General features: G+C 40.4%; 6 protein-coding genes across 6 annotated transcripts; all 6 read right to left on the bottom strand.

Moving 5' to 3' along the window:
- Positions 1-23,575: 23,575 nt before the first annotated feature.
- On the bottom strand, positions 23,576-25,209 carry LOC134080849 (uncharacterized). The gene is made up of 5 exons (XM_062537461.1): positions 24,505-25,209; positions 24,328-24,382; positions 24,088-24,230; positions 23,847-23,919; positions 23,576-23,754 (listed from the first exon to the last, which is right to left on the bottom strand). Exons 1-5 carry the CDS (start codon positions 25,207-25,209, stop codon positions 23,627-23,629), a joined length of 1,104 nt encoding a protein of 367 aa, XP_062393445.1. The 3' UTR covers positions 23,576-23,626.
- A 4,782-nt stretch (positions 25,210-29,991) lies between these two features.
- On the bottom strand, positions 29,992-34,437 carry LOC134080848 (uncharacterized). Its single transcript, XM_062537460.1, has 9 exons — positions 34,420-34,437; positions 33,970-34,042; positions 33,741-33,801; positions 33,578-33,614; positions 33,294-33,433; positions 30,902-33,008; positions 30,725-30,779; positions 30,240-30,627; positions 29,992-30,150 (listed from the first exon to the last, which is right to left on the bottom strand). The coding sequence occupies exons 1-8, from the start codon at positions 34,435-34,437 to the stop codon at positions 30,464-30,466; spliced, it is 2,655 nt and encodes an 884-aa protein (XP_062393444.1). The 3' UTR covers positions 29,992-30,150; positions 30,240-30,463.
- Positions 34,438-36,364: 1,927 nt separating this feature from the next.
- On the bottom strand, positions 36,365-39,252 carry LOC134079617 (uncharacterized). The gene is made up of 4 exons (XM_062535712.1): positions 37,275-39,252; positions 37,098-37,152; positions 36,613-37,000; positions 36,365-36,523 (listed from the first exon to the last, which is right to left on the bottom strand). The coding sequence occupies exons 1-3, from the start codon at positions 39,054-39,056 to the stop codon at positions 36,837-36,839; spliced, it is 2,001 nt and encodes a 666-aa protein (XP_062391696.1). The 5' UTR covers positions 39,057-39,252; the 3' UTR covers positions 36,365-36,523; positions 36,613-36,836.
- Positions 39,253-42,731: 3,479 nt separating this feature from the next.
- Positions 42,732-44,457, bottom strand: LOC134079616 (uncharacterized). Its single transcript, XM_062535710.1, has 4 exons — positions 43,642-44,457; positions 43,465-43,519; positions 42,980-43,367; positions 42,732-42,890 (listed from the first exon to the last, which is right to left on the bottom strand). The coding sequence occupies exons 1-3, from the start codon at positions 44,329-44,331 to the stop codon at positions 43,204-43,206; spliced, it is 909 nt and encodes a 302-aa protein (XP_062391694.1). The 5' UTR covers positions 44,332-44,457; the 3' UTR covers positions 42,732-42,890; positions 42,980-43,203.
- A 538-nt stretch (positions 44,458-44,995) lies between these two features.
- On the bottom strand, positions 44,996-46,534 carry LOC134080847 (uncharacterized). The gene is made up of 5 exons (XM_062537458.1): positions 46,482-46,534; positions 46,318-46,354; positions 46,034-46,173; positions 45,357-45,748; positions 44,996-45,000 (listed from the first exon to the last, which is right to left on the bottom strand). The coding sequence occupies exons 1-5, from the start codon at positions 46,529-46,531 to the stop codon at positions 44,996-44,998; spliced, it is 624 nt and encodes a 207-aa protein (XP_062393442.1). The 5' UTR covers positions 46,532-46,534.
- A 5,689-nt stretch (positions 46,535-52,223) lies between these two features.
- Positions 52,224-53,675, bottom strand: LOC134079615 (uncharacterized). The gene is made up of 4 exons (XM_062535709.1): positions 53,134-53,675; positions 52,957-53,011; positions 52,472-52,859; positions 52,224-52,382 (listed from the first exon to the last, which is right to left on the bottom strand). The coding sequence occupies exons 1-3, from the start codon at positions 53,557-53,559 to the stop codon at positions 52,696-52,698; spliced, it is 645 nt and encodes a 214-aa protein (XP_062391693.1). The 5' UTR covers positions 53,560-53,675; the 3' UTR covers positions 52,224-52,382; positions 52,472-52,695.
- Between the last annotated feature and the right edge of the window lie 17,621 nt (positions 53,676-71,296).

Here is a 71,296-nt window from a genome sequence, read left to right as displayed (position 1 = left end):
TCCTTCTATCAACCTAACCAAAGGCCGCCAGGTGTCTGAGATCACATAGGCCTAGCTCAGATCAGGGACAGTAAAGTTTGAGTAGAATTGATTAGGAAAACAATTCATTTTGTTTTAAGCGTTGGAAAATACTCACCTGGTCCCTAACCCTATGAGCCATATTGGGCCACACACTAGCATTCATTCTCTGAATCAGTGTGCCCTTCTCTGTATTCAGCATCTAATATGATATCAAGGTAATGGAACGTATTAGTGTGAGCATCCATGCCTGCCCATTATAGAAATAACAATATATTAATGGGGACTCAAGCGACTGAATTGCACAGGCAAACCGGTCCTTTGCGCACACTATGGGCCCTGCCTCCCCTCCCCTCCCCATTTCAAAGTAGGTGTTGGACCGGTCCTTTGCGCACACTATGGGCCCTGCCTCCCCTCCCCTCCCAAATTCAAAGTAGGTGTTGGTATTAGGCCGTCACCCACTTCAGTGATTGACTGACTATCTCAATGCCATATTTCTACTGTTGGTTCATCAGAAAGTCATTACATTATCTGTCACAGATACAAATAGGCCTACTGTATCGCATATGTACCCACGTGATATTGGTAGGTAACCCATATAATGCACTTCACTCTTACAGCCTGAATTCGGATAAAATAGGGTCGCCTTGTAAAATGTGAATTGTGACGATCCAGCTTTCCCGTGTTGGGTTCGTCCCTGGCCCTCTTGGTCAATCTGTGTAAATCTGTTGGCTGCTGTTCTGTGTTTGTCTGTGCCAGCAGGGGGAGCTCTAGGTTTGTGGTGACGTGGCTAATTGGTGGCCTAATTGGGAGCCACTTACAGTAAAACCTGGGACCTCTCAGATCGACAATATAGTTCTTTTATCTCTCTTTCTGACCTTGTAATTTGATGCATTACAATTCAACAATTTCTGTGCTCCTCAGGACATACTGTACCTTCCACTGACATGGGTACTACTAACACATATGAGGAATATCATTTGTTTATAATAATATTTATTTTTGATTCACAAGAATAACAATTCATGTTGATTAACATAATTTTCATAGAAAACATTCATTAATACTTTTTTTTAGCATTTTTTTTTTGTTGTTGCTGTTTTCATGGTGAGGAAATGAAGTGTAGTCTACCTAATATTTGTGATATTGGTCAAATTTGTTAATGTAATTTGAAATAATTTTAAAGCTCCTCTCAAAGACTTTTTCAAGAATCACATTTGAATTTGGGACCAGATAATGACCTGATGTTTAGCTTTCTTCATCATCTCCATTTTTGTTTTTGCAGTGTTATTGAGTCTAATTAGTGGTGGAACCAACCACATGATAAAAACTCTATTTACACCATTCTAGACCATTACCCAATTTAGATTTAATTCTAACAGAACACATAACACTTTTACATCCACCAGGGGTCAGTGAATCAGTCATTTTATGTTATTTCCATTACAGTAAATACAAATGTCATTATTTCATTGAATGCATATTTAATTTGACTTTGACAAGTTCAATGAAAATAAAGTATTTGGTCAATGAAAATAGCCGGATTTAGGTGTAGAAAAGATAATCTGATGGTGTAGTTGATTCCAGTGAGAAGGTCACATCTCAAGAGAGGATGCGTTGGCAAGCCCTGATACAGTCTCTTCTGGTTTGGTTGGACCCTCAGAGGCAGTGAGCTCAGCAGTGGTCTTTTCAAGCTGAATCTCATGAGAGGATGTTGCACAGCCTGGAAGAATATGTCAAAGACATTTCAGAATAGTTTCAATGACTGAATGGTCAATGTTTGTATCTATTTTTTGTTGTTGTTGTTTTTATTACCTGGCACATTGTTGGTTTCTTCACTTGAGTTGACATAGTCACAATGTGCAACTTTAGCACCTCTCATTAATTTCTGATAAAATTAGAAAGAGATTAATTATTTCAAATTCAAACACTGATGATGAGATATTTCATGTGCATACTCACAGATCATGTTGAATCAAATTTGTCCTTCAGTCACTAATCTATGAGATAAGCATGGTTAAACTCAATACATGTGTTAGCATGAACTGAACTCCACCTTGAAGGAGAGCTTGAACTTGGGGATCCTGAAGAAACAGCACCCCACGGTCGCTTCCTCCAGTGGCACCTCCAGTGGGCCAGCAGACACAGGAGACTCTCTCAACTCAGACAAGGATGCATTTGCCTGAACTCTAGACGAACCTATGGCAAACAAAATGTAGTTCATATACAGTATCCTATCTATTCAAACTGTAAGTTACAGCAGGGGAATCAGGTTTAAATACCAACAAGAACTTACTTGTCTTTGCAACAGGAGAATCCTTGCAGTCACTGAGTTCTCCTCTCCTTGATTTCTGAAGAACATTTATAGAAACTAAAAGTTATACCCTACAACTAGGTATTGCAATGTATGCTTTACTGTGCAGTACAACACCTCATGACCTATATGAACTAAATGATAAGCATGATACTCTACCTTCCAGTTGAATGTCGGCATCTTCAGCCGAAAGGGAAACATGTTGTTCCTTGTCTTTTCCTCTCTTTTTTTCTGAGGTCCAATTGCAGTTTGACTTGGTGGTAGACATGCAGATGCTGGTGTGCTCGGGGGGCTACATGTCTTTACAATTGCCTTTGTCAGTTTTTCTACCAGTGAAGATGTCAAAGATGGATTTTGTGACTTCAGGGCAGAACAGAGTATGTTTTCAGACCCAAAGTCCTGAGTGAGCTCCTTGTAAACAACTCTGAAAATTTGGTGAATATTCACTTCCTGTGGATGATGTCCATCACTTCTGATGCCAAAAGTTATATTCAGCTGATTCAGAACTTCCACAATCAAGTCATTGGACATATCCAGAACATTGTCTGGAAGTGTGTTCTGGTCAACATTCTGGTGTAAACTATTAATCTTCTTCAGAAGTTGGATGACCAGCATAGACACCAAGGAGGCATAGTTATTGGACTCTAAGAGACTTAAGTGAGACAAAGAGGTACCTCTTTCACCATGTTCATCAAAAATGTGTGGGAGCACATTGTCTGAGCTACTAGTGAAAGATGGCGTTTTGGTGTCCTGTGCCTGTTTGTCTGACAGTTTCTGATCATCCTTGACCAATTCCTTGATGTCATCAGTGCTGTTACGTGAGGAAGCTATGTTATCCTGTGACTGTGTGGAAAGTGTCTCCATGACTACTTGTGTCATCACTTGCGTGAATACATCCACTGTGCTCCCAAACTCCTCAGACGTTGATGAAGAGATTGAGGGGAATAAAAATGACAGGACAAGTCGCTTTACAGCCTCCTCTACATAACCGTAAATGAAACCTGATGGAATTTCATTCTTTCCTACGGCTCTTGGTCGCAACTTGTACAGGACGGAGTCTGAGAGACTCTTCCCCACTGGCACAGATATAGTCTGGACACCATGATAATTTTTAAGGAGCTTCTGTACTTCACCTGCAATATTATGAGAATACTCCATCATTTTGGTGTCTGACATTAATTCGTCCAGTCTTCTAGTGATGTGAACACGTTTCCCCGATTCGAAGATGGTGTCTACCACATGAGTGATGGTCTCGTGTGAACATTTACTAGACAATGACGAGTCCTTCATTCCAATATTGGAACACACGAGAACAGGGGAAATCCCTTTGATAGGTACCTCAGGGGAATCAGGAGTGTCACGGAGTCTGTTCTGGTCATTTACTTCTGAGTCAGCAGAAGAGGGTGACGGCAGTCGATGGCTTTGTGGCCTATCCTTGCCTATTTTGATGTCAATCATTTGCACTTCATTCAACATGGCACCAAGGATCTTATGAATCAGAGCTGCTTGCTCTACATTTTCTGCACTCTTGAAATCTCGAAGGTCACTCTGCATGGAGATAATCACGTCGCAAATGACATTTCTGGCATATGCCATTGTTGTTTCCTCTTTTCTGTCAGAGTAGGCAGATTTAGAAAACAAGTTTCCCACAACATTCTTAATGGCACTGAACATTCTTTGAGATGTTGCGCAGATCTTTTTGACAGAAACAGCTCCTATGCCTCGCGCTGTCTCCACAAGATCCTTCATCCCCTCAGTAATGTATTCGACAACATCAAATGCTGCCACATGATAATCTTGACTGGAGACAGTCTCGTTCATGGATTCCATGATTTCACCAACTAGATCATCTGCAAATGCCAATGACAGAGGGTCAATAAAGGCTAGAAAGTGTTTTGCCTGACTTTCCAATTGGGCATTTGGCTCATCATCATCCTCTTCTTCATCATCATCGTGATCTTCAACAGACATGCCAGCTGGTAATTCAGGGCAGGAATCGTTCTCAAGATTTCTGAGCAAAATCTCACTGACTCGATTTGTTGCCCTATTTTGAAATTCGGCATCAGTCAGCTGGTTGAGCAGCGGGATAGAGCTGGAAAGTCCTGAGGCTTCAGACTTGGGTTCCTTCACTAACGCAGGCACAGCTGACGGCAAACCACTGACTATCCTGACAGGCTCCTGCAAAATCCCATCTACTTCCATCTTGGCAGCTGCCAAGGGCCTTTCATAGGTAATTCTCTGAGGTCCTTCTCCCAGACATGACTCTTCAGCATTCTTGGCCTCTGAAGTGCCAAACCTGTTACGAGACATAATGACCACGTGTAGATACCAAAGCTGAACTAAAATCAATGAGAGAAAACAATGAATGCCCTATAACGATGCTACTTAAGCTCAATTTGCGCTCAAAAAGCGCTACTTCAGTTACAATAAAATGCACAATTAGTCACTAATCAAAATCTTGGTGAGTACGAAATGATTACATCCAAATAGAACATTTACAGCCAATGCGCATAATATAACATTCATTCATATTGTTGCAGAAATAGGTGTTACCCTGACCTTTTCGTTCCATATAGAATGACATGTGCAGCAGGAACAGCCAGAACTTCACTGAGGGCTGGGATTAGGTAATAATGAGCCGTCCGGACCACTTTCACTACTATGCCGGCACAAAGCTGGTAAACTTCCTCCCTGGTCCTCTGTAAAAAAAATCAGATGATACGTTTTTTCATCAGAGAAGAATATTAAAACAAAGATTATTATAGAATTTTTATTCTCTACACTTTATGATTGACGAGAAATAGTCTATATCAATGCTATTATGAGAATGAAATTGAGCTCACAGGCACACATAGAGCCTCACGAACGATTCTCCAATGCCTGAAAAAGGGAAAAGACATTTAGAACATATAGCAAAACCCTAACAACCACCACCATAATATCACCCTGTTGATGTTGATGAGTCTTGTTATTAGTAGTAGGAGTAGTAGTGTTAGAGTCTCTTACTCTTCCGTCATGTTTTCCACAAGGTGGCGTATCATGGGAGAAAGATTCATATGATCCAAATCTGAAAATATCACTACAGTTATAAGTTGAATGGAAAAGGTTTAAATGGGATGAAGCACTTGTGCTAATTGTATGACAATAACCACATTTTTCTGACCATTAAGCATTATTTTTTACTATTATATTGACATTAGGCTATTTAGCACGTCTGAATTTGATTTAGACTAACCTGCATCAATCGTTGAGGTCCTCATGATGGAGCTACATTCAGCCCTTGATTCCTCAGAAGATTTCTTCTTTGGCTATAATGGCACAACACACAATCATTCATTTATTCACAATAGCCTAGTAGAATATACAGTAGGCCTAGCCTATGAATTTAGTTAATGTCAAAATAACTTGTCAGCCATAGGCCTATGACTCGGGGTGAATTATTCTCTACTGTATCCGGTTGGCATCGCTTTTACCATTTGTTCTATGCCAGGATATTATAACCTAAGTAAATACTATGCCTTTCCGGCATTTGATAGACTGCTGAGCTATTCGTTCAGATGAGTAGGCTATAGGCTACGGCATAACGTCAAAGATTTAATTAATTCTACAATAGTACAGTGAATAGCCTACCTCACCTGTGTAACAGATACATTTGACTCAAATAATTACTTAATTTACCTCGTTTCCTTCCGACATTACGAAGTCGGGAAGACAGAAGCCTGCAAATATAATTTCAGTCTTTTAAAATAAGTCAGCATACAAAACCCAGCAAAGTCGCCGTGCTCAATCAAGTTTTGGTTCAGTTTTGTTCGAAAGAGAGAACTTGAAACATCACCATGAAAACACCTATATTATGACGCACGCGGTACAACTTCTGATATCCTGTGCGTCACAATGGCCTGACCTGCCCCGTGCTTGCTTTACATTTCCAATCTTCACAAAATCGTTCTTAATCACACCAGATTAGGTCAAAATAAATAAATAAATAAATAAATAAAACAAAATAAAACATGGCACTCGAGGCAGCATGCTAGGACACGATGTATAAGTTTGAGCACAATGTTGCTAATCGTAGCCTTTCAGTCATTTGATTACGCGCAAGAGTAGCCTTGTCGTCAGGTAGCCTAGGTGACATTTATTTCATGCGTTTACAGCCTATTTATAGTGTCTTTTTTTTACCAGATTACAGAGGATCTCACTGGTCTCCTTCTATCAACCTAACCAAAGGCCGCCAGGTGTCTGAGATCACATAGGCCTAGCTCAGATCAGGGACAGTAAAGTTTGAGTAGAATTGATTAGGAAAACAATTCATTTTGTTTTAAGCGTTGGAAAATACTCACCTGGTCCCTAACCCTATGAGCCATATTGGGCCACACACTAGCATTCATTCTCTGAATCAGTGTGCCCTTCTCTGTATTCAGCATCTAATATGATATCAAGGTAATGGAACGTATTAGTGTGAGCATCCATGCCTGCCCATTATAGAAATAACAATATATTAATGGGGACTCAAGCGACTGAATTGCACAGGCAAACCGGTCCTTTGCGCACACTATGGGCCCTGCCTCCCCTCCCCTCCCCATTTCAAAGTAGGTGTTGGACCGGTCCTTTGCGCACACTATGGGCCCTGCCTCCCCTCCCCTCCCAAATTCAAAGTAGGTGTTGGTATTAGGCCGTCACCCACTTCAGTGATTGACTGACTATCTCAATGCCATATTTCTACTGTTGGTTCATCAGAAAGTCATTACATTATCTGTCACAGATACAAATAGGCCTACTGTATCGCATATGTACCCACGTGATATTGGTAGGTAACCCATATAATGCACTTCACTCTTACAGCCTGAATTCGGATAAAATAGGGTCGCCTTGTAAAATGTGAATTGTGACGATCCAGCTTTCCCGTGTTGGGTTCGTCCCTGGCCCTCTTGGTCAATCTGTGTAAATCTGTTGGCTGCTGTTCTGTGTTTGTCTGTGCCAGCAGGGGGAGCTCTAGGTTTGTGGTGACGTGGCTAATTGGTGGCCTAATTGGGAGCCACTTACAGTAAAACCTGGGACCTCTCAGATCGACAATATAGTTCTTTTATCTCTCTTTCTGACCTTGTAATTTGATGCATTACAATTCAACAATTTCTGTGCTCCTCAGGACATACCTTCCACTGACATGGGTACTACTAACACATATGAGGAATATCATTTGTTTATAATAATATTTATTTTTGATTCACAAGAATAACAATTCATGTTGATTAACATAATTTTCATAGAAAACATTCATTAATACTTTTTTTTAGCATTTTTTTTTTGTTGTTGCTGTTTTCATGGTGAGGAAATGAAGTGTAGTCTACCTAATATTTGTGATATTGGTCAAATTTGTTAATGTAATTTGAAATAATTTTAAAGCTCCTCTCAAAGACTTTTTCAAGAATCACATTTGAATTTGGGACCAGATAATGACCTGATGTTTAGCTTTCTTCATCATCTCCATTTTTGTTTTTGCAGTGTTATTGAGTCTAATTAGTGGTGGAACCAACCACATGATAAAAACTCTATTTACACCATTCTAGACCATTACCCAATTTAGATTCAATTCTAACAGAACACATAACACTTTTACATCCACCAGGGGTCAGTGAATCAGTCATTTTATGTTATTTCCATTACAGTAAATACAAATGTCATTATTTCATTGAATGTATATTTAATTTGACTTTGACAAGTTCAATGAAAATAAAGTATTTGGTCAATGAAAATAGCCGGATTTAGGTGTAGAAAAGATAATCTGATGGTGTAGTTGATTCCAGTGAGAAGGTCACATCTCAAGAGAGGATGCGTTGGCAAGCCCTGATACAGTCTCTTCTGGTTTGGTTGGACCCTCAGAGGCAGTGAGCTCAGCAGTGGTCTTTTCAAGCTGAATCTCATGAGAGGATGTTGCACAGCCTGGAAGAATATGTCAAAGACATTTCAGAATAGTTTCAATGACTGAATGGTCAATGTTTGTATCTATTTTTTGTTGTTGTTGTTTTTATTACCTGGCACATTGTTGGTTTCTTCACTTGAGTTGACATAGTCACAATGTGCAACTTTAGCACCTCTCATTAATTTCTGATAAAATTAGAAAGAGATTAATTATTTCAAATTCAAACACTGATGATGAGATATTTCATGTGCATACTCACAGATCATGTTGAATCAAATTTGTCCTTCAGTCACTAATCTATGAGATAAGCATGGTTAAACTCAATACATGTGTTAGCATGAACTGAACTCCACCTTGAAGGAGAGCTTGAACTTGGGGATCCTGAAGAAACAGCACCCCACGGTCGCTTCCTCCAGTGGCACCTCCAGTGGACCAGCAGACACAGGAGACTCTCTCAACTCAGACAAGGATGCATTTGCCTGAACTCTAGACGAACCTATGGCAAACAAAATGTAGTTCATATACAGTATCCTATCTATTCAAACTGTAAGTTACAGCAGGGGAATCAGGTTTAAATACCAACAAGAACTTACTTGTCTTTGCAACAGGAGAATCCTTGCAGTCACTGAGTTCTCCTCTCCTTGATTTCTGAAGAACATTTATAGAAACTAAAAGTTATACCCTACAACTAGGTATTGCAATGTATGCTTTACTGTGCAGTACAACACCTCATGACCTATATGAACTAAATGATAAGCATGATACTCTACCTTCCAGTTGAATGTCGGCATCTTCAGCCGAAAGGGAAACATGTTGTTCCTTGTCTTCTCCTCTCTTTTTTTCTGAGGTCCAATTGCAGTTTGACTTGGTGGTAGACATGCAGATGCTGGTGTGCTCGGGGGGCTACATGTCTTTACAATTGCCTTTGTCAGTTTTTCTACCAGTGAAGATGTCAAAGATGGATTTTGTGACTTCAGGGCAGAACAGAGTATGTTTTCAGACCCAAAGTCCTGAGTGAGCTCCTTGTAAACAACTCTGAAAATTTGGTGAATATTCACTTCCTGTGGATGATGTCCATCACTTCTGATGCCAAAAGTTATATTCAGCTGATTCAGAACTTCCACAATCAAGTCATTGGACATATCCAGAACATCATCTGGAAGTGTGTTCTGATCAATATTCTGGTGTAAACTATTAATCTTCTTCAGAAGTTGGATGACCAGCATAGACACCAAGGAGGCATAGTTATTGGACTCTAAGAGACTTAAGTGAGACAAAGAGGTACTCTACTGTATCCGGTTGGCATCGCTTTTACCAGTTGTTCTATGCCAGGATATTATAACCTAAGTAAATACTATGCCTTTCCGGCATTTGATAGACTGCTGAGCTATTCGTTCAGATGAGTAGGCTATAGGCTACGGCATAACGTCAAAGATTTAATTAATTCTACAATAGTACAGTGAATAGCCTACCTCACCTGTGTAACAAATACATTTGACTCAAATAATTACTTAATTTACCTCGTTTCCTTCCGACATTACGAAGTCGGGAAGACAGAAGCCTGCAAATATAATTTCAGTCTTTTAAAATAAGTCAGCATACAAAACCCAGCAAAGTCGCCGTGCTCAATCAAGTTTTGGTTCAGTTTTGTTCGAAAGAGAGAACTTGAAACATCACCATGAAAACACCTATATTATGACGCACGCGGTACAACTTCTGATATCCTGTGCGTCACAATGGCCTGACCTGCCCTGTGCTTTTCATAGAAAACATTCATTAATACTTTTTTTTAGCATTTTTTTTGTTGTTGCTGTTTTCATGGTGAGGAAATGAAGTGTAGTCTACCTAATATTTGTGATATTGGTCAAATTTGTTAATTAGTTTGAAATAATTTTAAAGCTCCTCTCAAAGACTTTTTCAAGAATCACATTTGAATTTGGGACCAGATAATGACCTGATGTTTAGCTTTCTTCATCATCTCCATTTTTGTTTTTGCAGTGTTATTGAGTCTAATTAGTGGTGGAACCAACCACATGATAAAAACTCTATTTACACCATTCTAGACCATTACCCAATTTAGATTCAATTCTAACAGAACACATAACACTTTTACATCCACCAGGGGTCAGTGAATCAGTCATTTTATGTTATTTCCATTACAGTAAATACAAATGTCATTATTTCATTGAATGCATATTTAATTTGACTTTGACAAGTTCAATGAAAATAAAGTATTTGGTCAATGAAAATAGCCGGATTTAGGTGTAGAAAAGATAATCTGATGGTGTAGTTGATTCCAGTGAGAAGGTCACATCTCAAGAGAGGATGCGTTGGCAAGCCCTGATACAGTCTCTTCTGGTTTGGTTGGACCCTCAGAGGCAGTGAGCTCAGCAGTGGTCTTTTCAAGCTGAATCTCATGAGAGGATGTTGCACAGCCTGGAAGAATATGTCAAAGACATTTCAGAATAGTTTCAATGACTGAATGGTCAATGTTTGTATCTATTTTTTGTTGTTGTTGTTTTTATTACCTGGCACATTGTTGGTTTCTTCACTTGAGTTGACATAGTCACAATGTGCAACTTTAGCACCTCTCATTAATTTCTGATAAAATTAGAAAGAGATTAATTATTTCAAATTCAAACACTGATGATGAGATATTTCATGTGCATACTCACAGATCATGTTGAATCAAATTTGTCCTTCAGTCACTAATCTATGAGATAAGCATGGTTAAACTCAATACATGTGTTAGCATGAACTGAACTCCACCTTGAAGGAGAGCTTGAACTTGGGGATCCTGAAGAAACAGCACCCCACGGTCGCTTCCTCCAGTGGCACCTCCAGTGGGCCAGCAGACACAGGAGACTCTCTCAACTCAGACAAGGATGCATTTGCCTGAACTCTAGACGAACCTATGGCAAACAAAATGTAGTTCATATACAGTATCCTATCTATTCAAACTGTAAGTTACAGCAGGGGAATCAGGTTTAAATACCAACAAGAACTTACTTGTCTTTGCAACAGGAGAATCCTTGCAGTCACTGAGTTCTCCTCTCCTTGATTTCTGAAGAACATTTATAGAAACTAAAAGTTATACCCTACAACTAGGTATTGCAATGTATGCTTTACTGTGCAGTACAACACCTCATGACCTATATGAACTAAATGATAAGCATGATACTCTACCTTCCAGTTGAATGTCGGCATCTTCAGCCGAAAGGGAAACATGTTGTTCCTTGTCTTTTCCTCTCTTTTTTTCTGAGGTCCAATTGCAGTTTGACTTGGTGGTAGACATGCAGATGCTGGTGTGCTCGGGGGGCTACATGTCTTTACAATTGCCTTTGTCAGTTTTTCTACCAGTGAAGATGTCAAAGATGGATTTTGTGACTTCAGGGCAGAACAGAGTATGTTTTCAGACCCAAAGTCCTGAGTGAGCTCCTTGTAAACAACTCTGAAAATTTGGTGAATATTCACTTCCTGTGGATGATGTCCATCACTTCTGATGCCAAAAGTTATATTCAGCTGATTCAGAACTTCCACAATCAAGTCATTGGACATATCCAGAACATTGTCTGGAAGTGTGTTCTGGTCAACATTCTGGTGTAAACTATTAATCTTCTTCAGAAGTTGGATGACCAGCATAGACACCAAGGAGGCATAGTTATTGGACTCTAAGAGACTTAAGTGAGACAAAGAGGTACCTCTTTCACCATGTTCATCAAAAATGTGTGGGAGCACATTGTCTGAGCTACTAGTGAAAGATGGCGTTTTGGTGTCCTGTGCCTGTTTGTCTGACAGTTTCTGATCATCCTTGACCAATTCCTTGATGTCATCAGTGCTGTTACGTGAGGAAGCTATGTTATCCTGTGACTGTGTGGAAAGTGTCTCCATGACTACTTGTGTCATCACTTGCGTGAATACATCCACTGTGCTCCCAAACTCCTCAGACGTTGATGAAGAGATTGAGGGGAATAAAAATGACAGGACAAGTCGCTTTACAGCCTCCTCTACATAACCGTAAATGAAACCTGATGGAATTTCATTCTTTCCTACGGCTCTTGGTCGCAACTTGTACAGGACGGAGTCTGAGAGACTCTTCCCCACTGGCACAGATATAGTCTGGACACCATGATAATTTTTAAGGAGCTTCTGTACTTCACCTGCAATATTATGAGAATACTCCATCATTTTGGTGTCTGACATTAATTCGTCCAGTCTTCTAGTGATGTGAACACGTTTCCCCGATTCGAAGATGGTGTCTACCACATGAGTGATGGTCTCGTGTGAACATTTACTAGACAATGACGAGTCCTTCATTCCAATATTGGAACACACGAGAACAGGGGAAATCCCTTTGATAGGTACCTCAGGGGAATCAGGAGTGTCACGGAGTCTGTTCTGGTCATTTACTTCTGAGTCAGCAGAAGAGGGTGACGGCAGTCGATGGCTTTGTGGCCTATCCTTGCCTATTTTGATGTCAATCATTTGCACTTCATTCAACATGGCACCAAGGATCTTATGAATCAGAGCTGCTTGCTCTACATTTTCTGCACTCTTGAAATCTCGAAGGTCACTCTGCATGGAGATAATCACGTCGCAAATGACATTTCTGGCATATGCCATTGTTGTTTCCTCTTTTCTGTCAGAGTAGGCAGATTTAGAAAACAAGTTTCCCACAACATTCTTAATGGCACTGAACATTCTTTGAGATGTTGCGCAGATCTTTTTGACAGAAACAGCTCCTATGCCTCGCGCTGTCTCCACAAGATCCTTCATCCCCTCAGTAATGTATTCGACAACATCAAATGCTGCCACATGATAATCTTGACTGGAGACAGTCTCGTTCATGGATTCCATGATTTCACCAACTAGATCATCTGCAAATGCCAATGACAGAGGGTCAATAAAGGCTAGAAAGTGTTTTGCCTGACTTTCCAATTGGGCATTTGGCTCATCATCATCCTCTTCTTCATCATCATCGTGATCTTCAACAGACATGCCAGCTGGTAATTCAGGGCAGGAATCGTTCTCAAGATTTCTGAGCAAAATCTCACTGACTCGATTTGTTGCCCTATTTTGAAATTCGGCATCAGTCAGCTGGTTGAGCAGCGGGATAGAGCTGGAAAGTCCTGAGGCTTCAGACTTGGGTTCCTTCACTAACGCAGGCACAGCTGACGGCAAACCACTGACTATCCTGACAGGCTCCTGCAAAATCCCATCTACTTCCATCTTGGCAGCTGCCAAGGGCCTTTCATAGGTAATTCTCTGAGGTCCTTCTCCCAGACATGACTCTTCAGCATTCTTGGCCTCTGAAGTGCCAAACCTGTTACGAGACATAATGACCACGTGTAGATACCAAAGCTGAACTAAAATCAATGAGAGAAAACAATGAATGCCCTATAACGATGCTACTTAAGCTCAATTTGCGCTCAAAAAGCGCTACTTCAGTTACAATAAAATGCACAATTAGTCACTAATCAAAATCTTGGTGAGTACGAAATGATTACATCCAAATAGAACATTTACAGCCAATGCGCATAATATAACATTCATTCATATTGTTGCAGAAATAGGTGTTACCCTGACCTTTTCGTTCCATATAGAATGACATGTGCAGCAGGAACAGCCAGAACTTCACTGAGGGCTGGGATTAGGTAATAATGAGCCGTCCGGACCACTTTCACTACTATGCCGGCACAAAGCTGGTAAACTTCCTCCCTGGTCCTCTGTAAAAAAAATCAGATGATACGTTTTTTCATCAGAGAAGAATATTAAAACAAAGATTATTATAGAATTTTTATTCTCTACACTTTATGATTGACGAGAAATAGTCTATATCAATGCTATTATGAGAATGAAATTGAGCTCACAGGCACACATAGAGCCTCACGAACGATTCTCCAATGCCTGAAAAAGGGAAAAGACATTTAGAACATATAGCAAAACCCTAACAACCACCACCATAATATCACCCTGTTGATGTTGATGAGTCTTGTTATTAGTAGTAGGAGTAGTAGTAGTGTTAGAGTCTCTTACTCTTCCGTCATGTTTTCCACAAGGTGGCGTATCATGGGAGAAAGATTCATATGATCCAAATCTGAAAATATCACTACAGTTATAAGTTGAATGGAAAAGGTTTAAATGGGATGAAGCACTTGTGCTAATTGTATGACAATAACCACATTTTTCTGACCATTAAGCATTATTTTTTACTATTATATTGACATTAGGCTATTTAGCACGTCTGAATTTGATTTAGACTAACCTGCATCAATCGTTGAGGTCCTCATGATGGAGCTACATTCAGCCCTTGATTCCTCAGAAGATTTCTTCTTTGGCTATAATGGCACAACACACAATCATTCATTTATTCACAATAGCCTAGTAGAATATACAGTAGGCCTAGCCTATGAATTTAGTTAATGTCAAAATAACTTGTCAGCCATAGGCCTATGACTCGGGGTGAATTATTCTCTACTGTATCCGGTTGGCATCGCTTTTACCATTTGTTCTATGCCAGGATATTATAACCTAAGTAAATACTATGTCTTTCCGGCATTTGATAGACTGCTGAGCTATTCGTTCAGATGAGTAGGCTATAGGCTACGGCATAACGTCAAAGATTTAATTAATTCTACAATAGTACAGTGAATAGCCTACCTCACCTGTGTAACAGATACATTTGACTCAAATAATTACTTAATTTACCTCGTTTCCTTCCGACATTACGAAGTCGGGAAGACAGAAGCCTGCAAATATAATTTCAGTCTTTTAAAATAAGTCAGCATACAAAACCCAGCAAAGTCGCCGTGCTCAATCAAGTTTTGGTTCAGTTTTGTTCGAAAGAGAGAACTTGAAACATCACCATGAAAACACCTATATTATGACGCACGCGGTACAACTTCTGATATCCTGTGCGTCACAATGGCCTGACCTGCCCCGTGCTTGCTTTACATTTCCAATCTTCACAAAATCGTTCTTAATCACACCAGATTAGGTCAAAATAAATAAATAAATAAATAAATAAAACAAAATAAAACATGGCACTCGAGGCAGCATGCTAGGACACGATGTATAAGTTTGAGCACAATGTTGCTAATCGTAGCCTTTCAGTCATTTGATTACGCGCAAGAGTAGCCTTGTCGTCAGGTAGCCTAGGTGACATTTATTTCATGCGTTTACAGCCTATTTATAGTGTCTTTTTTTTACCAGATTACAGAGGATCTCACTGGTCTCCTTCTATCAACCTAACCAAAGGCCGCCAGGTGTCTGAGATCACATAGGCCTAGCTCAGATCAGGGACAGTAAAGTTTGAGTAGAATTGATTAGGAAAACAATTCATTTTGTTTTAAGCGTTGGAAAATACTCACCTGGTCCCTAACCCTATGAGCCATATTGGGCCACACACTAGCATTCATTCTCTGAATCAGTGTGCCCTTCTCTGTATTCAGCATCTAATATGATATCAAGGTAATGGAACGTATTAGTGTGAGCATCCATGCCTGCCCATTATAGAAATAACAATATATTAATGGGGACTCAAGCGACTGAATTGCACAGGCAAACCGGTCCTTTGCGCACACTATGGGCCCTGCCTCCCCTCCCCTCCCCATTTCAAAGTAGGTGTTGGACCGGTCCTTTGCGCACACTATGGGCCCTGCCTCCCCTCCCCTCCCAAATTCAAAGTAGGTGTTGGTATTAGGCCGTCACCCACTTCAGTGATTGACTGACTATCTCAATGCCATATTTCTACTGTTGGTTCATCAGAAAGTCATTACATTATCTGTCACAGATACAAATAGGCCTACTGTATCGCATATGTACCCACGTGATATTGGTAGGTAACCCATATAATGCACTTCACTCTTACAGCCTGAATTCGGATAAAATAGGGTCGCCTTGTAAAATGTGAATTGTGACGATCCAGCTTTCCCGTGTTGGGTTCGTCCCTGGCCCTCTTGGTCAATCTGTGTAAATCTGTTGGCTGCTGTTCTGTGTTTGTCTGTGCCAGCAGGGGGAGCTCTAGGTTTGTGGTGACGTGGCTAATTGGTGGCCTAATTGGGAGCCACTTACAGTAAAACCTAGGACCTCTCAGATCGACAATATAGTTCTTTTATCTCTCTTTCTGACCTTGTAATTTGATGCATTACAATTCAACAATTTCTGTGCTCCTCAGGACATACCTTCCACTGACATGGGTACTACTAACACATATGAGGAATATCATTTGTTTATAATAATATTTATTTTTGATTCACAAGAATAACAATTCATGTTGATTAACATAATTTTCATAGAAAACATTCATTAATACTTTTTTTTAGCATTTTTTTTTTGTTGTTGCTGTTTTCATGGTGAGGAAATGAAGTGTAGTCTACCTAATATTTGTGATATTGGTCAAATTTGTTAATGTAATTTGAAATAATTTTAAAGCTCCTCTCAAAGACTTTTTCAAGAATCACATTTGAATTTGGGACCAGATAATGACCTGATGTTTAGCTTTCTTCATCATCTCCATTTTTGTTTTTGCAGTGTTATTGAGTCTAATTAGTGGTGGAACCAACCACATGATAAAAACTCTATTTACACCATTCTAGACCATTACCCAATTTAGATTCAATTCTAACAGAACACATAACACTTTTACATCCACCAGGGGTCAGTGAATCAGTCATTTTATGTTATTTCCATTACAGTAAATACAAATGTCATTATTTCATTGAATGCATATTTAATTTGACTTTGACAAGTTCAATGAAAATAAAGTATTTGGTCAATGAAAATAGCCGGATTTAGGTGTAGAAAAGATAATCTGATGGTGTAGTTGATTCCAGTGAGAAGGTCACATCTCAAGAGAGGATGCGTTGGCAAGCCCTGATACAGTCTCTTCTGGTTTGGTTGGACCCTCAGAGGCAGTGAGCTCAGCAGTGGTCTTTTCAAGCTGAATCTCATGAGAGGATGTTGCACAGCCTGGAAGAATATGTCAAAGACATTTCAGAATAGTTTCAATGACTGAATGGTCAATGTTTGTATCTATTTTTTGTTGTTGTTGTTTTTATTACCTGGCACATTGTTGGTTTCTTCACTTGAGTTGACATAGTCACAATGTGCAACTTTAGCACCTCTCATTAATTTCTGATAAAATTAGAAAGAGATTAATTATTTCAAATTCAAACACTGATGATGAGATATTTCATGTGCATACTCACAGATCATGTTGAATCAAATTTGTCCTTCAGTCACTAATCTATGAGATAAGCATGGTTAAACTCAATACATGTGTTAGCATGAACTGAACTCCACCTTGAAGGAGAGCTTGAACTTGGGGATCCTGAAGAAACAGCACCCCACGGTCGCTTCCTCCAGTGGCACCTCCAGTGGACCAGCAGACACAGGAGACTCTCTCAACTCAGACAAGGATGCATTTGCCTGAACTCTAGACAAACCTATGGCAAACAAAATGTAGTTCATATACAGTATCCTATCTATTCAAACTGTAAGTTACAGCAGGGGAATCAGGTTTAAATACCAACAAGAACTTACTTGTCTTTGCAACAGGAGAATCCTTGCAGTCACTGAGTTCTCCTCTCCTTGATTTCTGAAGAACATTTATAGAAACTAAAAGTTATACCCTACAACTAGGTATTGCAATGTATGCTTTACTGTGCAGTACAACACCTCATGACCTATATGAACTAAATGATAAGCATGATACTCTACCTTCCAGTTGAATGTCGGCATCTTCAGCCGAAAGGGAAACATGTTGTTCCTTGTCTTTTCCTCTCTTTTTTTCTGAGGTCCAATTGCAGTTTGACTTGGTGGTAGACATGCAGATGCTGGTGTGCTCGGGGGGCTACATGTCTTTACAATTGCCTTTGTCAGTTTTTCTACCAGTGAAGATGTCAAAGATGGATTTTGTGACTTCAGGGCAGAACAGAGTATGTTTTCAGACCCAAAGTCCTGAGTGAGCTCCTTGTAAACAACTCTGAAAATTTGGTGAATATTCACTTCCTGTGGATGATGTCCATCACTTCTGATGCCAAAAGTTATATTCAGCTGATTCAGAACTTCCACAATCAAGTCATTGGACATATCCAGAACATTGTCTGGAAGTGTGTTCTGGTCAACATTCTGGTGTAAACTATTAATCTTCTTCAGAAGTTGGATGACCAGCATAGACACCAAGGAGGCATAGTTATTGGACTCTAAGAGACTTAAGTGAGACAAAGAGGTACCTCTTTCACCATGTTCATCAAAAATGTGTGGGAGCACATTGTCTGAGCTACTAGTGAAAGATGGCGTTTTGGTGTCCTGTGCCTGTTTGTCTGACAGTTTCTGATCATCCTTGACCAATTCCTTGATGTCATCAGTGCTGTTACGTGAGGAAGCTATGTTATCCTGTGACTGTGTGGAAAGTGTCTCCATGACTACTTGTGTCATCACTTGCGTGAATACATCCACTGTGCTCCCAAACTCCTCAGACGTTGATGAAGAGATTGAGGGGAATAAAAATGACAGGACAAGTCGCTTTACAGCCTCCTCTACATAACCGTAAATGAAACCTGATGGAATTTCATTCTTTCCTACGGCTCTTGGTCGCAACTTGTACAGGACGGAGTCTGAGAGACTCTTCCCCACTGGCACAGATATAGTCTGGACACCATGATAATTTTTAAGGAGCTTCTGTACTTCACCTGCAATATTATGAGAATACTCCATCATTTTGGTGTCTGACATTAATTCGTCCAGTCTTCTAGTGATGTGAACACGTTTCCCCGATTCGAAGATGGTGTCTACCACATGAGTGATGGTCTCGTGTGAACATTTACTAGACAATGACGAGTCCTTCATTCCAATATTGGAACACACGAGAACAGGGGAAATCCCTTTGATAGGTACCTCAGGGGAATCAGGAGTGTCACGGAGTCTGTTCTGGTCATTTACTTCTGAGTCAGCAGAAGAGGGTGACGGCAGTCGATGGCTTTGTGGCCTATCCTTGCCTATTTTGATGTCAATCATTTGCACTTCATTCAACATGGCACCAAGGATCTTATGAATCAGAGCTGCTTGCTCTACATTTTCTGCACTCTTGAAATCTCGAAGGTCACTCTGCATGGAGATAATCACGTCGCAAATGACATTTCTGGCATATGCCATTGTTGTTTCCTCTTTTCTGTCAGAGTAGGCAGATTTAGAAAACAAGTTTCCCACAACATTCTTAATGGCACTGAACATTCTTTGAGATGTTGCGCAGATCTTTTTGACAGAAACAGCTCCTATGCCTCGCGCTGTCTCCACAAGATCCTTCATCCCCTCAGTAATGTATTCGACAACATCAAATGCTGCCACATGATAATCTTGACTGGAGACAGTCTCGTTCATGGATTCCATGATTTCACCAACTAGATCATCTGCAAATGCCAATGACAGAGGGTCAATAAAGGCTAGAAAGTGTTTTGCCTGACTTTCCAATTGGGCATTTGGCTCATCATCATCCTCTTCTTCATCATCATCGTGATCTTCAACAGACATGACAGCTGGTAATTCAGGGCAGGAATCGTTCTCAAGATTTCTGAGCAAAATCTCACTGACTCGATTTGTTGCCCTATTTTGAAATTCGGCATCAGTCAGCTGGTTGAGCAGCGGGATAGAGCTGGAAAGTCCTGAGGCTTCAGACTTGGGTTCCTTCACTAACGCAGGCACAGCTGACGGCAAACCACTGACTATCCTGACAGGCTCCTGCAAAATCCCATCTACTTCCATCTTGGCAGCTGCCAAGGGCCTTTCATAGGTAATTCTCTGAGGTCCTTCTCCCAGACATGACTCTTCAGCATTCTTGGCCTCTGAAGTGCCAAACCTGTTACGAGACATAATGACCACGTGTAGATACCAAAGCTGAACTAAAATCAATGAGAGAAAACAATGAATGCCCTATAACGATGCTACTTAAGCTCAATTTGCGCTCAAAAAGCGCTACTTCAGTTACAATAAAATGCACAATTAGTCACTAATCAAAATCTTGGTGAGTACGAAATGATTACATCCAAATAGAACATTTACAGCCAATGCGCATAATATAACATTCATTCATATTGTTGCAGAAATAGGTGTTACCCTGACCTTTTCGTTCCATATAGAATGACATGTGCAGCAGGAACAGCCAGAACTTCACTGAGGGCTGGGATTAGGTAATAATGAGCCGTCCGGACCACTTTCACTACTATGCCGGCACAAAGCTGGTAAACTTCCTCCCTGGTCCTCTGTAAAAAAAATCAGATGATACGTTTTTTCATCAGAGAAGAATATTAAAACAAAGATTATTATAGAATTTTTATTCTCTACACTTTATGATTGACGAGAAATAGTCTATATCAATGCTATTATGAGAATGAAATTGAGCTCACAGGCACACATAGAGCCTCACGAACGATTCTCCAATGCTTGAAAAAGGGAAAAGACATTTAGAACATATAGCAAAACCCTAACAACCACCACCATAATATCACCCTGTTGTTGTTGATGAGTCTTGTTATTAGTAGTAGGAGTAGTAGTAGTGTTAGTCTCTTACTCTTCCGTCATGTTTTCCACAAGGTGGCGTATCATGGGAGAAAGATTCATATGATCCAAATCTGAAAATATCACTACAGTTATAAGTTGAATGGAAAAGGTTTAAATGGGATGAAGCACTTGTGCTAATTGTATGACAATAACCACATTTTTCTGACCATTAAGCATTATTTTTTACTATTATATTGACATTAGGCTATTTAGCACGTCTGAATTTGATTTAGACTAACCTGCATCAATCGTTGAGGTCCTCATGATGGAGCTACATTCAGCCCTTGATTCCTCAGAAGATTTCTTCTTTGGCTATAATGGCACAACACACAATCATTCATTTATTCACAATAGCCTAGTAGAATATACAGTAGGCCTAGCCTATGAATTTAGTTAATGTCAAAATAACTTGTCAGCCATAGGCCTATGACTCGGGGTGAATTATTCTCTACTGTATCCGGTTGGCATCGCTTTTACCATTTGTTCTATGCCAGGATATTATAACCTAAGTAAATACTATGTCTTTCCGGCATTTGATAGACTGCTGAGCTATTCGTTCAGATGAGTAGGCTATAGGCTACGGCATAACGTCAAAGATTTAATTAATTCTACAATAGTACAGTGAATAGCCTACCTCACCTGTGTAACAGATACATTTGACTCAAATAATTACTTAATTTACCTCGTTTCCTTCCGACATTACGAAGTCGGGAAGACAGAAGCCTGCAAATATAATTTCAGTCTTTTAAAATAAGTCAGCATACAAAACCCAGCAAAGTCGCCGTGCTCAATCAAGTTTTGGTTCAGTTTTGTTCGAAAGAGAGAACTTGAAACATCACCATGAAAACACCTATATTATGACGCACGCGGTACAACTTCTGATATCCTGTGCGTCACAATGGCCTGACCTGCCCCGTGCTTGCTTTACATTTCCAATCTTCACAAAATCGTTCTTAATCACACCAGATTAGGTCAAAATAAATAAATAAATAAATAAATAAAACAAAATAAAACATGGCACTCGAGGCAGCATGCTAGGACACGATGTATAAGTTTGAGCACAATGTTGCTAATCGTAGCCTTTCAGTCATTTGATTACGCGCAAGAGTAGCCTTGTCGTCAGGTAGCCTAGGTGACATTTATTTCATGCGTTTACAGCCTATTTATAGTGTCTTTTTTTTACCAGATTACAGAGGATCTCACTGGTCTCCTTCTATCAACCTAACCAAAGGCCGCCAGGTGTCTGAGATCACATAGGCCTAGCTCAGATCAGGGACAGTAAAGTTTGAGTAGAATTGATTAGGAAAACAATTCATTTTGTTTTAAGCGTTGGAAAATACTCACCTGGTCCCTAACCCTATGAGCCATATTGGGCCACACACTAGCATTCATTCTCTGAATCAGTGTGCCCTTCTCTGTATTCAGCATCTAATATGATATCAAGGTAATGGAACGTATTAGTGTGAGCATCCATGCCTGCCCATTATAGAAATAACAATATATTAATGGGGACTCAAGCGACTGAATTGCACAGGCAAACCGGTCCTTTGCGCACACTATGGGCCCTGCCTCCCCTCCCCTCCCCATTTCAAAGTAGGTGTTGGACCGGTCCTTTGCGCACACTATGGGCCCTGCCTCCCCTCCCCTCCCAAATTCAAAGTAGGTGTTGGTATTAGGCCGTCACCCACTTCAGTGATTGACTGACTATCTCAATGCCATATTTCTACTGTTGGTTCATCAGAAAGTCATTACATTATCTGTCACAGATACAAATAGGCCTACTGTATCGCATATGTACCCACGTGATATTGGTAGGTAACCCATATAATGCACTTCACTCTTACAGCCTGAATTCGGATAAAATAGGGTCGCCTTGTAAAATGTGAATTGTGACGATCCAGCTTTCCCGTGTTGGGTTCGTCCCTGGCCCTCTTGGTCAATCTGTGTAAATCTGTTGGCTGCTGTTCTGTGTTTGTCTGTGCCAGCAGGGGGAGCTCTAGGTTTGTGGTGACGTGGCTAATTGGTGGCCTAATTGGGAGCCACTTACAGTAAAACCTGGGACCTCTCAGATCGACAATATAGTTCTTTTATCTCTCTTTCTGACCTTGTAATTTGATGCATTACAATTCAACAATTTCTGTGCTCCTCAGGACATACCTTCCACTGACATGGGTACTACTAACACATATGAGGAATATCATTTGTTTATAATAATATTTATTTTTGATTCACAAGAATAACAATTCATGTTGATTAACATAATTTTCATAGAAAACATTCATTAATACTTTTTTTTAGCATTTTTTTTTTGTTGTTGCTGTTTTCATGGTGAGGAAATGAAGTGTAGTCTACCTAATATTTGTGATATTGGTCAAATTTGTTAATGTAATTTGAAATAATTTTAAAGCTCCTCTCAAAGACTTTTTCAAGAATCACATTTGAATTTGGGACCAGATAATGACCTGATGTTTAGCTTTCTTCATCATCTCCATTTTTGTTTTTGCAGTGTTATTGAGTCTAATTAGTGGTGGAACCAACCACATGATAAAAACTCTATTTACACCATTCTAGACCATTACCCAATTTAGATTCAATTCTAACAGAACACATAACACTTTTACATCCACCAGGGGTCAGTGAATCAGTCATTTTATGTTATTTCCATTACAGTAAATATAAATGTCATTATTTCATTGAATGCATATTTAATTTGACTTTGACAAGTTCAATGAAAATAAAGTATTTGGTCAATGAAAATAGCCGGATTTAGGTGTAGAAAAGATAATCTGATGGTGTAGTTGATTCCAGTGAGAAGGTCACATCTCAAGAGAGGATGCGTTGGCAAGCCCTGATACAGTCTCTTCTGGTTTGGTTGGACCCTCAGAGGCAGTGAGCTCAGCAGTGGTCTTTTCAAGCTGAATCTCATGAGAGGATGTTGCACAGCCTGGAAGAATATGTCAAAGACATTTCAGAATAGTTTCAATGACTGAATGGTCAATGTTTGTATCTATTTTTTGTTGTTGTTGTTTTTATTACCTGGCACATTGTTGGTTTCTTCACTTGAGTTGACATAGTCACAATGTGCAACTTTAGCACCTCTCATTAATTTCTGATAAAATTAGAAAGAGATTAATTATTTCAAATTCAAACACTGATGATGAGATATTTCATGTGCATACTCACAGATCATGTTGAATCAAATTTGTCCTTCAGTCACTAATCTATGAGATAAGCATGGTTAAACTCAATACATGTGTTAGCATGAACTGAACTCCACCTTGAAGGAGAGCTTGAACTTGGGGATCCTGAAGAAACAGCACCCCACGGTCGCTTCCTCCAGTGGCACCTCCAGTGGACCAGCAGACACAGGAGACTCTCTCAACTCAGACAAGGATGCATTTGCCTGAACTCTAGACGAACCTATGGCAAACAAAATGTAGTTCATATACAGTATCCTATCTATTCAAACTGTAAGTTACAGCAGGGGAATCAGGTTTAAATACCAACAAGAACTTACTTGTCTTTGCAACAGGAGAATCCTTGCAGTCACTGAGTTCTCCTCTCCTTGATTTCTGAAGAACATTTATAGAAACTAAAAGTTATACCCTACAACTAGGTATTGCAATGTATGCTTTACTGTGCAGTACAACACCTCATGACCTATATGAACTAAATGATAAGCATGATACTCTACCTTCCAGTTGAATGTCGGCATCTTCAGCCGAAAGGGAAACATGTTGTTCCTTGTCTTTTCCTCTCTTTTTTTCTGAGGTCCAATTGCAGTTTGACTTGGTGGTAGACATGCAGATGCTGGTGTGCTCGGGGGGCTACATGTCTTTACAATTGCCTTTGTCAGTTTTTCTACCAGTGAAGATGTCAAAGATGGATTTTGTGACTTCAGGGCAGAACAGAGTATGTTTTCAGACCCAAAGTCCTGAGTGAGCTCCTTGTAAACAACTCTGAAAATTTGGTGAATATTCACTTCCTGTGGATGATGTCCATCACTTCTGATGCCAAAAGTTATATTCAGCTGATTCAGAACTTCCACAATCAAGTCATTGGACATATCCAGAACATCATCTGGAAGTGTGTTCTGATCAATATTCTGGTGTAAACTATTAATCTTCTTCAGAAGTTGGATGACCAGCATAGACACCAAGGAGGCATAGTTATTGGACTCTAAGAGACTTAAGTGAGACAAAGAGGTACCTCTTTCACCATGTTCATCAAAAATGTGTGGGAGCACATTGTCTGAGCTACTAGTGAAAGATGGCGTTTTGGTGTCCTGTGCCTGTTTGTCTGACAGTTTCTGATCATCCTTGACCAATTCCTTGATGTCATCAGTGCTGTTACGTGAGGAAGCTATGTTATCCTGTGACTGTGTGGAAAGTGTCTCCATGACTATTTGTGTCATCACTTGCGTGAATACATCCACTGTGCTCCCTAACTCCTCAGACGTTGATGAAGAGATTGAGGGGAATAAAAATGACAGGACAAGTCGCTTTACAGCCTCCTCTACATAACCGTAAATGAAACCTGATGGAATTTCATTCTTTCCTACGGCTCTTGGTCGCAACTTGTACAGGACGGAGTCTGAGAGACTCTTCCCCACTGGCACAGATATAGTCTGGACACCATGATAATTTTTAAGGAGCTTCTGTACTTCACCTGCAATATTATGAGAATACTCCATCATTTTGGTGTCTGACATTAATTCGTCCAGTCTTCTAGTGATGTGAACACGTTTCCCCGATTCGAAGATGGTGTCTACCACATGAGTGATGGTCTCGTGTGAACATTTACTAGACAATGACGAGTCCTTCATTCCAATATTGGAACACACGAGAACAGGGGAAATCCCTTTGATAGGTACCTCAGGGGAATCAGGAGTGTCACGGAGTCTGTTCTGGTCATTTACTTCTGAGTCAGCAGAAGAGGGTGACGGCAGTCGATGGCTTTGTGGCCTATCCTTGCCTATTTTGATGTCAATCATTTGCACTTCATTCAACATGGCACCAAGGATCTTATGAATCAGAGCTGCTTGCTCTACATTTTCTGCACTCTTGAAATCTCGAAGGTCACTCTGCATGGAGATAATCACGTCGCAAATGACATTTCTGGCATATGCCATTGTTGTTTCCTCTTTTCTGTCAGAGTAGGCAGATTTAGAAAACAAGTTTCCCACAACATTCTTAATGGCACTGAACATTCTTTGAGATGTTGCGCAGATCTTTTTGACAGAAACAGCTCCTATGCCTCGCGCTGTCTCCACAAGATCCTTCATCCCCTCAGTAATGTATTCGACAACATCAAATGCTGCCACATGATAATCTTGACTGGAGACAGTCTCGTTCATGGATTCCATGATTTCACCAACTAGATCATCTGCAAATGCCAATGACAGAGGGTCAATAAAGGCTAGAAAGTGTTTTGCCTGACTTTCCAATTGGGCATTTGGCTCATCATCATCCTCTTCTTCATCATCATCGTGATCTTCAACAGACATGCCAGCTGGTAATTCAGGGCAGGAATCGTTCTCAAGATTTCTGAGCAAAATCTCACTGACTCGATTTGTTGCCCTATTTTGAAATTCGGCATCAGTCAGCTGGTTGAGCAGCGGGATAGAGCTGGAAAGTCCTGAGGCTTCAGACTTGGGTTCCTTCACTAACGCAGGCACAGCTGACGGCAAACCACTGACTATCCTGACAGGCTCCTGCAAAATCCCATCTACTTCCATCTTGGCAGCTGCCAAGGGCCTTTCATAGGTAATTCTCTGAGGTCCTTCTCCCAGACATGACTCTTCAGCATTCTTGGCCTCTGAAGTGCCAAACCTGTTACGAGACATAATGACCACGTGTAGATACCAGACTAACAATTTACAGTCGGCAAAGCTGAACTAAAATCAATGAGAGAAAACAATGAATGCCCTATAACGATGCTACTTAAGCTCAATTTGCGGTCAAAAAGCGCTACTTCAGTTACAATAAAATGCACAATTAGTCACAAATCAAAATCTTGGTGAGTATGAAATAATTACATCCAAATAGAACATTTACAGCCAATGCGCATAATATAACATTCATTCATATTGTTGCAGAAATAGGTGTTACCCTGACCTTTTCGTTCCATATAGAATGACATGTGCAGCAGGAACAGCCAGAACTTCACCGAGGGCTGGGATTAGGTAATAATGAGCCGTCCGGACCACTTTCACTACTATGCCGGCACAAAGCTGGCAAACTTCTTCCCTGGTCCTCTGTAAATGAAATCAGATGATACGTTTTTTCATCAGAGAAGAATATTAAAACAAAGAATATTGTAGAATTTTTTTTCTCTACACTTTATGATTGACGAGAAATAGTCTATATCAATGCTATTATGAGAATGAAATTGAGCTCACAGGCACACATAGAGCCTCACGGACGATTCTCCAATGCCTGAAAAAGGGAAAAGACATTTAGAACATATAGCAAAACCCTAACAACCACCACCATAATATCACCCTGTTGTTGTTGATGAGTCTTGTTATTAGTAGTAGGAGTAGTAGTAGTGTTAGTCTCTTACTCTTCCGTCATGTTTTCCACAAGGTGGCGTATCATGGGAGAAAGATTCATATGATCCAAATCTGAAAATATCACTACAGTTATAAGTTGAATGGAAACGTTTTAAATGGGATGAGGCACTTGTGCTAATTGTATGACAATAACCACATTTTTCTGACCATTAAGCATTATTTTTTACTATTATATTGACATTAGGCTATTTAGCACGTCTGAATTTAATTTAGACTAACCTGCATCAATCGTTGAGGTCCTCATGGTGGAGCTACATTCAGCCCTTGATTCCTCAGAAGATTTCTTCTTTGGCTATGGCACAACACACAATCATTCATTTATTCACAATAGCCTAGTAGAATATACAGTAGGCCTAGCCTATGAATTTAGTTAATGTCAAAATAACTTGTCAGCCATAGGCCTATGACTCGGGGTGAATTATTCTCTACTGTATCCGGTTGGCATCGCTTTTACCAGTTGTTCTATGCCAGGATATTATAACCTAAGTAAATACATGACTTTCCGGCATTTGATAGACTCCTGAGCTATTCGTTCAGATGAGTAGGCTATAGGCTACGGCATAACGTCAAAGATTTAATTAATTCTACAATAGTAGGCTAGGCCTACAGTGAATAGCCTACCTCACCTCTGTAACAGATACATTTGACTCAAATAATTACTTAATTTACCTCGTTTCCTTCCGACATTGCGAAGTCGGGAAGACAGAAGCCTGCAAATATAATTTCAGTCTTTTAAAATAAGTCAGCATACAAAACCCAGCAAAGTCGCCGTGCTCAATCAAGTTTTGGTTCAGTTTTGTCCGACAGAGAGAACTTGAAATATCACCATGAAAACACCTATATTATGACGCGGTAGGCTACAACTTCTGATATCCTGTGCGTCACAATGGCCTGACCTGCCCCGTGCTTGCTTTACATTTCCAATCTTCACAAAGTCGTTCTCACACCAGATTATAGGTAAAAAAATAAAAAAATAAATAAAACAAAATAAAACATGGCACTCGAGGCAGCATGCTACTGTATGACACGATGTACAAGTTTGAGCACAATGTTGCTAATCGTAGCCTTTCAGTCATTTGATTACGCGCAAGAGTAGCCTTGTCGTCAAGTAGCCTAGGTGAAATTTATTTCATGCGTTTACAGCCTATTTATAGTGTCTTTTTACCAGATTACAGAGGATCTCACTGGTCTCCTTCTATCAAAGTAAAGTTTGAGTAGAATTGATTAGGAAAACAATTCATTTTGTTTTAAGCGTTGGAAAATACTCACCTGGTCCCTAACCCTATGAGCCATATTGGGCCACACACTACCATTCATCCTCTGAATCAGTGTGTCCTCTGTATTCAGCATCTAATATGATATCAAGGTAATGGAACGTATAGTTCCATGCCTGCCCATTATAGAAATAACAATATATTAATGGGGACTCAAGCGACTGAATTGCACTGGCAAACCGGTCCTTTGTGCACACAATGGGCCCTGCCTCCCCTCCCCTCCCCATTTCAAAGTAGGTGTTGGTATTAGGCCGTCACCCACTTCAGTGATTGATTGACTATCTCTATGCCATATTTCTACTGTTGGTTCATCAGAAAGTCATTACATTCTCTGTCACAGATACAAATAGGCCTACTGTATTGCATAGGTACCCACGTGATATTGGTAGGTCACCCATATTATGCACTTCACTCCTACAGCCTGAATTCGGATAAAAAAAAAGGGTCGCCTTGTAAAATGTGAATTGTGACGATCCAGCTTTCCCGTGTTGGGTTCGTCCCTGGCCCTCTTGGTCAATCTGTGTAAATCTGTTGGCTGCTGTTCTGTGTTTGTCTGTGCCAGCAGGGGGAGCTCTAGGTTTGTGGTGATGTGGCTAATTGGTGGCCTAATTGGGAGCCACTTACAGTAAAACCCGGGACCTCTCAGATCGACAATATAGTTCTTTTATCTCTCTTTCTGACCTTGTAATTTGATGCATTACAATTCAAAAATGTCTGTGCTCCTCAGGACATACCTTCCACTGACATGGGTACTACTAACACATATGAGGAATATAATTTTAGTTTATAATAATATTTATTTTTGATTCACAATAATAACAATTTATGTTGATTTACATAATTTTCATAGAAAACAATAATTAATACTTTTTAGCATTTCTTTTGCTGTTTTCATGGTGAGGAAATGCAGTGTAGTCTACCTAATATTTGTGATATTGGTCAAATTTGTTAATGTAATTTGAAATAATTTTAAAGCTCCTCTCAAAGTCTTTTTCAAGAATCACATTTGAGTTTGGGACCAGATAATGACCTGATGTTTAGCTTTCTTCATCATCTCCATTTTTGTTTTTGCAGTGTTATTGAGTCTAATTAGTGGTGGAACCAACCACATGATAACAACTCTACTTACACCATTCTAGACCATTACCCAATTTAGATTTAATTCTAACAGAACACATAACACTTTTACATCCACCAGGGGTCAGTGAATCAGTCATTTTATGTTATTTCCATTACAGTAAATACAAACGTCATTATTTCATTGAATGCATATTTAATTTGACTTTGACAAGTTCAATGAAAATAAAGTATTTGGTCAATGAAAATAGCCGGATTTAGGTGTAGAAAAGATAATCTGATGGTGTAGTTGATTCAAGTGAGAAGGTCACATCTCAAGAGAGGATGCGTTGGCAAGCCCTGGTTGGACCCTCAGAGGCAGTGAGCTCAGCAGTGGTCTTTTCAAGCTGAATCTCATGAGAGGATGTTGCACAGCCTGGAAGAATATGTCAAAGACATTTCAGAATAGTTTCAATGACTGAATGTTCAATGTTTGTATCTATTTTTTGTTGTTGTTTTTATTACCTGGCACATTGCTGTTTTCTTCAGTTGAGTTGACATAGTCACAATGTGCAACTTTAGCACCCCTCATTAATTTCTGATAAAATTAGAAAGAGACTAATTATTTCAAATTCAAATACTGATGATGAGACATTTCATGTGCATACTCACAGATCATGTTGAATCAGTTTTGTCCTTCAGTCACTAATCTATGAGATAAGCATGGTTAAACTCAATATTAACATGTGTTAGCATGAACTGAACTCCACCTTGAAGGAGAGCTTGAACTTAGGGATCCTGAAGAAACAGCACCCCACTGTCGCTTCCTCCAGTGGCACCTCCAGTGGACCAGCAGACACAGGAGACTCTCTCAACTCAGACAAGGATGCATTTGCCTGAACTTTAGATGAACCTGTGACAAACAAAATTTAGTTTATATACAGTATCCTATCTATTCAAACTGTAAGTTACAGCAGGGAGATCAGGTTTAAATACCAACAAGAACTTACTTGTCTTTGCAACAGCAGAATCCTTGCATTCACTGACTTCTCCTCTCCTTGATTTCTGAAGAACATTTATAGAAACTAAAAGTTATACCCTACAACTAGGTATTGCAATGTATGCTTTACTGTGCAGTACAACACCTCATGACCTATATGAACTAAATGATAAGCATGATACTCTACCTTCCAGTTGAATGTCGGCATCTTCAGCCGAAAGGGAAACAAGTTGTTCCTGGTCTTTTCCTCTCTTTTTTTCTGAGGTCCAATTGCAGTTTGACTTGGTGGTAGACATGCAGATGCAATTGCCTTTGTCAGTTGTTCTACCAGTGAAGATGTCAAAGATGGATTTTGTGACTTCAGGGCAGAACAGAGCATGTTTTCAGACCCAAAGTCCTGAGTGAGCTCCTTGTAAACTACTCTGAAAATGTGGTGAATATTCACTTCCTGTGGATGATGTCCATCACTTCTGATGCCAAAAGTTTTATTCAGCTCATTCAGAATGTCCCCAATCAAGTCATTGGACATATCCAGAACATTGTCTGGAAGTGTGTTCTGGTCAACATTCTGGTGTAAACTATTAATCTTCTTCAGAAGTTGGATGACCAGCATAGACACCAAGGAGGCATAGTTATTGGACTCTAAGAGACGTAAGTGAGACAAAGAGGTACCTCTTTCACCATGTTCATCAAAAATGTGTGGGAGCACATTGTCTGAGCTACTAGTGAAAGATGGCGTTTTGGTGTCCTGTGCCTGTTTGTCTGACAGTTTCTGATTATCCTTGATCAATTCCTTGATGTCATCAGTACTGTTACGTGAGGAAGCTACGTTATCCTGTGACTGTGTGGAAAGTGTCTCCATGACTACTTGTGTCATCACTTGCGTGAATACATCCACTGTGCTCCCAAACTCCTCAGACGTTGATGAAGAGATTGAGGGGAATAAAGATGACAGGACAAGTCGCTTCACAGCCTCCTCTACATAACCGTAAATGAAACCTGATGGAATTTCATTCTTTCCTACGGCTCTTGGTCGCAACTTGTACAGGACGGAGTCTGAGAGACTCTTCCCCACTGGCACAGATAAAGTCTGCACACCATGATAACTTTTAAGGAGCTTCTGTACTTCACCTGCAATATTATGAGAATACTCCATCATTTTGGTGTCTGACATTAATTCTTCCAGTCTTCTAGTGATGTGAACACGTTTCCCCGATTCGAAGATGGTGTCTACCACATGAGTGATGGTCTCGTGTGAACTTTTACTAGACAATGACGAGTCCTTCATTCCAATATTGGAGCACACGAAAACAGGGGAAATCCCTTTGATAGGTACCTCAGGGGAATCAGGAGTGTCACGGAGTCTGTTTTGGTCATTTACTTCTGAGTCAGCAGAAGAGGGTGACGGCAGTCGATGGCTTTGTGGCCTATCCTTGCCTATTTTGATGTCAATCATTTGCACTTCATTCAACATCGCACCAAGGATCTTATGAATCAGAGCTGCTTGCTCTACATTTTCTGCACTCTCAAAATCTCGAAGGTCACTCTGCATGGAGATAATCACATCGCAAATGACATTTCTGGCGTATGCCATTGTTGTTTCCTCTTTTCTGTCAGAGTAGGCAGATTTAGAAAACAAGTTTCCCACAACATTCTTAATGGCACTGAACATTCTTTGAGATGTTGCGCAGATCTTTTTGACAGAAACAGCTCCTATGCCTCGTGCTGTCTCCACAAGATCCTTCATCCCCTCAGTAATGTATTCGACAACATCAAATGCTGCCACATGATAATCTTGACTGGAGACAGTCTCGTTCATGGATTCCATGATTTCACCAACTAGATCATCTGCAAAAGCCAATGACAGAGGGTCAATAAAGGCTAGAAAGTGTTTTGCCTGACTTTCCACTCGGGCATTTGGCTCATCATCATCCTCTTCTTCATCATCATCGTGATCTTCAACAGACATGCCAGCTGGTAATTCAGGGCAGGAATCGTTCTCAAGATTTCTGAGCAAAATCTCACTGACTCGATTTGTTGCCCTATTTTGAAATTCGCCATCAGTCAGCTGGTTGAGCAGCGGGATAGAGCTGGAAAGTCCTGAGGCTTCAGACTTGGGTTCCTTCACTAACGCAGGCACAGCTGACGGCAAACCACTGACTATCCTGACAGGCTCCTGCAAAATCCCATCTACTTCCATCTTGGCAGCTGCCAAGGGCCTTTCATAGGTAATTCTCTGAGGTCCTTCTCCCAGACATGACTCTTCAGCATTCTTGGCCTCTGAAGTGCCAAACCTGTTACGAGACATAATGACCACGTGTAGATACCAGACTAACAATTTACAGTCGGCAAAGCTGAACTAAAATCAATGAGGGAAAACAATGAATGCCCTATAACGATGCTACTTAAGCTCAATTTGCGGTCAAAAAGCGCTACTTCAGTTACAATAAAATGCACAATTAGTCACAAATCAAAATCTTGGTGAGTATGAAATAATTACATCCAAATAGAACATTTACAGCCAATGCGCATAATATAACATTCATTCATATTGTTGCAGAAATAGGTGTTACCCTGACCTTTTCGTTCCATATAGAATGACATGTGCAGCAGGAACAGCCAGAACTTCACCGAGGGCTGGGATTAGGTAATAATGAGCCGTCCGGACCACTTTCACTACTATGCCGGCACAAAGCTGGCAAACTTCTTCCCTGGTCCTCTGTAAATGAAATCAGATGATACGTTTTTTCATCAGAGAAGAATATTAAAACAAAGAATATTGTAGAATTTTTTTTCTCTACACTTTATGATTGACGAGAAATAGTCTATATCAATGCTATTATGAGAATGAAATTGAGCTCACAGGCACACATAGAGCCTCACGGACGATTCTCCAATGCCTGAAAAAGGGAAAAGACATTTAGAACATATAGCAAAACCCTAACAACCACCACCATAATATCACCCTGTTGTTGTTGATGAGTCTTGTTATTAGTAGTAGGAGTAGTAGTGTTAGAGTCTCTTACTCTTCCGTCATGTTTTCCACAAGGTGGCGTATCATGGGAGAAAGATTCATATGATCCAAATCTGAAAATATCACTACAGTTATAAGTTGAATGGAAACGTTTTAAATGGGATGAGGCACTTGTGCTAATTGTATGACAATAACCACATTTTTCTGACCATTAAGCATTATTTTTTACTATTATATTGACATTAGGCTATTTAGCACGTCTGAATTTAATTTAGACTAACCTGCATCAATCGTTGAGGTCCTCATGGTGGAGCTACATTCAGCCCTTGATTCCTCAGAAGATTTCTTCTTTGGCTATGGCACAACACACAATCATTCATTTATTCACAATAGCCTAGTAGAATATACAGTAGGCCTAGCCTATGAATTTAGTTAATGTCAAAATAACTTGTCAGCCATAGGCCTATGACTCGGGGTGAATTATTCTCTACTGTATCCGGTTGGCATCGCTTTTACCAGTTGTTCTATGCCAGGATATTATAACCTAAGTAAATACATGACTTTCCGGCATTTGATAGACTCCTGAGCTATTCGTTCAGATGAGTAGGCTATAGGCTACGGCATAACGTCAAAGATTTAATTAATTCTACAATAGTAGGCTAGGCCTACAGTGAATAGCCTACCTCACCTCTGTAACAGATACATTTGACTCAAATAATTACTTAATTTACCTCGTTTCCTTCCGACATTGCGAAGTCGGGAAGACAGAAGCCTGCAAATATAATTTCAGTCTTTTAAAATAAGTCAGCATACAAAACCCAGCAAAGTCGCCGTGCTCAATCAAGTTTTGGTTCAGTTTTGTCCGACAGAGAGAACTTGAAATATCACCATGAAAACACCTATATTATGTCGCGGTAGGCTACAACTTCTGATATCCTGTGCGTCACAATGGCCTGACCTGCCCCGTGCTTGCTTTACATTTCCAATCTTCACAAAGTCGTTCTCACACCAGATTATAGGTAAAAAAATAAAAAAATAAATAAAACAAAATAAAACATGGCACTCGAGGCAGCATGCTACTGTATGACACGATGTACAAGTTTGAGCACAATGTTGCTAATCGTAGCCTTTCAGTCATTTGATTACGCGCAAGAGTAGCCTTGTCGTCAAGTAGCCTAGGTGAAATTTATTTCATGCGTTTACAGCCTATTTATAGTGTCTTTTTACCAGATTACAGAGGATCTCACTGGTCTCCTTCTATCAAAGTAAAGTTTGAGTAGAATTGATTAGGAAAACAATTCATTTTGTTTTAAGCGTTGGAAAATACTCACCTGGTCCCTAACCCTATGAGCCATATTGGGCCACACACTACCATTCATCCTCTGAATCAGTGTGTCCTCTGTATTCAGCATCTAATATGATATCAAGGTAATGGAACGTATAGTTCGAGCATCCATGCCTGCCCATTATAGAAATAACAATATTTTAATGGGGACTCAAGCGACTGAATTGCACTGGCAAACCGGTCCTTTGTGCACACAATGGGCCCTGCCTCCCCTCCCCTCCCCATTTCAAAGTAGGTGTTGGTATTAGGCCGTCACCCACTTCAGTGATTGACTGACTATCTCTATGCCATATTTCTACTGTTGGTTCATCAGAAAGTCATTACATTCTCTGTCACAGATACAAATAGGCCTACTGTATTGCATAGGTACCCACGTGATATTGGTAGGTCACCCATATTATGCACTTCACTCCTACAGCCTGAATTCGGATAAAAAAAAAGGGTCGCCTTGTAAAATGTGAATTGTGACGATCCAGCTTTCCCGTGTTGGGTTCGTCCCTGGCCCTCTTGGTCAATCTGTGTAAATCTGTTGGCTGCTGTTCTGTGTTTGTCTGTGCCAGCAGGGGGAGCTCTAGGTTTGTGGTGATGTGGCTAATTGGTGGCCTAATTGGGAGCCACTTACAGTAAAACCCGGGACCTCTCAGATCGACAATATAGTTCTTTTATCTCTCTTTCTGACCTTGTAATTTGATGCATTACAATTCAAAAATGTCTGTGCTCCTCAGGACATACCTTCCACTGACATGGGTACTACTAACACATATGAGGAATATAATTTTAGTTTATAATAATATTTATTTTTGATTCACAATAATAACAATTTATGTTGATTTACATAATTTTCATAGAAAACAATAATTAATACTTTTTAGCATTTCTTTTGCTGTTTTCATGGTGAGGAAATGCAGTGTAGTCTACCTAATATTTGTGATATTGGTCAAATTTGTTAATGTAATTTGAAATAATTTTAAAGCTCCTCTCAAAGTCTTTTTCAAGAATCACATTTGAGTTTGGGACCAGATAATGACCTGATGTTTAGCTTTCTTCATCATCTCCATTTTTGTTTTTGCAGTGTTATTGAGTCTAATTAGTGGTGGAACCAACCACATGATAACAACTCTACTTACACCATTCTAGACCATTACCCAATTTAGATTTAATTCTAACAGAACACATAACACTTTTACATCCACCAGGGGTCAGTGAATCAGTCATTTTATGTTATTTCCATTACAGTAAATACAAACGTCATTATTTCATTGAATGCATATTTAATTTGACTTTGACAAGTTCAATGAAAATAAAGTATTTGGTCAATGAAAATAGCCGGATTTAGGTGTAGAAAAGATAATCTGATGGTGTAGTTGATTCAAGTGAGAAGGTCACATCTCAAGAGAGGATGCGTTGGCAAGCCCTGGTTGGACCCTCAGAGGCAGTGAGCTCAGCAGTGGTCTTTTCAAGCTGAATCTCATGAGAGGATGTTGCACAGCCTGGAAGAATATGTCAAAGACATTTCAGAATAGTTTCAATGACTGAATGTTCAATGTTTGTATCTATTTTTTGTTGTTGTTTTTATTACCTGGCACATTGCTGTTTTCTTCAGTTGAGTTGACATAGTCACAATGTGCAACTTTAGCACCCCTCATTAATTTCTGATAAAATTAGAAAGAGACTAATTATTTCAAATTCAAATACTGATGATGAGACATTTCATGTGCATACTCACAGATCATGTTGAATCAGTTTTGTCCTTCAGTCACTAATCTATGAGATAAGCATGGTTAAACTCAATATTAACATGTGTTAGCATGAACTGAACTCCACCTTGAAGGAGAGCTTGAACTTAGGGATCCTGAAGAAACAGCACCCCACTGTCGCTTCCTCCAGTGGCACCTCCAGTGGACCAGCAGACACAGGAGACTCTCTCAACTCAGACAAGGATGCATTTGCCTGAACTTTAGATGAACCTGTGACAAACAAAATTTAGTTTATATACAGTATCCTATCTATTCAAACTGTAAGTTACAGCAGGGAGATCAGGTTTAAATACCAACAAGAACTTACTTGTCTTTGCAACAGCAGAATCCTTGCATTCACTGACTTCTCCTCTCCTTGATTTCTGAAGAACATTTATAGAAACTAAAAGTTATACCCTACAACTAGGTATTGCAATGTATGCTTTACTGTGCAGTACAACACCTCATGACCTATATGAACTAAATGATAAGCATGATACTCTACCTTCCAGTTGAATGTCGGCATCTTCAGCCGAAAGGGAAACAAGTTGTTCCTGGTCTTTTCCTCTCTTTTTTTCTGAGGTCCAATTGCAGTTTGACTTGGTGGTAGACATGCAGATGCAATTGCCTTTGTCAGTTGTTCTACCAGTGAAGATGTCAAAGATGGATTTTGTGACTTCAGGGCAGAACAGAGCATGTTTTCAGACCCAAAGTCCTGAGTGAGCTCCTTGTAAACTACTCTGAAAATGTGGTGAATATTCACTTCCTGTGGATGATGTCCATCACTTCTGATGCCAAAAGTTTTATTCAGTTCATTCAGAATGTCCCCAATCAAGTCATTGGACATATCCAGAACATTGTCTGGAAGTGTGTTCTGGTCAACATTCTGGTGTAAACTATTAATCTTCTTCAGAAGTTGGATGACCAGCATAGACACCAAGGAGGCATAGTTATTGGACTCTAAGAGACGTAAGTGAGACAAAGAGGTACCTCTTTCACCATGTTCATCAAAAATGTGTGGGAGCACATTGTCTGAGCTACTAGTGAAAGATGGCGTTTTGGTGTCCTGTGCCTGTTTGTCTGACAGTTTCTGATTATCCTTGATCAATTCCTTGATGTCATCAGTACTGTTACGTGAGGAAGCTACGTTATCCTGTGACTGTGTGGAAAGTGTCTCCATGACTACTTGTGTCATCACTTGCGTGAATACATCCACTGTGCTCCCAAACTCCTCAGACGTTGATGAAGAGATTGAGGGGAATAAAGATGACAGGACAAGTCGCTTCACAGCCTCCTCTACATAACCGTAAATGAAACCTGATGGAATTTCATTCTTTCCTACGGCTCTTGGTCGCAACTTGTACAGGACGGAGTCTGAGAGACTCTTCCCCACTGGCACAGATAAAGTCTGCACACCATGATAACTTTTAAGGAGCTTCTGTACTTCACCTGCAATATTATGAGAATACTCCATCATTTTGGTGTCTGACATTAATTCTTCCAGTCTTCTAGTGATGTGAACACGTTTCCCCGATTCGAAGATGGTGTCTACCACATGAGTGATGGTCTCGTGTGAACTTTTACTAGACAATGACGAGTCCTTCATTCCAATATTGGAGCACACGAAAACAGGGGAAATCCCTTTGATAGGTACCTCAGGGGAATCAGGAGTGTCACGGAGTCTGTTTTGGTCATTTACTTCTGAGTCAGCAGAAGAGGGTGACGGCAGTCGATGGCTTTGTGGCCTATCCTTGCCTATTTTGATGTCAATCATTTGCACTTCATTCAACATCGCACCAAGGATCTTATGAATCAGAGCTGCTTGCTCTACATTTTCTGCACTCTCAAAATCTCGAAGGTCACTCTGCATGGAGATAATCACATCGCAAATGACATTTCTGGCGTATGCCATTGTTGTTTCCTCTTTTCTGTCAGAGTAGGCAGATTTAGAAAACAAGTTTCCCACAACATTCTTAATGGCACTGAACATTCTTTGAGATGTTGCGCAGATCTTTTTGACAGAAACAGCTCCTATGCCTCGTGCTGTCTCCACAAGATCCTTCATCCCCTCAGTAATGTATTCGACAACATCAAATGCTGCCACATGATAATCTTGACTGGAGACAGTCTCGTTCATGGATTCCATGATTTCACCAACTAGATCATCTGCAAAAGCCAATGACAGAGGGTCAATAAAGGCTAGAAAGTGTTTTGCCTGACTTTCCACTCGGGCATTTGGCTCATCATCATCCTCTTCTTCATCATCATCGTGATCTTCAACAGACATGCCAGCTGGTAATTCAGGGCAGGAATCGTTCTCAAGATTTCTGAGCAAAATCTCACTGACTCGATTTGTTGCCCTATTTTGAAATTCGCCATCAGTCAGCTGGTTGAGCAGCGGGATAGAGCTGGAAAGTCCTGAGGCTTCAGACTTGGGTTCCTTCACTAACGCAGGCACAGCTGACGGCAAACCACTGACTATCCTGACAGGCTCCTGCAAAATCCCATCTACTTCCATCTTGGCAGCTGCCAAGGGCCTTTCATAGGTAATTCTCTGAGGTCCTTCTCCCAGACATGACTCTTCAGCATTCTTGGCCTCTGAAGTGCCAAACCTGTTACGAGACATAATGACCACGTGTAGATACCAGACTAACAATTTACAGTCGGCAAAGCTGAACGAAAATCAATGAGGGAAAACAATGAATGCCCTATAACGATGCTACTTAAGCTCAATTTGCGGTCAAAAAGCGCTACTTCAGTTACAATAAAATGCACAATTAGTCACAAATCAAAATCTTGGTGAGTATGAAATAATTACATCCAAATAGAACATTTACAGCCAATGCGCATAATATAACATTCATTCATATTGTTGCAGAAATAGGTGTTACCCTGACCTTTTCGTTCCATATAGAATGACATGTGCAGCAGGAACAGCCAGAACTTCACCGAGGGCTGGGATTAGGTAATAATGAGCCGTCCGGACCACTTTCACTACTATGCCAGCACAAAGCTGGCAAACTTCTTCCCTGGTCCTCTGTAAATGAAATCAGATGATACGTTTTTTCATCAGAGAAGAATATTAAAACAAAGAATATTGTAGAATTTTTTTTCTCTACACTTTATGATTGACGAGAAATAGTCTATATCAATGCTATTATGAGAATGAAATTGAGCTCACAGGCACACATAGAGCCTCACGGACGATTCTCCAATGCCTGAAAAAGGGAAAAGACATTTAGAACATATAGCAAAACCCTAACAACCACCACCATAATATCACCCTGTTGTTGTTGATGAGTCTTGTTATTAGTAGTAGGAGTAGTAGTAGTGTTAGTCTCTTACTCTTCCGTCATGTTTTCCACAAGGTGGCGTATCATGGGAGAAAGATTCATATGATCCAAATCTGAAAATATCACTACAGTTATAAGTTGAATGGAAACGTTTTAAATGGGATGAGGCACTTGTGCTAATTGTATGACAATAACCACATTTTTCTGACCATTAAGCATTATTTTTTACTATTATATTGACATTAGGCTATTTAGCACGTCTGAATTTAATTTAGACTAACCTGCATCAATCGTTGAGGTCCTCATGGTGGAGCTACATTCAGCCCTTGATTCCTCAGAAGATTTCTTCTTTGGCTATGGCACAACACACAATCATTCATTTATTCACAATAGCCTAGTAGAATATACAGTAGGCCTAGCCTATGAATTTAGTTAATGTCAAAATAACTTGTCAGCCATAGGCCTATGACTCGGGGTGAATTATTCTCTACTGTATCCGGTTGGCATCGCTTTTACCAGTTGTTCTATGCCAGGATATTATAACCTAAGTAAATACATGACTTTCCGGCATTTGATAGACTCCTGAGCTATTCGTTCAGATGAGTAGGCTATAGGCTACGGCATAACGTCAAAGATTTAATTAATTCTACAATAGTAGGCTAGGCCTACAGTGAATAGCCTACCTCACCTCTGTAACAGATACATTTGACTCAAATAATTACTTAATTTACCTCGTTTCCTTCCGACTTTGCGAAGTCGGGAAGACAGAAGCCTGCAAATATAATTTCAGTCTTTTAAAATAAGTCAGCATACAAAACCCAGCAAAGTCGCCGTGCTCAATCAAGTTTTGGTTCAGTTTTGTCCGACAGAGAGAACTTGAAATATCACCATGAAAACACCTATATTATGACGCGGTAGGCTACAACTTCTGATATCCTGTGCGTCACAATGGCCTGACCTGCCCCGTGCTTGCTTTACATTTCCAATCTTCACAAAGTCGTTCTCACACCAGATTATAGGTAAAAAAATAAATAAATAAATAAAACAAAATAAAACATGGCACTCGAGGCAGCATGCTACTGTATGACACGATGTACAAGTTTGAGCACAATGTTGCTAATCGTAGCCTTTCAGTCATTTGATTACGCGCAAGAGTAGCCTTGTCGTCAAGTAGCCTAGGTGAAATTTATTTCATGCGTTTACAGCCTATTTATAGTGTCTTTTTACCAGATTACAGAGGATCTCACTGGTCTCCTTCTATCAAAGTAAAGTTTGAGTAGAATTGATTAGGAAAACAATTCATTTTGTTTTAAGCGTTGGAAAATACTCACCTGGTCCCTAACCCTATGAGCCATATTGGGCCACACACTACCATTCATCCTCTGAATCAGTGTGTCCTCTGTATTCAGCATCTAATATGATATCAAGGTAATGGAACGTATAGTTCCATGCCTGCCCATTATAGAAATAACAATATATTAATGGGGACTCAAGCGACTGAATTGCACTGGCAAACCGGTCCTTTGTGCACACAATGGGCCCTGCCTCCCCTCCCCTCCCCATTTCAAAGTAGGTGTTGGTATTAGGCCGTCACCCACTTCAGTGATTGATTGACTATCTCTATGCCATATTTCTACTGTTGGTTCATCAGAAAGTCATTACATTCTCTGTCACAGATACAAATAGGCCTACTGTATTGCATAGGTACCCACGTGATATTGGTAGGTCACCCATATTATGCACTTCACTCCTACAGCCTGAATTCGGATAAAAAAAAAGGGTCGCCTTGTAAAATGTGAATTGTGACGATCCAGCTTTCCCGTGTTGGGTTCGTCCCTGGCCCTCTTGGTCAATCTGTGTAAATCTGTTGGCTGCTGTTCTGTGTTTGTCTGTGCCAGCAGGGGGAGCTCTAGGTTTGTGGTGATGTGGCTAATTGGTGGCCTAATTGGGAGCCACTTACAGTAAAACCCGGGACCTCTCAGATCGACAATATAGTTCTTTTATCTCTCTTTCTGACCTTGTAATTTGATGCATTACAATTCAAAAATGTCTGTGCTCCTCAGGACATACCTTCCACTGACATGGGTACTACTAACACATATGAGGAATATAATTTTAGTTTATAATAATATTTATTTTTGATTCACAATAATAACAATTTATGTTGATTTACATAATTTTCATAGAAAACAATAATTAATACTTTTTAGCATTTCTTTTGCTGTTTTCATGGTGAGGAAATGCAGTGTAGTCTACCTAATATTTGTGATATTGGTCAAATTTGTTAATGTAATTTGAAATAATTTTAAAGCTCCTCTCAAAGTCTTTTTCAAGAATCACATTTGAGTTTGGGACCAGATAATGACCTGATGTTTAGCTTTCTTCATCATCTCCATTTTTGTTTTTGCAGTGTTATTGAGTCTAATTAGTGGTGGAACCAACCACATGATAACAACTCTACTTACACCATTCTAGACCATTACCCAATTTAGATTTAATTCTAACAGAACACATAACACTTTTACATCCACCAGGGGTCAGTGAATCAGTCATTTTATGTTATTTCCATTACAGTAAATACAAACGTCATTATTTCATTGAATGCATATTTAATTTGACTTTGACAAGTTCAATGAAAATAAAGTATTTGGTCAATGAAAATAGCCGGATTTAGGTGTAGAAAAGATAATCTGATGGTGTAGTTGATTCAAGTGAGAAGGTCACATCTCAAGAGAGGATGCGTTGGCAAGCCCTGGTTGGACCCTCAGAGGCAGTGAGCTCAGCAGTGGTCTTTTCAAGCTGAATCTCATGAGAGGATGTTGCACAGCCTGGAAGAATATGTCAAAGACATTTCAGAATAGTTTCAATGACTGAATGTTCAATGTTTGTATCTATTTTTTGTTGTTGTTTTTATTACCTGGCACATTGCTGTTTTCTTCAGTTGAGTTGACATAGTCACAATGTGCAACTTTAGCACCCCTCATTAATTTCTGATAAAATTAGAAAGAGACTAATTATTTCAAATTCAAATACTGATGATGAGACATTTCATGTGCATACTCACAGATCATGTTGAATCAGTTTTGTCCTTCAGTCACTAATCTATGAGATAAGCATGGTTAAACTCAATATTAACATGTGTTAGCATGAACTGAACTCCACCTTGAAGGAGAGCTTGAACTTAGGGATCCTGAAGAAACAGCACCCCACTGTCGCTTCCTCCAGTGGCACCTCCAGTGGACCAGCAGACACAGGAGACTCTCTCAACTCAGACAAGGATGCATTTGCCTGAACTTTAGATGAACCTGTGACAAACAAAATTTAGTTTATATACAGTATCCTATCTATTCAAACTGTAAGTTACAGCAGGGAGATCAGGTTTAAATACCAACAAGAACTTACTTGTCTTTGCAACAGCAGAATCCTTGCATTCACTGACTTCTCCTCTCCTTGATTTCTGAAGAACATTTATAGAAACTAAAAGTTATACCCTACAACTAGGTATTGCAATGTATGCTTTACTGTGCAGTACAACACCTCATGACCTATATGAACTAAATGATAAGCATGATACTCTACCTTCCAGTTGAATGTCGGCATCTTCAGCCGAAAGGGAAACAAGTTGTTCCTGGTCTTTTCCTCTCTTTTTTTCTGAGGTCCAATTGCAGTTTGACTTGGTGGTAGACATGCAGATGCAATTGCCTTTGTCAGTTGTTCTACCAGTGAAGATGTCAAAGATGGATTTTGTGACTTCAGGGCAGAACAGAGCATGTTTTCAGACCCAAAGTCCTGAGTGAGCTCCTTGTAAACTACTCTGAAAATGTGGTGAATATTCACTTCCTGTGGATGATGTCCATCACTTCTGATGCCAAAAGTTTTATTCAGCTCATTCAGAATGTCCCCAATCAAGTCATTGGACATATCCAGAACATTGTCTGGAAGTGTGTTCTGGTCAACATTCTGGTGTAAACTATTAATCTTCTTCAGAAGTTGGATGACCAGCATAGACACCAAGGAGGCATAGTTATTGGACTCTAAGAGACGTAAGTGAGACAAAGAGGTACCTCTTTCACCATGTTCATCAAAAATGTGTGGGAGCACATTGTCTGAGCTACTAGTGAAAGATGGCGTTTTGGTGTCCTGTGCCTGTTTGTCTGACAGTTTCTGATTATCCTTGATCAATTCCTTGATGTCATCAGTACTGTTACGTGAGGAAGCTACGTTATCCTGTGACTGTGTGGAAAGTGTCTCCATGACTACTTGTGTCATCACTTGCGTGAATACATCCACTGTGCTCCCAAACTCCTCAGACGTTGATGAAGAGATTGAGGGGAATAAAGATGACAGGACAAGTCGCTTCACAGCCTCCTCTACATAACCGTAAATGAAACCTGATGGAATTTCATTCTTTCCTACGGCTCTTGGTCGCAACTTGTACAGGACGGAGTCTGAGAGACTCTTCCCCACTGGCACAGATAAAGTCTGCACACCATGATAACTTTTAAGGAGCTTTAGTACTTCACCTGCAATATTATGAGAATACTCCATCATTTTGGTGTCTGACATTAATTCTTCCAGTCTTCTAGTGATGTGAACACGTTTCCCCGATTCGAAGATGGTGTCTACCACATGAGTGATGGTCTCGTGTGAACTTTTACTAGACAATGACGAGTCCTTCATTCCAATATTGGAGCACACGAAAACAGGGGAAATCCCTTTGATAGGTACCTCAGGGGAATCAGGAGTGTCACGGAGTCTGTTTTGGTCATTTACTTCTGAGTCAGCAGAAGAGGGTGACGGCAGTCGATGGCTTTGTGGCCTATCCTTGCCTATTTTGATGTCAATCATTTGCACTTCATTCAACATCGCACCAAGGATCTTATGAATCAGAGCTGCTTGCTCTACATTTTCTGCACTCTCAAAATCTCGAAGGTCACTCTGCATGGAGATAATCACATCGCAAATGACATTTCTGGCGTATGCCATTGTTGTTTCCTCTTTTCTGTCAGAGTAGGCAGATTTAGAAAACAAGTTTCCCACAACATTCTTAATGGCACTGAACATTCTTTGAGATGTTGCGCAGATCTTTTTGACAGAAACAGCTCCTATGCCTCGTGCTGTCTCCACAAGATCCTTCATCCCCTCAGTAATGTATTCGACAACATCAAATGCTGCCACATGATAATCTTGACTGGAGACAGTCTCGTTCATGGATTCCATGATTTCACCAACTAGATCATCTGCAAAAGCCAATGACAGAGGGTCAATAAAGGCTAGAAAGTGTTTTGCCTGACTTTCCACTCGGGCATTTGGCTCATCATCATCCTCTTCTTCATCATCATCGTGATCTTCAACAGACATGCCAGCTGGTAATTCAGGGCAGGAATCGTTCTCAAGATTTCTGAGCAAAATCTCACTGACTCGATTTGTTGCCCTATTTTGAAATTCGCCATCAGTCAGCTGGTTGAGCAGCGGGATAGAGCTGGAAAGTCCTGAGGCTTCAGACTTGGGTTCCTTCACTAACGCAGGCACAGCTGACGGCAAACCACTGACTATCCTGACAGGCTCCTGCAAAATCCCATCTACTTCCATCTTGGCAGCTGCCAAGGGCCTTTCATAGGTAATTCTCTGAGGTCCTTCTCCCAGACATGACTCTTCAGCATTCTTGGCCTCTGAAGTGCCAAACCTGTTACGAGACATAATGACCACGTGTAGATACCAGACTAACAATTTACAGTCGGCAAAGCTGAACTAAAATCAATGAGGGAAAACAATGAATGCCCTATAACGATGCTACTTAAGCTCAATTTGCGGTCAAAAAGCGCTACTTCAGTTACAATAAAATGCACAATTAGTCACAAATCAAAATCTTGGTGAGTATGAAATAATTACATCCAAATAGAACATTTACAGCCAATGCGCATAATATAACATTCATTCATATTGTTGCAGAAATAGGTGTTACCCTGACCTTTTCGTTCCATATAGAATGACATGTGCAGCAGGAACAGCCAGAACTTCACCGAGGGCTGGGATTAGGTAATAATGAGCCGTCCGGACCACTTTCACTACTATGCCGGCACAAAGCTGGCAAACTTCTTCCCTGGTCCTCTGTAAATGAAATCAGATGATACGTTTTTTCATCAGAGAAGAATATTAAAACAAAGAATATTGTAGAATTTTTTTTCTCTACACTTTATGATTGACGAGAAATAGTCTATATCAATGCTATTATGAGAATGAAATTGAGCTCACAGGCACACATAGAGCCTCACGGACGATTCTCCAATGCCTGAAAAAGGGAAAAGACATTTAGAACATATAGCAAAACCCTAACAACCACCACCATAATATCACCCTGTTGTTGTTGATGAGTCTTGTTATTAGTAGTAGGAGTAGTAGTAGTGTTAGTCTCTTACTCTTCCGTCATGTTTTCCACAAGGTGGCGTATCATGGGAGAAAGATTCATATGATCCAAATCTGAAAATATCACTACAGTTATAAGTTGAATGGAAACGTTTTAAATGGGATGAGGCACTTGTGCTAATTGTATGACAATAACCACATTTTTCTGACCATTAAGCATTATTTTTTACTATTATATTGACATTAGGCTATTTAGCACGTCTGAATTTAATTTAGACTAACCTGCATCAATCGTTGAGGTCCTCATGGTGGAGCTACATTCAGCCCTTGATTCCTCAGAAGATTTCTTCTTTGGCTATGGCACAACACACAATCATTCATTTATTCACAATAGCCTAGTAGAATATACAGTAGGCCTAGCCTATGAATTTAGTTAATGTCAAAATAACTTGTCAGCCATAGGCCTATGACTCGGGGTGAATTATTCTCTACTGTATCCGGTTGGCATCGCTTTTACCAGTTGTTCTATGCCAGGATATTATAACCTAAGTAAATACATGACTTTCCGGCATTTGATAGACTCCTGAGCTATTCGTTCAGATGAGTAGGCTATAGGCTACGGCATAACGTCAAAGATTTAATTACATTGCATGTAAATGCAATGTACTGTTATCCCTGTTCTTTTTATTATTATCGGGATAATTATTCTTCCTCCGACCAAAATCAACGGTTTTTGACGCTAAAACCACTTAACCGTTTGACGTCATTCAAGCACTCATACAAAGGTCTTGTAACGGAGATTTGACGAATGTATTTTTCACACTTGTGAACTTTATACTTTTTAAGATATTTACGATAAAAGAATTAAAAACTCTCATAGAGTTAACATTGAGAAGCTTTGGCGGCAACGAATCCTCTGTTACGTCAGTGCTCAGCTGTCCGTAATCAAGGATCCACACCACTGCGCTAAGCCAGGCTGCTGAACCTGAATGTTATGTCTACTCATTAAGCTGTACTGCTGTGCTAACCCAGGACGTTAATCGTCTTGTCTCCTGTTAGGCTAGCTGCTACTCCTTACATTTGTTTATATCATTACAGTAACCGGTTTGCTCTCGGTAACGTTATCAACAGCTAAAGACAATCTAACCTAACGTCAACGTAAATTTAACACTGTATAGCTAACGGCAACCAAACTACTCACAGTCGTTTCTAGCACAAACTGCATTGCTATCATTTCACGTTTGTTTGTTAGCAAGCTAGTCGTTTTAGCTTGGGGACTTGCCAACCAGGCAATCATTTAAAGCTTTCGGTATCATTCACAAATTAAAAACCTTTGTTAACAGCTTATTGTACATTCCTATTAGGACAATCACACACCTGGAGACACTTCGAAGAACATAGCTCATCCTGTAATATAGCCTACATAACATATCCTAGGCCTACTGTAAGCTAACGTTACATTTGCTAGATATCCTACCTGTTGCTGCATCATCGTTGATTGGCGTTATTTGAGATTGTAGGTATTCCAATTCCTATTCTGTATTCCAATGGTGTCTAGTATGGCCTACTTTTAACTTGCATTAGTGTAGATATGAAGGCTATAGCTATCCTACCAGTCGTTTCACTGGCTACTAAGTGTCAGCTCTTGCAACTTTGAAGTTGGCAACTTCATGTCAGTCTTTTAAATTCTAATAAATGAAGATTTATTTTCTATAATAGCCTATATCCACAATTTTGATGCATTTTCATAAATCACTTTTTAAATGTGACTTTTCAGTGGAATTGTAATTGGGTTATTGTTATTTAGCCTATCTATTCTTCTCTGTAGCCTAGTTGTCTTTTTAACTATAGGCCTAATACAATGTTTTACACAGTCAGCAACCTTTTTCGCATTTACATGCAATGGTAATTCCTTCCATGGAATTACATTTTCTAGTTAATTCTACAATAGTAGGCTAGGCCTACAGTGAATAGCCTACCTCACCTCTGTAACAGATACATTTGACTCAAATAATTACTTAATTTACCTCGTTTCCTTCCGACATTGCGAAGTCGGGAAGACAGAAGCCTGCAAATATAATTTCAGTCTTTTAAAATAAGTCAGCATACAAACCCAGCAAAGTCGCCGTGCTCAATCAAGTTTTGGTTCAGTTTTGTCCGACAGAGAGAACTTGAAATATCACCATGAAAACACCTATATTATGACGCGGTAGGCTACAACTTCTGATATCCTGTGCGTCACAATGGCCTGACCTGCCCCGTGCTTGCTTTACATTTCCAATCTTCACAAAGTCGTTCTCACACCAGATTATAGGTAAAAAAAATAAATAAATAAATAAAACAAAATAAAACATGGCACTCGAGGCAGCATGCTATGACACGATGTACAAGTTTGAGCACAATGTTGCTAATCGTAGCCTTTCAGTCATTTGATTACGCGCAAGAGTAGCCTTGTCGTCAAGTAGCCTAGGTGAAATTTATTTCATGCGTTTACAGCCTATTTATAGTGTCTTTTTACCAGATTACAGAGGATCTCACTGGTCTCCTTCTATCAAAGTAAAGTTTGAGTAGAATTGATTAGGAAAACAATTCATTTTGTTTTAAGCGTTGGAAAATACTCACCTGGTCCCTAACCCTATGAGCCATATTGGGCCACACACTACCATTCATCCTCTGAATCAGTGTGTCCTCTGTATTCAGCATCTAATATGATATAAAGGTAATGGAACGTATAGTTCCATGCCTGCCCATTATAGAAATAACAATATATTAATGGGGACTCAAGCGACTGAATTGCACTGGCAAACCGGTCCTTTGTGCACACAATGGGCCCTGCCTCCCCTCCCCTCCCCATTTCAAAGTAGGTGTTGGTATTAGGCCGTCACCCACTTCAGTGATTGACTGACTATCTCTATGCCATATTTCTACTGTTGGATCATCAGAAAGTCATTACATTCTCTGTCACAGATACAAATAGGCCTACTGTATTGCATAGGTACCCACGTGATATTGGTAGGTCACCCATATTATGCACTTCACTCCTACAGCCTGAATTCGGATAAAAAAAAAGGGTCGCCTTGTAAAATGTGAATTGTGACGATCCAGCTTTCCCGTGTTGGGTTCGTCCCTGGCCCTCTTGGTCAATCTGTGTAAATCTGTTGGCTGCTGTTCTGTGTTTGTCTGTGCCAGCAGGGGGAGCTCTAGGTTTGTGGTGATGTGGCTAATTGGTGGCCTAATTGGGAGCCACTTACAGTAAAACCCGGGACCTCTCAGATCGACAATATAGTTCTTTTATCTCTCTTTCTGACCTTGTAATTTGATGCATTACAATTCAAAAATGTCTGTGCTCCTCAGGACATACCTTCCACTGACATGGGTACTACTAACACATATGAGGAATATAATTTTAGTTTATAATAATATTTATTTTTGATTCACAATAATAACAATTTATGTTGATTTACATAATTTTCATAGAAAACAATAATTAATACTTTTTAGCATTTCTTTTGCTGTTTTCATGGTGAGGAAATGCAGTGTAGTCTACCTAATATTTGTGATATTGGTCAAATTTGTTAATGTAATTTGAAATAATTTTAAAGCTCCTCTCAAAGTCTTTTTCAAGAATCACATTTGAGTTTGGGACCAGATAATGACCTGATGTTTAGCTTTCTTCATCATCTCCATTTTTGTTTTTGCAGTGTTATTGAGTCTAATTAGTGGTGGAACCAACCACATGATAACAACTCTACTTACACCATTCTAGACCATTACCCAATTTAGATTTAATTCTAACAGAACACATAACACTTTTACATCCACCAGGGGTCAGTGAATCAGTCATTTTATGTTATTTCCATTACAGTAAATACAAACGTCATTATTTCATTGAATGCATATTTAATTTGACTTTGACAAGTTCAATGAAAACTAGAGATGTAATTCCAAGGAAATTACGAGTGCATGAAAATGCAAAAATGGTGAGGACTTTTATTTTGAAACAGTTGTGGGTAGAGGAAACAGTTGAACAGGATATGTACTCTTTAAGAGAGCCAGAAAGCCTGAGACAGAGAGTTGCTGCCAGGTGGCTTTGAACACCTGGCTTAAGATTCTAATTGCTTAACGACTTCATTGTGATGTCATAATCCAATGTTAAGTCTATGGGAGAAAAAATGTTTTTAAAAATTCATATAAAATAAACGATAAAGTTTTCAAAGATGAAATTTACATAGCTGAAGTCACCTAAGTAAGACCTACGCAGCGCAGTTTGAATGAAGTCTCTACGTCGAACGGTTGAAGCTGAATTGAACGCACAAAAAGTGTGGAAGAAGAATAATATCGATAACTAGAAATGCAATTCCAAGGAATTACCAGTGCATGAAATGCAAAAATAGATAGATAATGTGGATATGGTTACTAAGGTGTAGCTAGGGTAAACATGGTGGTTGCATAGTTTACAGAGAGTTGATAGTGTGAAGGTAGACAGTTTATAGCTGAAACATTCCAGTTCTAACTTAACTAATGATTTCTATTCCTATTAAAATGATAACTTTGGTAACAATGATAACCAGGTTGATTGTTAACTTAGCTACTGATTTCATGCAGTTATGGTAAAAATGTTAACTATGTTAACTATGCTCACAGTGCTAACCAGGTTGATTAGCTAACTTAGCTAATGATTTCTAGCAGTTATGTTAAAAATGCTAACTATGCTAGCAAAGCTAACTATGGTAACAAAGCTAACTTTACTAACAATGCTAACCAGGTTGTTTAGCTAACTTAACTGATGATTTCTAGCAATAATGCTAAAAATGCTAACTATGCTAACAATGCTAAAATTGCTAACAATGCTAACCAGGTTGATTAGCTAACTTAGGTGATGATTTTTTGCAGTTATGCTAAAAATGCTAACTATGCTAACAATGCTAACTATGCTAAACATGCTAACCAGGTTGATTAGCTAACTTAGCTAATCATTTCTAGCAGTTATGCTAAAAATGCTAACTATGCTAAAAATGCTAACTATGCTAACCATGGTAACTAGCTAACTTGCTAGTGAGGACTTTTATTTTGAAACATTTGTTGCTAGGGTATCCATGGTGGCCACTATCAGGAAACAAGAAGTTACTGCAGTATAATCATGTTGGTTGCTATCGAAACGGTCATAAACGCTTAATTTCAATGGTTGCTATGTTGGTTGCTAGGTACATGGAGGTTTCATTTAGTTGACTGGAGGCATAGTTGATGATAACTGACAGTTGGAATGGTTGAACAGTTAAATAGTTGAGTATTTTCAATGGTTAAATGATTTAATAGTGTATTATTGCAGTGAGGACTTTTATTTTGAAACAGTTGTGGACAGAGGAAACAGGATATGTAGTCTTCAGAGAGATTGTATGCCTAAAGCCTGAGAGAGAGAGAGCTGCTGCAGCTGGCCTGGCCACCTGGCATAAGATTCTAATTGCCCTATTATGATGTCATAATCGCAATGTTAAGTCTATGGGGAAATTGTCATTTTAATTAATTAATAGTTCAAAAAGTATAAAAGTTACAAAGTTGAAAATTACAAAGCTCCCATGGCCTAAGTAAGACCTACGCAGCGCAGTTTGATTGAAGTTTCTACGTTAAACGGTTGAAGCTCCATTAAGTGCGTTAGAAGAAGAATAATAATAATAAAAAGCCTAGGAAGAACAGTACAGTGCATTTTCATGCACTGTAATAAGAATAAACAGTATAACAGTAGAGTGCATTTTCATGCACTCTAATAAAGTATTTGGTCAATGAAAATAGCCGGATTTAGGTGTAGAAAAGATAATCTGATGGTGTAGTTGATTCAAGTGAGAAGGTCACATCTCAAGAGAGGATGCGTTGGCAAGCCCTGGTTGGACCCTCAGAGGCAGTGAGCTCAGCAGTGGTCTTTTCAAGCTGAATCTCATGAGAGGATGTTGCACAGCCTGGAAGAATATGTCAAAGACATTTCAGAATAGTTTCAATGACTGAATGTTCAATGTTTGTATCTATTTTTTGTTGTTGTTTTTATTACCTGGCACATTGCTGTTTTCTTCAGTTGAGTTGACATAGTCACAATGTGCAACTTTAGCACCCCTCATTAATTTCTGATAAAATTAGAAAGAGACTAATTATTTCAAATTCAAATACTGATGATGAGACATTTCATGTGCATACTCACAGATCATGTTGAATCAGTTTTGTCCTTCAGTCACTAATCTATGAGATAAGCATGGTTAAACTCAATATTAACATGTGTTAGCATGAACTGAACTCCACCTTGAAGGAGAGCTTGAACTTAGGGATCCTGAAGAAACAGCACCCCACTGTCGCTTCCTCCAGTGGCACCTCCAGTGGACCAGCAGACACAGGAGACTCTCTCAACTCAGACAAGGATGCATTTGCCTGAACTTTAGATGAACCTGTGACAAACAAAATTTAGTTTATATACAGTATCCTATCTATTCAAACTGTAAGTTACAGCAGGGAGATCAGGTTTAAATACCAACAAGAACTTACTTGTCTTTGCAACAGCAGAATCCTTGCATTCACTGACTTCTCCTCTCCTTGATTTCTGAAGAACATTTATAGAAACTAAAAGTTATACCCTACAACTAGGTATTGCAATGTATGCTTTACTGTGCAGTACAACACCTCATGACCTATATGAACTAAATGATAAGCATGATACTCTACCTTCCAGTTGAATGTCGGCATCTTCAGCCGAAAGGGAAACAAGTTGTTCCTGGTCTTTTCCTCTCTTTTTTTCTGAGGTCCAATTGCAGTTTGACTTGGTGGTAGACATGCAGATGCAATTGCCTTTGTCAGTTGTTCTACCAGTGAAGATGTCAAAGATGGATTTTGTGACTTCAGGGCAGAACAGAGCATGTTTTCAGACCCAAAGTCCTGAGTGAGCTCCTTGTAAACTACTCTGAAAATGTGGTGAATATTCACTTCCTGTGGATGATGTCCATCACTTCTGATGCCAAAAGTTTTATTCAGTTCATTCAGAATGTCCCCAATCAAGTCATTGGACATATCCAGAACATTGTCTGGAAGTGTGTTCTGGTCAACATTCTGGTGTAAACTATTAATCTTCTTCAGAAGTTGGATGACCAGCATAGACACCAAGGAGGCATAGTTATTGGACTCTAAGAGACGTAAGTGAGACAAAGAGGTACCTCTTTCACCATGTTCATCAAAAATGTGTGGGAGCACATTGTCTGAGCTACTAGTGAAAGATGGCGTTTTGGTGTCCTGTGCCTGTTTGTCTGACAGTTTCTGATTATCTTTGATCAATTCCTTGATGTCATCAGTACTGTTACGTGAGGAAGCTACGTTATCCTGTGACTGTGTGGAAAGTGTCTCCATGACTACTTGTGTCATCACTTGCGTGAATACATCCACTGTGCTCCCAAACTCCTCAGACGTTGATGAAGAGATTGAGGGGAATAAAGATGACAGGACAAGTCGCTTCACAGCCTCCTCTACATAACCGTAAATGAAACCTGATGGAATTTCATTCTTTCCTACGGCTCTTGGTCGCAACTTGTACAGGACGGAGTCTGAGAGACTCTTCCCCACTGGCACAGATAAAGTCTGCACACCATGATAACTTTTAAGGAGCTTTAGTACTTCACCTGCAATATTATGAGAATACTCCATCATTTTGGTGTCTGACATTAATTCTTCCAGTCTTCTAGTGATGTGAACACGTTTCCCCGATTCGAAGATGGTGTCTACCACATGAGTGATGGTCTCGTGTGAACTTTTACTAGACAATGACGAGTCCTTCATTCCAATATTGGAGCACACGAAAACAGGGGAAATCCCTTTGATAGGTACCTCAGGGGAATCAGGAGTGTCACGGAGTCTGTTTTGGTCATTTACTTCTGAGTCAGCAGAAGAGGGTGACGGCAGTCGATGGCTTTGTGGCCTATCCTTGCCTATTTTGATGTCAATCATTTGCACTTCATTCAACATCGCACCAAGGATCTTATGAATCAGAGCTGCTTGCTCTACATTTTCTGCACTCTCAAAATCTCGAAGGTCACTCTGCATGGAGATAATCACATCGCAAATGACATTTCTGGCGTATGCCATTGTTGTTTCCTCTTTTCTGTCAGAGTAGGCAGATTTAGAAAACAAGTTTCCCACAACATTCTTAATGGCACTGAACATTCTTTGAGATGTTGCGCAGATCTTTTTGACAGAAACAGCTCCTATGCCTCGTGCTGTCTCCACAAGATCCTTCATCCCCTCAGTAATGTATTCGACAACATCAAATGCTGCCACATGATAATCTTGACTGGAGACAGTCTCGTTCATGGATTCCATGATTTCACCAACTAGATCATCTGCAAAAGCCAATGACAGAGGGTCAATAAAGGCTAGAAAGTGTTTTGCCTGACTTTCCACTCGGGCATTTGGCTCATCATCATCCTCTTCTTCATCATCATCGTGATCTTCAACAGACATGCCAGCTGGTAATTCAGGGCAGGAATCGTTCTCAAGATTTCTGAGCAAAATCTCACTGACTCGATTTGTTGCCCTATTTTGAAATTCGCCATCAGTCAGCTGGTTGAGCAGCGGGATAGAGCTGGAAAGTCCTGAGGCTTCAGACTTGGGTTCCTTCACTAACGCAGGCACAGCTGACGGCAAACCACTGACTATCCTGACAGGCTCCTGCAAAATCCCATCTACTTCCATCTTGGCAGCTGCCAAGGGCCTTTCATAGGTAATTCTCTGAGGTCCTTCTCCCAGACATGACTCTTCAGCATTCTTGGCCTCTGAAGTGCCAAACCTGTTACGAGACATAATGACCACGTGTAGATACCAGACTAACAATTTACAGTCGGCAAAGCTGAACTAAAATCAATGAGGGAAAACAATGAATGCCCTATAACGATGCTACTTAAGCTCAATTTGCGGTCAAAAAGCGCTACTTCAGTTACAATAAAATGCACAATTAGTCACAAATCAAAATCTTGGTGAGTATGAAATAATTACATCCAAATAGAACATTTACAGCCAATGTGCATAATATAACATTCATTCATATTGTTGCAGAAATAGGTGTTACCCTGACCTTTTCGTTCCATATAGAATGACATGTGCAGCAGGAACAGCCAGAACTTCACTGAGGGCTGGGATTAGGTAATAATGAGCCGTCCGGACCACTTTCACTACTATGCCGGCACAAAGCTGGCAAACTTCTTCCCTGGTCCTCTGTAAATGAAATCAGATGATACGTTTTTTCATCACATCAGAGAAGAATATTAAAACAAAGAATATTGTAGAATTTTTTTTCTCTACACTTTATGATTGACGAGAAATAGTCTATATCAATGCTATTATGAGAATGAAATTGAGCTCACAGGCACACATAGAGCCTCACGGACGATTCTCCAATGCCTGAAAAAGGGAAAAGACATTTAGAACATATAGCAAAACCCTAACAACCACCACCATAATATCACCCTGTTGTTGTTGATGAGTCTTGTTATTAGTAGTAGGAGTAGTAGTAGTGTTAGTCTCTTACTCTTCCGTCATGTTTTCCACAAGGTGGCGTATCATGGGAGAAAGATTCATATGATCCAAATCTGAAAATATCACTACAGTTATAAGTTGAATGGAAACGTTTTAAATGGGATGAGGCACTTGTGCTAATTGTATGACAATAACCACATTTTTCTGACCATTAAGCATTATTTTTTACTATTATATTGACATTAGGCTATTTAGCACGTCTGAATTTAATTTAGACTAACCTGCATCAATCGTTGAGGTCCTCATGGTGGAGCTACATTCAGCCCTTGATTCCTCAGAAGATTTCTTCTTTGGCTATGGCACAACACACAATCATTCATTTATTCACAATAGCCTAGTAGAATATACAGTAGGCCTAGCCTATGAATTTAGTTAATGTCAAAATAACTTGTCAGCCATAGGCCTATGACTCGGGGTGAATTATTCTCTACTGTATCCGGTTGGCATCGCTTTTACCAGTTGTTCTATGCCAGGATATTATAACCTAAGTAAATACATGACTTTCCGGCATTTGATAGACTCCTGAGCTATTCGTTCAGATGAGTAGGCTATAGGCTACGGCATAACGTCAAAGATTTAATTAATTCTACAGTAGGCTAGGCCTACAGTGAATAGCCTACCTCACCTCTGTAACAGATACATTTGACTCAAATAATTACTTAATTTACCTCGTTTCCTTCCGACATTGCGAAGTCGGGAAGACAGAAGCCTGCAAATATAATTTCAGTCTTTTAAAATAAGTCAGCATACAAAACCCAGCAAAGTCGCCGTGCTCAATCAAGTTTTGGTTCAGTTTTGTCCGACAGAGAGAACTTGAAATATCACCATGAAAACACCTATATTATGACGCGGTAGGCTACAACTTCTGATATCCTGTGCGTCACAATGGCCTGACCTGCCCCGTGCTTGCTTTACATTTCCAATCTTCACAAAGTCGTTCTCAAACCAGATTATAGGTAAAAAAATAAATAAATAAATAAAACAAAATAAAACATGGCACTCGAGGCAGCATGCTACTGTATGACACGATGTACAAGTTTGAGCACAATGTTGCTAATCGTAGCCTTTCAGTCATTTGATTACGCGCAAGAGTAGCCTTGTCGTCAAGTAGCCTAGGTGAAATTTATTTCATGCGTTTACAGCCTATTTATAGTGTCTTTTTACCAGATTACAGAGGATCTCACTGGTCTCCTTCTATCAAAGTAAAGTTTGAGTAGAATTGATTAGGAAAACAATTCATTTTGTTTTAAGCGTTGGAAAGTACTCACCTGGTCCCTAACCCTATGAGCCATATTGGGCCACACACTACCATTCATCCTCTGAATCAGTGTGTCCTCTGTATTCAGCATCTAATATGATATCAAGGTAATGGAACGTATAGTTCGAGCATCCATGCCTGCCCATTATAGAAATAACAATATATTAATGGGGACTCAAGCGACTGAATTGCACTGGCAAACCGGTCCTTTGTGCACACAATGGGCCCTGCCTCCCCTCCCCTCCCCATTTCAAAGTAGGTGTTGGTATTAGGCCGTCACCCACTTCAGTGATTGACTGACCATCTCTATGCCATATTTCTACTGTTGGTTCATCAGAAAGTCATTACATTCTCTGTCACAGATACAAATAGGCCTACTGTATTGCATAGGTACCCACGTGATATTGGTAGGTCACCCATATTATGCACTTCACTCCTACAGCCTGAATTCGGATAAAAAAAAAAGGGTCGCCTTGTAAAATGTGAATTGTGACGATCCAGCTTTCCCGTGTTGGGTTCGTTCCTGGCCCTCTTGGTCAATCTGTGTAAATCTGTTGGCTGCTGTTCTGTGTTTGTCTGTGCCAGCAGGGGGAGCTCTAGGTTTGTGGTGATGTGGCTAATTGGTGGCCTAATTGGGAGCCACTTACAGTAAAACCCGGGACCTCTCAGATCGACAATATAGTTCTTTTATCTCTCTTTCTGACCTTGTAATTTGATGCATTACAATTCAAAAATGTCTGTGCTCCTCAGGACATACCTTCCACTGACATGGGTACTACTAACACATATGAGGAATATAATTTTAGTTTATAATAATATTTATTTTTGATTCACAATAATAACAATTTATGTTGATTAACATAATTTTCATAGAAAACAATAATTAATACTTTTTAGCATTTCTTTTGCTGTTTTCATGGTGAGGAAATGCAGTGTAGTCTACCTAATATTTGTGATATTGGTCAAATTTGTTAATGTAATTTGAAATAATTTTAAAGCTCCTCTCAAAGTCTTTTTCAAGAATCACATTTGAGTTTGGGACCAGATAATGACCTGATGTTTAGCTTTCTTCATCATCTCCATTTTTGTTTTTGCAGTGTTATTGAGTCTAATTAGTGGTGGAACCAACCACATGATAACAACTCTACTTACACCATTCTAGACCATTACCCAATTTAGATTTAATTCTAACAGAACACATAACACTTTTACATCCACCAGGGGTCAGTGAATCAGTCATTTTATGTTATTTCCATTACAGTAAATACAAACGTCATTATTTCATTGAATGCATATTTAATTTGACTTTGACAAGTTCAATGAAAATAAAGTATTTGGTCAATGAAAATAGCCGGATTTAGGTGTAGAAAAGATAATCTGATGGTGTAGTTGATTCAAGTGAGAAGGTCACATCTCAAGAGAGGATGCGTTGGCAAGCCCTGGTTGGACCCTCAGAGGCAGTGAGCTCAGCAGTGGTCTTTTCAAGCTGAATCTCATGAGAGGATGTTGCACAGCCTGGAAGAATATGTCAAAGACATTTCAGAATAGTTTCAATGACTGAATGTTCAATGTTTGTATCTATTTTTTGTTGTTGTTTTTATTACCTGGCACATTGCTGTTTTCTTCAGTTGAGTTGACATAGTCACAATGTGCAACTTTAGCACCCCTCATTAATTTCTGATAAAATTAGAAAGAGACTAATTATTTCAAATTCAAATACTGATGATGAGACATTTCATGTGCATACTCACAGATCATGTTGAATCAGTTTTGTCCTTCAGTCACTAATCTATGAGATAAGCATGGTTAAACTCAATATTAACATGTGTTAGCATGAACTGAACTCCACCTTGAAGGAGAGCTTGACCTTAGGGATCCTGAAGAAACAGCACCCCACTGTCGCTTCCTCCAGTGGCAACTCCAGTGGACCAGCAGACACAGGAGACTCTCTCAACTCAGACAAGGATGCATTTGCCTGAACTTTAGATGAACCTGTGACAAACAAAATTTAGTTTATATACAGTATCCTATCTATTCAAACTGTAAGTTACAGCAGGGAGATCAGGTTTAAATACCAACAAGAACTTACTTGTCTTTGCAACAGCAGAATCCTTGCATTCACTGACTTCTCCTCTCCTTGATTTCTGAAGAACATTTATAGAAACTAAAAGTTATACCCTACAACTAGGTATTGCAATGTATGCTTTACTGTGCAGTACAACACCTCATGACCTATATGAACTAAATGATAAGCATGATACTCTACCTTCCAGTTGAATGTCGGCATCTTCAGCCGAAAGGGAAACAAGTTGTTCCTGGTCTTTTCCTCTCTTTTTTTCTGAGGTCCAATTGCAGTTTGACTTGGTGGTAGACATGCAGATGCAATTGCCTTTGTCAGTTGTTCTACCAGTGAAGATGTCAAAGATGGATTTTGTGACTTCAGGGCAGAACAGAGCATGTTTTCAGACCCAAAGTCCTGAGTGAGCTCCTTGTAAACTACTCTGAAAATGTGGTGAATATTCACTTCCTGTGGATGATGTCCATCACTTCTGATGCCAAAAGTTTTATTCAGCTCATTCAGAATGTCCCCAATCAAGTCATTGGAACTCCATCTGCAATAAAATGGATGAACTCCAGTGCCTTGTTGCACGAAGCAACGACTTTCGCTCATCAGCTGTGTTTGCGTTCGTGGAGACCCATCTGTCACCAGCTACACCTGACGAGGCTGTGGAGTTGGAAGGCTTCTCCTCGTTTCGGGCAGACAGAGACTTTGCGGCAGTGAACAAGTCGAGGGGTGGAGGACTATTGCTCTTCGTCAACAACCGATGGAGTCGTGATGTTACAGTGATCAGCCGGCATTGTTCTACCGAGTTGGAATCCCTCTGTATCCTCTGCCGTCCATTCTATTCCCCCCGTGAGTACAGCTCATTTACTCTCATGTGTGTCTACATTCCACCGTCCGCTGACGTCACTACAGCGGTAGACACACTGGCTGAGCATGTAATGAGTGTGGAACGCCAGCACCCGGATAGTTTTGTCATAGTTGTGGGCGACTTCAACAAAGCAAATCTCAGCCGGGCGCTCCCTAGGTTCAGGCAACAAGTCACATGCACCACCCGGGGAGACAATATTCTTGACCACTGCTACTGTACTATCCGGCAGGCCTATCACTCTGTCCAGCGTGCTGCACTGGGAAATAGCGACCATGACCTCATCCACCTGATACCCCGCTATAGGCAGAAATTAAAACTCTCGAAACCTGTAGTGAGCCAGTTCAGAGTGTGGTCCGGTGAGGAACAGGAGCATCTCCGCGCCTGCCTGGAGTGGGCTGGCTGCGACCAGGCCTTTGAGTGGGCAGGGCCAGAAGCTAACAACAACCAAGATGAATACACTGACACCGTAACATCATTCATCGGCTTCTGTGAGGAGGTTTGTGTGCCTCTCCGCTCCAGGAAGACCTACAACAACGACAAGCCCTGGTTCTCCCCCCAGCTCAAGCAGTTAAGGAAGGAGAAGGAGGCGGCCAGGCGTAGTGGGAGCTGTCATCTGTTCAAGCAGGCCAAGTACAGATTCACTAAGGCAGTGAAGGAGGCTAAACACCGGTACGCAGAGAAGCTACAGCAACAGCTGTCTCAAGGCAACCCCTCCTCCGTCTGGAAAGGCCTGAAGAAAATAACAAACTACAGACCCAAGCCTCCACCGACGCCTGACAGCCTCCCCCTTGCCAACGAGCTCAACGAGTTCTACTGCAGGTTCGAGGTAGAGTCCCCCCCCCAGTCCCCCACCACCACTCACAACCCCGCCCCCTTCTCTGTCACCGAGGAGCAGGTGAGACGCCTGTTCAGGAGACAGAACCCCAGAAAAGCCCCGGGCCCGGACTCTGTATCACCATCAGCCCTGAAGCATTGCGCGGACCAGCTAGCCCCGGTGTTCACTCACATCTACAACACCTCCCTGGAGCTGGAGCGCATTCCAGCATGCTTCAAGGCTGCGACCATCATCCCCATCCCCAAGAAGGCCAAAGTATCGGGTCTGAATGACTACAGACCCGTCGCTCTGACCTCAGTGGCCATGAAGGTGATGGAGCGCCTCGTCCTGGCTCACCTGAAGTCCATCACGGATCCTGCACTGGATCCCCTGCAGTTCGCCTACAGAGCCAACAGATCCACAGAGGATGCTGTGAATATGGCTCTGCATTACATCTTACAACACCTGGACACTGCAGCGACCTATGCCAGGATCCTGTTTGTGGACTTCAGCTCGGCTTTTAATACAATCCTGCCTCACATCCTGGAGCGCCAGCTATCCCAGCTGCGGGTTCCGGTCTCCACATGCAAGTGGATAACCGACTTCCTCACCAACAGGACCCAGCGGGTGAAGCTGGGGTCTTGCATCTCTAGCTCCAGGTCCACCAGTACGGGCTCTCCTCAGGGCTGTGTCCTCTCCCCCGCCCTCTTCACCCTCTACACCAACAGCTGCACCTCTCTTGACCCATCAGTCAAGCTCCTGAAATTTGCAGACGACACCACCCTGGTGGGTCTTATATCCAGGGGGGATGAGTCTGCCTACAGGAGGGAGATTGAGCGGCTGCAAAGCTGGTGTAGCCTGAACAATCTGGAGCTGAATGCCCTAAAAACAGTGGAGATGGTGGTGGACTTCAGGAGAAGCGCAGCCCCGCCCCCACCCCTCATGCTGGGGAACACCCCAGTGGCCACTGCAGAACACTGCCGCTTCCTAGGGCTAACCATCTCCCGTGACCTGAAGTGGGGCCTTAACACCTTGGCCCTTCTGAAAAAGGCACATAAGCGGCTGTTCTTCTTGCGACAGCTAAAGAAATTCAGGTTGCCCAAGTCAATACTAACCCAGTTCTACACAACCATCATCGAATCCATCATCACACAGTCCATCATCACATGGTTCCCTGCTGCAGTAGCCAAGGACAAGGCTAAACTGCAGCGTGTGATCCGCACAGCTGAGAGGGTGATTGGCACCACCCTACCCAGCCTGGAGTTACTCCACAACACCAGGGCATTGAAAAGGGCAAAAAAGATCATGGAGGACCCTTTACATCCAGGCTCCGCCCTCTTCCAAATGCTCCCCTCTGGGAGAAGGCTACGGCTCCCGAGAGCAGTGAAGTCCAGGCATCGCCTGAGCTTCTTCCCTACAGCTGCCAGGCTTTTCAATCACAGTTCGAACTCTCTCTAGGACTGAATGCACTGACGCACTGTTTTGCACCTTTACTGTTGTCCACTGCACTTTACTTTACTTAACTGCTCTCTGCCTGCATATCATCAGCACTTTCAACATTAATACCTCAGCTTCTATTGTCATTATTGTCATGTCTATGTCTATTATATGTCTGTTGCTGTCAACCATATGCATACGTGAATTGGCTGTAAAACATTCCTATTGTGTATCTTCACTATATGGCAATAAACTTAACCTTGACCTTGACCTTGACCTTGATTGGACATATCCAGAACATTGTCTGGAAGTGTGTTCTGGTCAACATTCTGGTGTAAACTATTAATCTTCTTCAGAAGTTGGATGACCAGCATAGACACCAAGGAGGCATAGTTATTGGACTCTAAGAGACGTAAGTGAGACAAAGAGGTACCTCTTTCACCATGTTCATCAAAAATGTGTGGGAGCACATTGTCTGAGCTACTAGTGAAAGATGGCGTTTTGGTGTCCTGTGCCTGTTTGTCTGACAGTTTCTGATAATCCTTGATCAATTCCTTGATGTCATCAGTACTGTTACGTGAGGAAGCTACGTTATCCTGTGACTGTGTGGAAAGTGTCTCCATGACTACTTGTGTCATCACTTGCGTGAATACATCCACTGTGCTCCCAAACTCCTCAGACGTTGATGAAGAGATTGAGGGGAATAAAGATGACAGGACAAGTCGCTTCACAGCCTCCTCTACATAACCGTAAATGAAACCTGATGGAATTTCATTCTTTCCTACGGCTCTTGGTCGCAACTTGTACAGGACGGAGTCTGAGAGACTCTTCCCCACTGGCACAGATAAAGTCTGCACACCATGATAACTTTTAAGGAGCTTCTGTACTTCACCTGCAATATTATGAGAATACTCCATCATTTTGGTGTCTGACATTAATTCTTCCAGTCTTCTAGTGATGTGAACACGTTTCCCCGATTCGAAGATGGTGTCTACCACATGAGTGATGGTCTCGTGTGAACTTTTACTAGACAATGACGAGTCCTTCATTCCAATATTGGAGCACACGAAAACAGGGGAAATCCCTTTGATAGGTACCTCAGGGGAATCAGGAGTGTCACGGAGTCTGTTTTGGTCATTTACTTCTGAGTCAGCAGAAGAGGGTGACAGCAGTCGATGGCTTTGTGGCCTATCCTTGCCTATTTTGATGTCAATCATTTGCACTTCATTCAACATCGCACCAAGGATCTTATGAATCAGAGCTGCTTGCTCTACATTTTCTGCACTCTTGAAATCTCGAAGGTCACTCTGCATGGAGATAATCACGTCGCAAATGACATTTCTGGCATATGCCATTGTTGTTTCCTCTTTTCTGTCAGAGTAGGCAGATTTAGAAAACAAGTTTCCCACGACATTCTTAATGGCACTGAACATTCTTTGAGATGTTGCGCAGATCTTTTTGACAGAAACAGCTCCTATGCCTCGCGCTGTCTCCACAAGATCCTTCATCCCCTCAGTAATGTATTCGACAACATCAAATGCTGCCACATGATAATCTTGACTGGAGACAGTCTCGTTCATGGATTCCATGATTTCACCAACTAGATCATCTGCAAATGCCAATGACAGAGGGTCAATAAAGGCTAGAAAGTGTTTTGCCTGACTTTCCAATTGGGCATTTGGCTCATCATCATCCTCTTCTTCATCATCATCGTGATCTTCAACAGACATGCCAGCTGGTAATTCAGGGCAGGAATCGTTCTCAAGATTTCTGAGCAAAATCTCACTGACTCGATTTGTTGCCCTATTTTGAAATTCGGCATCAGTCAGCTGGTTGAGCAGCGGGATAGAGCTGGAAAGTCCTGAGGCTTCAGACTTGGGTTCCTTCACTAACGCAGGCACAGCTGACGGCAAACCACTGACTATCCTGACAGGCTCCTGCAAAATCCCATCTACTTCCATCTTGGCAGCTGCCAAGGGCCTTTCATAGGTAATTCTCTGAGGTCCTTCTCCCAGACATGACTCTTCAGCATTCTTGGCCTCTGAAGTGCCAAACCTGTTACGAGACATAATGACCACGTGTAGATACCAGACTAACAATTTACAGTCGGCAAAGCTGAACTAAAATCAATGAGAGAAAACAATGAATGCCCTATAACGATGCTACTTAAGATCAATTTGCGCTCAAAAAGCGCTACTTCAGTTACAATAAAATGCACAATTACTCACTAATCAAAATCTTGGTGAGTACGAAATAATTACATCCAAATAGAACATTTACAGCCAATGTGCATAATATAACATTCATTCATATTGTTGCAGAAATAGGTGTTACCCTGACCTTTTCGTTCCATATAGAATGACATGTGCAGCAGGAACAGCCAGAACTTCACCGAGGGCTGGGATTAGGTAATAATGAGCCGTCCGGACCACTTTCACTACTATGCCGGCACAAAGCTGGTAAACTTCTTCCCTGGTCCTCTGTAAAAAAAATCAGATGATACGTTTTTTCATCAGAGAAGAATATTAAAACAAAGATTATTATAGAATTTTTATTCTCTACACTTTATGATTGACGAGAAATAGTCTATATCAATGCTATTATGAGAATGAAATTGAGCTCACAGGCACACATAGAGCCTCACGGACGATTCTCCAATGCCAAAGGGAAAAGACATTTAGAACATATAGCAAAACCCTAACAACCACCACCATAATATCACCCTGTTGATGTTGATGAGTCTTGTTATTAGTAGTAGGAGTAGTAGTGTTAGAGTCTCTTACTCTTCCGTCATGTTTTCCACAAGGTGGCGTATCATGGGAGAAAGATTCATATGATCCAAATCTGAAAATATCACTACAGTTATAAGTTGAATGGAAAAGGTTTAAATGGGATGAAGCACTTGTGCTAATTGTATGACAATAACCACATTTTTCTGACCATTAAGCATTATTTTTTACTATTATATTGACATTAGGCTATTTAGCACGTCTGAATTTGATTTAGACTAACCTGCATCAATCGTTGAGGTCCTCATGATGGAGCTACATTCAGCCCTTGATTCCTCAGAAGATTTCTTCTTTGGCTATGGCACAACACACAATCATTCATTTATTCACAATAGCCTAGTAGAATACACAGTAGGCCTAGCCTATGAATTTAGTTAATGTCAAAATAACTTGTCAGCCATAGGCCTATGACTCGGGGTGAATTATTCTCTACTGTATCCGGTTGGCATCGCTTTTACCAGTTGTTCTATGCCAGGATATTATAACCTAAGTAAATACTATGCCTTTCCGGCATTTGATAGACTGCTGAGCTATTCGTTCAGATGAGTAGGCCTAGGCTATAGGCTACGGCATAACGTCAAAGATTTAATTAATTCTACAATAGTACAGTGAATAGCCTACCTCACCTGTGTAACAGATACATTTGACTCAAATAATTACTTAATTTACCTCGTTTCCTTCCGACATTGCGAAGTCGGGAAGACAGAAGCCTGCACATATAATTTCAGTCTTTTAAAATAAGTAAGCATACAAAACCCAGCAAAGTCGCCGTGCTCAATCAAGTTTTGGTTCAGTTTTGTTCGAAAGAGAGAACTTGAAACATCACCATGAAAACACCTATATTATGACGCGGTACAACTTCTGATATCCTGTGCGTCACAATGGCCTGACCTGCCCCGTGCTTGCTTTACATTTCCAATCTTCACAAAATCGTTCTTAATCACACCAGATTAGGTCAAAATAAATAAATAAATAAAACAAAATAAAACATGGCACTCGAGGCAGCATGCTATGACACGATGTACAAGTTTGAGCACAATGTTGCTAATCGTAGCCTTTCAGTCATTTGATTACGCGCAAGAGTAGCCTTGTCGTCAAGTAGCCTACAGTAGGTGAAATTTATTTCATGCGTTTACAGCCTATTTATAGTGTCTTTTTACCAGATTACAGAGGATCTCACTGGTCTCCTTCTATCAACCTAACCAAAGGCCGCCAGGTGTCTGAGATCACATAGGCCTAGCTCAGATCAGGGACAGTAAAGTTTGAGTAGAATTGATTAGGAAAACAATTCATTTTGTTTTAAGCGTTGGAAAATACTCACCTGGTCCCTAACCCTATGAGCCATATTGGGCCACACACTAGCATTCATTCTCTGAATCAGTGTGCCCTTCTCTGTATTCAGCATCTAATATGATATCAAGGTAATGGAACGTATTAGTGTGAGCATCCATGCCTGCCCATTATAGAAATAACAATATATTAATGGGGACTCAAGCGACTGAATTGCACAGGCAAACCGGTCCTTTGTGCACACTATGGGCCCTGCCTCCCCTCCCCTCCCCATTTCAAAGTAGGTGTTGGTATTAGGCCGTCACCCACTTCAGTGATTGACTGACTATCTCGATGCCATATTTCTACTGTTGGTTCATCAGAAAGTCATTACATTCTCTGTCACAGATACAAATAGGCCTACTGTATCGCATAGGTACCCACGTGATATTGGTAGGTAACCCATATAATGCACTTCACTCTTACAGCCTGAATTCGGATACAATAGGGACGCCTTTAAAATGTGAATTGTGACGATCCAGCTTTCCCGTGTTGGGTTCGTCCCTGGCCCTCTTGGTCAATCTGTGTAAATCTGTTGGCTGCTGTTCTGTGTTTGTCTGTGCCAGCAGGGCGAGCTCTAGGTTTGTGGTGTCGTGGCTAATTGGTGGCCTAATTGGGAGCCACTTACAGTAAAACCCGGGACCTCTCAGATCGACAATATAGTTCTTTTATCTCTCTTTCTGACCTTGTGATTTGATGCATTACAATTCAACAATTTCTGTGCTCCTCAGGACATACCTTCCACTGACATGGGTACTACACATACTGTACGAGGAGTATCATTTTAGTTTATAATAATATTTATTTTTGATTCACAAGAATAACAATTCATGTTGATTAACATAATTTTCATAGAAAACATTCATTAATACTTTTTTTTAGCATTGTTTTTTTTGTTGCTGTTTTCATGGTGAGGAAATGAAGTGTAGTCTACCTAATATTTGTGATATTGGTCAAATTTGTTAATGTAATTTGAAATAATTTTAAAGCTCCTCTCAAAGACTTTTTCAAGAATCACATTTGAGTTTGGGACCAGATAATGACCTGATGTTTAGCTTTCTTCATCATCTCCATTTTTGTTTTTGCAGTGTTATTGAGTCTAATTAGTGGTGGAACCAACCACATGATAAAAACTCTATTTACACCATTCTAGACCATTACCCAATTTAGATTTAATTCTAACAGAACACATAACACTTTTACATCCACCAGGGGTCAGTGAATCAGTCATTTTATGTTATTTCCATTACAGTAAATACAAATGTCATTATTTCATTGAATGCATATTTAATTTGACTTTGACAAGTTCAATGAAAATAAAGTATTTGGTCAATGAAAATAGCCGGATTTAGGTGTAGAAAAGATAATCTGATGGTGTAGTTGATTCAAGTGAGGAGGTCACATCTCGAGAGGATGCGTTGGCAAGCCCTGATACAGTCTCTTCTGGTTTGGTTGGACCCTCAGAGGCAGTGAGCTCAGCAGTGGTCTTTTCAAGCTGAATCTCATGAGAGGATGTTGCACAGCCTGGAAGAATATGTCAAAGACATTTCAGAATAGTTTCAATGACTGAATGGTCAATGTTTGTATCTATTTTTTTGTTGTTGTTGTTTTTATTACCTGGCACATTGTTGGTTTCTTCACTTGAGTTGACATAGTCACAATGTGCAACTTTAGCACCTCTCATTAATTTCTGATAAAATTAGAAAGAGATTAATTATTTCAAATTCAAACACTGATGATGAGATATTTCATGTGCATACTCACAGATCATGTTGAATCAATTTTGTCCTTCAGTCACTAATCTATGAGATAAGCATGGTTAAACTCAATACATGTGTTAGCATGAACTGAACTCCACCTTGAAGGAGAGCTTGAACTTGGGGATCCTGAAGAAACAGCACCCCACGGTCGCTTCCTCCAGTGGCACCTCCAGTGGACCAGCAGACACAGGAGACTCTCTCAACTCAGACAAGGATGCATTTGCCTGAACTCTAGACGAACCTGTGGCAAACAAAATGTAGTTTGTATACAGTATCCTATCTATTCAAACTGTAAGTTACAGCAGGGAAATCAGGTTTAAATACCAACAAGAACTTACTTGTCTTTGCAACAGGAGAATCCTTGCAGTCACTGAGTTCTCCTCTCCTTGATTTCTGAAGAACATTTATAGAAACTAAAAGTTATACCCTACAACTAGGTATTGCAATGTATGCTTTACTGTGCAGTACAACACCTCATGACCTATATGAACTAAATGATAAGCATGATACTCTACCTTCCAGTTGAATGTCGGCATCTTCAGCCGAAAGGGAAACATGTTGTTCCTTGTCTTTTCCTCTCTTTTTTTCTGAGGTCCAATTGCAGTTTGACTTGGTGGTAGACATGCAGATGCTGGTGTGCTCGGGGGGCTACATGTCTTTACAATTGTGTTTGTCAGTTTTTCTACCAGTGAAGATGTCAAAGATGGATTTTGTGACTTCAGGGCAACATTCTGGTGTAAACTATTAATCTTCTTCAGAAGTTGGATGACCAGCATAGACACCAAGGAGGCATAGTTATTGGACTCTAAGAGACTTAAGTGAGACAAAGAGGTACCTCTTTCACCATGTTCATCAAAAATGTGTGGGAGCACATTGTCTGAGCTACTAGTGAAAGATGGCGTTTTGGTGTCCTGTGCCTGTTTGTCTGACAGTTTCTGATCATCCTTGACCAATTCCTTGATGTCATCAGTGCTGTTACGTGAGGAAGCTATGTTATCCTGTGACTGTGTGGAAAGTGTCTCCATGACTACTTGTGTCATCACTTGCGTGAATACATCCACTGTGCTCCCAAACTCCTCAGACGTTGATGAAGAGATTGAGGGGAATAAAAATGACAGGACAAGTCGCTTTACAGCCTCCTCTACATAACCGTAAATGAAACCTGATGGAATTTCATTCTTTCCTACGGCTCTTGGTCGCAACTTGTACAGGACGGAGTCTGAGAGACTCTTCCCCACTGGCACAGATATAGTCTGGACACCATGATAATTTTTAAGGAGCTTCTGTACTTCACCTGCAATATTATGAGAATACTCCATCATTTTGGTGTCTGACATTAATTCGTCCAGTCTTCTAGTGATGTGAACACGTTTCCCCGATTCGAAGATGGTGTCTACCACATGAGTGATGGTCTCGTGTGAACATTTACTAGACAATGACGAGTCCTTCATTCCAATATTGGAACACACGAGAACAGGGGAAATCCCTTTGATAGGTACCTCAGGGGAATCAGGAGTGTCACGGAGTCTGTTCTGGTCATTTACTTCTGAGTCAGCAGAAGAGGGTGACGGCAGTCGATGGCTTTGTGGCCTATCCTTGCCTATTTTGATGTCAATCATTTGCACTTCATTCAACATGGCACCAAGGATCTTATGAATCAGAGCTGCTTGCTCTACATTTTCTGCACTCTTGAAATCTCGAAGGTCACTCTGCATGGAGATAATCACGTCGCAAATGACATTTCTGGCATATGCCATTGTTGTTTCCTCTTTTCTGTCAGAGTAGGCAGATTTAGAAAACAAGTTTCCCACAACATTCTTAATGGCACTGAACATTCTTTGAGATGTTGCGCAGATCTTTTTGACAGAAACAGCTCCTATGCCTCGCGCTGTCTCCACAAGATCCTTCATCCCCTCAGTAATGTATTCGACAACATCAAATGCTGCCACATGATAATCTTGACTGGAGACAGTCTCGTTCATGGATTCCATGATTTCACCAACTAGATCATCTGCAAATGCCAATGACAGAGGGTCAATAAAGGCTAGAAAGTGTTTTGCCTGACTTTCCAATTGGGCATTTGGCTCATCATCATCCTCTTCTTCATCATCATCGTGATCTTCAACAGACATGACAGCTGGTAATTCAGGGCAGGAATCGTTCTCAAGATTTCTGAGCAAAATCTCACTGACTCGATTTGTTGCCCTATTTTGAAATTCGGCATCAGTCAGCTGGTTGAGCAGCGGGATAGAGCTGGAAAGTCCTGAGGCTTCAGACTTGGGTTCCTTCACTAACGCAGGCACAGCTGACGGCAAACCACTGACTATCCTGACAGGCTCCTGCAAAATCCCATCTACTTCCATCTTGGCAGCTGCCAAGGGCCTTTCATAGGTAATTCTCTGAGGTCCTTCTCCCAGACATGACTCTTCAGCATTCTTGGCCTCTGAAGTGCCAAACCTGTTACGAGACATAATGACCACGTGTAGATACCAGACTAACAATTTACAGTCGGCAAAGCTGAACTAAAATCAATGAGAGAAAACAATGAATGCCCTATAACGATGCTACTTAAGATCAATTTGCGCTCAAAAAGCGCTACTTCAGTTACAATAAAATGCACAATTAGTCACTAATCAAAATCTTGGTGAGTACGAAATAATTACATCCAAATAGAACATTTACAGCCAATGTGCATAATATAACATTCATTCATATTGTTGCAGAAATAGGTGTTACCCTGACCTTTTCGTTCCATATAGAATGACATGTGCTGCAGGAACAGCCAGAACTTCACTGAGGGCTGGGATTAGGTAATAATGAGCCGTCCGGACCACTTTCACTACTATGCCGGCACAAAGCTGGTAAACTTCTTCCCTGGTCCTCTGTAAAATAAATCAGATGATACGTTTTTTCATCAGAGAAGAATATTAAAACAAAGATTATTATAGAATTTTTATTCTCTACACTTTATGATTGACGAGAAATAGTCT

Source organism: Sardina pilchardus, chromosome 5, assembly GCF_963854185.1.
Source record: "Sardina pilchardus chromosome 5, fSarPil1.1, whole genome shotgun sequence".
NCBI lineage: Eukaryota > Metazoa > Chordata > Actinopteri > Clupeiformes > Clupeidae > Sardina > Sardina pilchardus.
The sequence above is the reverse complement of the archived record's forward strand: the minus strand, read 5'-3'. Positions and strand labels throughout refer to the sequence as shown.

What these genes read in the sequence shown, in the direction of transcription:
- LOC134080849 (XM_062537461.1), bottom strand. Translation starts at nt 25,209, where the DNA reads ATGGAGACACTTTCCACACAGTCACAGGATAACATAGCTTCCTCACGT. An exon ending in TTCTCCTGTTGCAAAGACAA is followed by an intron (nt 24,231 to 24,327) that starts GTAAGTTCTTGT and finishes TGTTTGCCATAG; the next exon opens with GTTCGTCTAGAGTTCAGGCA. An exon ending in AGTTCAAGCTCTCCTTCAAG is followed by an intron (nt 23,920 to 24,087) that starts GTGGAGTTCAGT and finishes TAATTTTATCAG; the next exon opens with AAATTAATGAGAGGTGCTAA.
- LOC134080848 (XM_062537460.1), bottom strand. An exon ending in ATTCTATATGGAACGAAAAG is followed by an intron (nt 33,009 to 33,293) that starts GTCAGGGTAACA and finishes GTCTCGTAACAG; the next exon opens with GTTTGGCACTTCAGAGGCCA. An exon ending in TTCTGCTGTTGCAAAGACAA is followed by an intron (nt 30,628 to 30,724) that starts GTAAGTTCTTGT and finishes TGTTTGTCACAG; the next exon opens with GTTCATCTAAAGTTCAGGCA.
- LOC134079617 (XM_062535712.1), bottom strand. Translation starts at nt 39,056, where the DNA reads ATGTCTGTTGAAGATCACGATGATGATGAAGAAGAGGATGATGATGAG. An exon ending in TGCCGACATTCAACTGGAAG is followed by an intron (nt 37,153 to 37,274) that starts GTAGAGTATCAT and finishes AATGTTCTTCAG; the next exon opens with AAATCAAGGAGAGGAGAAGT. An exon ending in TTCTGCTGTTGCAAAGACAA is followed by an intron (nt 37,001 to 37,097) that starts GTAAGTTCTTGT and finishes TGTTTGTCACAG; the next exon opens with GTTCATCTAAAGTTCAGGCA.
- LOC134079616 (XM_062535710.1), bottom strand. Translation starts at nt 44,331, where the DNA reads ATGACACAAGTAGTCATGGAGACACTTTCCACACAGTCACAGGATAAC. An exon ending in TGCCGACATTCAACTGGAAG is followed by an intron (nt 43,520 to 43,641) that starts GTAGAGTATCAT and finishes AATGTTCTTCAG; the next exon opens with AAATCAAGGAGAGGAGAAGT. An exon ending in TTCTGCTGTTGCAAAGACAA is followed by an intron (nt 43,368 to 43,464) that starts GTAAGTTCTTGT and finishes TGTTTGTCACAG; the next exon opens with GTTCATCTAAAGTTCAGGCA.
- LOC134080847 (XM_062537458.1), bottom strand. Translation starts at nt 46,531, where the DNA reads ATGAATCTTTCTCCCATGATACGCCACCTTGTGGAAAACATGACGGAA. An exon ending in GTGGAAAACATGACGGAAGA is followed by an intron (nt 46,355 to 46,481) that starts GTAAGAGACTAA and finishes TCCCTTTTTCAG; the next exon opens with GCATTGGAGAATCGTCCGTG. An exon ending in GTGAGGCTCTATGTGTGCCT is followed by an intron (nt 46,174 to 46,317) that starts GTGAGCTCAATT and finishes TTTCATTTACAG; the next exon opens with AGGACCAGGGAAGAAGTTTG.
- LOC134079615 (XM_062535709.1), bottom strand. Translation starts at nt 53,559, where the DNA reads ATGCTGGTCATCCAACTTCTGAAGAAGATTAATAGTTTACACCAGAAT. An exon ending in TGCCGACATTCAACTGGAAG is followed by an intron (nt 53,012 to 53,133) that starts GTAGAGTATCAT and finishes AATGTTCTTCAG; the next exon opens with AAATCAAGGAGAGGAGAAGT. An exon ending in TTCTGCTGTTGCAAAGACAA is followed by an intron (nt 52,860 to 52,956) that starts GTAAGTTCTTGT and finishes TGTTTGTCACAG; the next exon opens with GTTCATCTAAAGTTCAGGCA.